Below are 72,089 nucleotides of genomic sequence, written 5' to 3'. Positions count from 1 at the left end.
TGTATTTTAAAGATCCAGAAAATCATCTATTTTTATTAGAAAATTGATCTCATAAAACATATGGCATGTATTATTTACTAACAAAATATTTATTAAATTACTTTATTTTCTCTTTAGCTATTAGTTGTAACTAAAACAAACCCATACAGGGACAATTCTATACATATTATGTATGTATATATAAGAGACAAGCCCATAGAAATATATATATATATATATATATGATAATACACTAGTCTCATTGCAATATTTCTTAAATTATAATTTTTAACAATTAAGTTCTAAAATCTTTAGTAATATTTTTCTGTCTAATTGTGTTATGATCCTGATGCCAGATTATAAAATGGAGCTTTGATAGGTCCAGATTTTGTAGAAGTTTTTTATGACATAATGACATTAAACTCTTTTTATGCAGAGCAAGAGAGTAAGACTGAATCTACAGAGAAAGTTCAGTTGCTCATTGATCTTATATATTAGGCCTATGTGTAATTTTAATTGTTTTCTATAATTTTGAAAGTCTGCTTTATTGAATAAAAGAATATGCAATATTAATATATCAATATATATTTAATCTAAAATGATATATTTAATTATCTTGAGGGTTGAAGAAGAGTTGTTGCTGTTTTTTTTTTTCTGTAAAGCAGCTTTAGGTACAATTTTGGGAAAAACTTTTGTTTATGTACAGAAAGTTTCTCTATAAATAAAATATATAACCCTGTGAGTTTTGAAAGATGCATGTAGTCAGTATCACAATCAAAATATATGTTTCATCACACTCCAAATACTCTCTCATGCTCTTTTGTAATTAAACCCACTCACCACTCCCAGCCCCTGGCAATGACAGATTTAATATTTTTTAGCTCTTTGCTTTCCATTTTCCAGAATGTTACATAAATGAATTCATATATTATGTAGCATTTTGAGTCTGGATTCACTCCCTTAGGTAGTCAAATGCATAGGTCACTAGGGAAATGCAAACTATATCTCAACACTATACACACCAGAATGGATAAAATTAAAAACAAAAAACAAAACAAACAAACAAACAAAAAAACAGTATATACCAAATGTCAAGGAGAATATGGAGTAACCAGAACTCTGATAACCTGTGGGAGGGACTATAAATGTAAAATCACTTTGGAAATCTAATCAGCAGTGTCCACCACAGTTGTGAAATTTTGAGCCATCTGGACCAGTAGTTCCATCATTAGTTATATGCCCAGTGTTCAGCAAAAGGCACACAGTAGAATTTTATAGTACTCTGTGTAACAACAATAATAGCAAATTATCCAAGTGTCCTTCAATATAAAACCAATAAATTAGTTGTGTTCTCATGGATGAGTCTCACAAGCATAACATATTGAGTGAAACAAGACAGGCACAAAACAGTACACAACCTCCAGCTTCTACATTGAAGAGTGGTTAACAAGTGGAGGCAATTTAACCCCCAAAGGAGATTTTCAAATGTTTAGAGACATTTGTGGTTCTCATAATTGAGTCAGTACTACTGAAATTTAGTAGACAGAGGCCAGGGGTTCTTCTAAATACAATACACAGGAGAGAACCCCCCACCCACACATACATACATTCAAAGATAGGACTATCCAGCTCTAAATAACAATGGTATTGCTGTTGACAAACCCTAACTGAGAAAGTAAAAAGCTGGGGTGTTGCTCCCATCCTTACAACAACAAGAAGAAGATTGCTAAATAATCCTCAAAATCATAATGTTAAACCAATGATAGAGTCAAGGTCACAGGGCAACCAGGTAATCTGAAATATAAGGACAGATAATATCCTTCAGAAAAGCATGGGTCATGATAACTTCCTTCCATGTGTATCATGTGTATTAGTTACCTATAGGCACTATAATACATTTCCCCGAAACTGATGCCTTTAAACAACAGAAATGCATTCTATCACATTGTCAGAAGTCAGAGGCCTGAAATCAATTTCAGTGGGCCAAAATCAAGATGCTGCCAGGATGGCACTTCCTCTGGTGGAAGGTGTGCAAAGCATGTTAACCTGTCCAAAGCCCTTTTGTCCACTATACTTAACTCAGAATGAGGGGAAATATCCTAGGATCTCTCCTTTTAACACTTATGAGCCCTCTCTGTGCAACCATCAGAGCAGAAAAGGAAAGCAGTTTTAAGCAAAGCTGACAGACTGCCCCATATTTCACCAAGTCAACCACTCAGTCCAGTCAAACCGTTGGTCTCAGAAGGTGGCAATGAGGATGGGCTTCTCAAGTGAGGCCTATACTGTTGTAAACAATTACCCAGGTAATAAGATCATAGGCATACACCCTATGAAAACAGAAGTGAGAACACTGGGTAATTTACACAACAGCCCACAAACCAGTCTCTGAGTCTGCAAGGTAACCTTTTGAGAAGATATTCAGTTGCAAGACTTTTGCTGGAATGATATTAAACTGGCAATTTGACAAATTGTTCCTGCCCATAAATTGAGCATCTCTGATGATGTCACAAATCCAGTTCAAGTTGTAAGTGAAAACAAAAACTTTGAAGACATTCAGCTGCATTAGACCAATGTCCACTACTGAGCATTGTAATTTTTCTTGTAACACATTTTTTTCCCTTAAGATCACCCTCATGGTCCTTAAGGGGACTGCATTAAGTCCATTTTTAATTGTTCCTATCATTTGCATAAACACAACAAGAGCAACAACCAACCACATAGAAACTTTAAGTCTGCTTTGCTGGACCTAACACAAGAAACATTTAGATTGGCCCTTTATTCTGTCCTTCAGGAAATAAAACCCAAGCCCCACATCTTGGCTTTGCTTGCAGTACCTGTTACCCTCAAATCCTCATGGTTTCCATCATAAAGTTCCTTCTTGCCATCTTTCAGGAAAGCAATTTCATTCCTTCCTTGGAAAGACTGCCATGAACCACACAACAGTCTAAAGTTCCGTGCCTTTTCTCCAGTGAGCTTTTGCTAGCTTCAAAAGTCAATCTTAGTTTCTCAAGGCTTTCTGGTAACAGCCGGAACCCCAGCATGCCTCTTTCAGGCTTGACACTCTAGTCAATGTCTTGGTCGACAAAACCACCATTGGCAACTAGACTTATTGGTTTTATGCAAAGAAACTTTATGTCATCATTCATTCCTTCAGACTCCTGAATTCTGGAGGCATCAGGTAAGGAGAAAAATACAAAGTGTGAAGGAAAATTCTTGTACTTCCATTATCCTACAAGATTGAATTTCCATGCCTTAGGCCTTTCATTGTTTACTTTCTGCTTGATGTAAAGTTTTAATTCTTCCTGGGAAACCTCAGTTTTATTCCAGAACAGAAAAAAAGCAAAATCCAAAGCAAAGACAGAGTTCTGAAAGAAGAAGAGGGACTGGAACCAGCCTTAGAATCTTGTCTCATACTCACTGGTCAGACTAACTGGTCACCCAGGCAACGTTTCTCAGCTCCCAAATGGCCCAAATCCCCAATGGCAGAGGCATTGTCTCACCTACAGGTATTTCCACTGGTCTCCTGGAAGAGACATGACCTCTCATCCCCAGCTGCTTTGCCCACCAGCATTCAATGGCACAAGCCCCAGTGGAAGAAGCACTCTATCACCTACCAGTGTATCCACTGGTCTCCCAGAAGAGACATTGCCTCTCACCACCCAGTCTCATAGCATATACATGATCTCCTGCCTAAGGTTGGATTCCACTGGCACCAAATAACCCTTCTTAGGTCCCAAATGGCAAAGCCATTCTCTCCAACTGGCTTCACAAATGACCTCTCCTAGATCCCAATGGCCAAACAGCAGAGACAGAAGATTCCTGATACAGCCAAAACAGTAGAGTTCAAACCACATTCCCATAAGTTCAGAAAACAAGCAAAGAAAACAAACAAGCAAAGAATAACCACATGCAAGAGTTGAGGTTCCCTTTCCTCCAGGTTTAAAACTATCACAACCTCCTATAGCCTTTTCAATTTTCTACACACCTTTTGCAATTTTCACAAACTGTCTACATGCTTTTATTCATTCAAAAATAACTATAACTTGCTTGTAACCCTTGTTTTTTCTCACAGAGGGAAGAACCATACTCCAACTCAGTATCTGGCAGCTGAGTCCCTAACTTTGTAATCAGATAAAGTAAAAGAAAACATTGTCACCCTGTATTGGAGGGTCACTGACCTTTACCAGGAGAGGAATTTTAAATCTCCTCTGGAGACAGGTCCAGTTTTTCCTTTCAGCATCAACTCCAGCAGTAGGGTCTGCATCCTCCTTGGTGGTGCCCACTTTATCCATGTGTGGTGGATCCAGAGCTTGACTCCATCAGCTTTAGGGGAGAATGCATTGTCATTTAGCAGGGCCATCATAGGAACCAGTCTGTTGTTCAGTCAGCTGCTGTTCAGGACCTTGATTCTTCCAGGTCTTTCATCCATCTTTGGTTGTGGTTAGCACAAATGACACTAATTGTGCTTCAGTTATCTATTTCCCTGAGTAGGATGATTTAAGCTATTTATCCTCTGATTGGAAAGGAGAACCATTTACTCTGAAGGGTCCTTGGTTAGGATTTCATAATTTACTAGATGGTTATAAACTACTTGGCAATTTAAAAATCTACTCAGTTTCCCCATTCCACTTGTTCTGGCTTATTGGTTTGTCTCATTATACAACTGACACAATGACATGAATAAATCTCAAAAATATTTTTCTGACCATATAAGCCAGGCAACAGAGTACATACTATATGATTCTATTCATACAAAGTTCTAGAAATTAAAATCTAATGGATTTGGGGTGGGGGAGGGGGTTGTCCCTCATCACACAAAGGTGGAACCATTGTCTCCGTGGTCTCTTCTTCAGGGGCAACTAACCCTGGATCCCCTGTATTCAGAGCACTGATAAGGTTTATCTCCTCATTCTCCTTTTCTTCCAGTGCCTTATTGTCAGGGAGAGGTTTTACGGCCTTTTCCCTTCTCTGCACCATAGATGGTTCTCTGCCCCTGGATAAACCCTATTATGCAACAACATAAATGCACTGACATAACAAATTTCATCCCATCTGTCTAAGTGTTGGCAATAGTGTTTCAATTGCATGATGGTACAATAATTTAGGAAGCCATGCATGGGCCACCTTTCCTCACAATTCAAATTATACATATGTTACATGATATTAAAATAATAAATTAATACTTCCTTGGACATTGGATAATGACAGTATTTACTGTCCAATCCTCCAAAACCCTACCTAGTGGGCTCCCTCTAGGAGCCAGCACAGAAATGCCCAGGCCAAAACTATAACCAGAAAAATCCAAGAAACCTGAGAACATATGAACAAAACTGGTATCCACAACTCCATTTTTCTAGAGTACCCACAAGCAAATCTTCTGCCAACCAATCTCACAAATCATGGTCCCCACACAATAGCTTCCCCAACATAGTCCTAACTCAGATCTTGTTTCATGGCCTTTTCCCAGACCCATTTCCTTTTCACCAGCCAGGTGTGTTTAGGCAGCCAATGCCTTGAGCAGACATGTAGAAAAACTTCTGGAGACTGGGATACCCCAGAGTCCTACTCTTGGGGTTGACCAGGCACGGGCATCTAAGATCCCACCAGAGTCACCATTGCTGTTACTGAACAGCAAGTGGGGTCCTGCTGCCCACCAGAACCCTCTAGACAAAATTTCAAAGGCAAAGTCTTGGTGATAAATGAAAGGAGTCTTTATTCAAAAGCTACACAATTTTGAAAGAATGGCAGGCTTCTGCCTCAGAGCTCATCCCCTCTAGAACACTCAAAAAAGAATAACCCTGCCACCCTCTGCCAGGCCAGCATGATCCTAGGCTGAGCTAAGAGTTCCTTTCCACCCAAAATCCATCTAAAATACCACCCTTTGGGAAATCCGGACAGCTGCAGCACCATTATCCAGGCATTTTTGGAAAAGAGTGCATGCGAGGCAGCCTCTGCACACTTTTTATTTTAAATCTTCCAGCCCATAATTCTGTGTGCTCTGGAGGCATTCAGCTTCTCTCCTGATCCCATCCTAGACTCTTCACCATTGCTTTGGGCAACCTCCTCCTATGGCCCCTCACGCTCTTCCCCAGTAATCTGATCAGATCTCTGTATACTCTTAGTACCTTCTCACCATTTTGTGCTGACCAGAGAGAGAGCAGAAGAGGTCAAGAGTCCTGAGAACATTGTGAGCAGGCAGGGAGAGGAACCACAGTCCTGCAAGGAAAGCACAAAACACCACCCTCATCCTTCCTTATCCTTCCCTTGCAAAAAAGTCTTAATCCACTTTGAGGGGAGCAAGAAATCTTGTTGTTTTTAGGCCACAGGTGGAGACTGCTCCACCTAAGATGAGAGCAGAAGTAAAAATAAAACCTCAATCCCTGAGGTACAGGTAGGTATGCTTACTGGGTTGGAATAGAAAGTCTTGTGCACCTGAAGGAGGTGGAGAATTCTTGAAAGTACCTTATCCCTGACAATCCAGAGACACTGTACCTGATTAAGTCTGAGGCTGAACCAGGACAACAAAGAATGTTCCCCAATCTACCAGTAGTCTACAGCTAAATTAGAACCAGCAGAATGCAAATAAATGTTCTCTGAGACATATGTACAAAAGAAAGACCAAAAACTGAGAGTAGAACACACACTGGGAGAAATCTTCTGTCACAACAGCCACCACTCTAAACAAGAAGATATCTCTTAGAATTTGAAGCCTATGGTATACAAGGGTAACCATAGCAACATCATTCACCAAACAAGCTCATTCCAGATTAAAATGATTCAGTACCCCTTACAAAAGGCCTAGCAAGAGATATTTTCTCTACAAACATAAATCAATGTTAATAACAAAGTTGTTTTTGTTTGTAATATACAAGTGATTATGTTCTGATTTAGAAATAATTTTAAAATAGAATATAGCAAGTTCCCTAATACATCTATAAACTGTATTATTACAAATTTAAATACAATAGATTTTGTGAAGGGGATTGGTAGTTTAATGGAGCACAAAAAATTATTTCTTCTCAGTAAGGAATTATTTTGTGATGTTTTATGGGTGCCTAATCTGTTGTGTTTATATTTTCAGCATACCCAGTGCTAGAGATAAATTATTTATATTTTTCTATATTGAACTTCTAAACCTTAAGGTGATGGCATTATGAGGCACAGTCATCATAATAGAATTAGTGTCTTTAGAAAAGTCATCCCAAAACACTGCCTTGCCCCTTTCTGTCATTATAAGATTGCAGTAAAAAGATGGCTGTAATTCAGAAAGCCAGCTCTCACCAGACAACAAATACTCTGTCACCTTGATCTCAGAATTCCCAGCCTCCAGAACTATAATAAGTAAATTTTTGTTCTTTATAAACCACACAGACTATGATAATTTGTTATAGCAGCTAGAATGGCTTAAGAAACTCAGTAATGTCAGTTTCTTATAACAATGTTAGTAATTTGAAAATGAGAGTTATGTTGAAGAAAAAGCAAATGAAAGTAATAAAGAATAGGTTTTTAAAATGAAGTTTTGAGCAGCAACAGTAAAGATGTAAAAATGGACACCAGGCCCTGGGATTGTGTTCTAAAGATCCCTCCATGGATGGATCTATCATGAGGGCCATAAAACAGGCACCTAAGAGCTGTGCTGTAGCCACTACATGAATAGCTACATGAGCAGTATAAATGCATGCCAAGAGATTCCAGTGGAGGTAACAATTGACCTTTCTTGCTTTTTCAAAAGAGATTAAGTTAGATAAGGCTTTAAAGGTGAGTGAGATTTTTTTCCAGATGGAAGAATAAGCATTTCAGGAAGAGGAAAATAAAAAAAATCAAGGCATAAGCTTAGGACCTCAAAAGCAAAAAAAAAAAAAAAAAGGAAAATATAAGTATGTATGGGGAAGGGTGGTGCAGCAAAATGTGAAAATAAATGCTTACTTGGGGCTAATTAGAAGACATTTTAAGAAGTTCAGAATTTAGTGTGAAGAATTAAAATTTAGATTATAATTAATTTGACTATTACTACTAACCCTTTCCTTCTTGTATTAAAAAACATCCAGGGTGGAGGGTTTGTCTATGACCCAAACTGCTAAAAGTTAAATCTAGGTCAACTCATGACTGAATAGGATAGATAGCCATAGACTGTGCTGAGCTAAATATTTCTGAGAGGTATAGAATCAGGACATTAAAACACTGAAGTGGTCATGATAAAATAGAAAAAAACAGATTATGAAATGCCACCAAAGAATAGTAACCAAGATGCATAGGGAATGTCTTTGATAAGCTTCTGCTATTGAAGTCCTAAGAGACAACTTAATTTCTGTATTTCCAAAAACAACAATGTTCAGTTCTTTTCTGGAAAGTTGTAAGACCTCTGTTCCTCTCTCTCTCTCTATATATATATATATTTAACATTAATGGAAACTTGGGTTTCTGTTATTCACAATAAAAGAATCCCTGACTGGAAATCATCACATAATTACCTCTAAATTTTGGAAGTTAATTATGGATTCTAATGTTTATTTATTAATTTTTAAACACTGTACAGAATATCTTCATCTCTTGAATATTTAATTTATATGTCACAATAGAACTCATTCAACTTTTTCTGCTTTTAATTCTTCCAGAGACTTCATCTTCAATGAAATTCAAAGAGTTGTCTAAACATTTTTAATGCCAGTCCCTGTTTTTGGCATTGAACAGCAAAAACAACAATATCTACCAAGTAGGAAGTGAAACAAGTAAACAGAAATCTGTCTTCAGAGAGCACTGAGAGAGAAAATGCTTGAAAAATGTCATTTTAGCTAATTAAATATTTTTTCCAACCAAAAAAAGAGATTTTCATGCTGTAAAAGGTAAATGAGAATTTTATTATTATTCACTAGTACTGGCATAAATATTTTTGGTGGTCATTAAGACTGGATTCATATCATTAGTCTAGACACCAGGATTTTCCTTATTTTACTTCATCTGAACATAAAGAATTAGACAAAATGATTTCAAAGAAATGCTAAATCTTGTGATGATTTAAGAAAAATTTTGTTATAACTTCATATCATTATGAAAGTAAAATGTTGAAATTATTATTTGCAATTTCAATTCAGTCAAATATTCTATATATCACAGAACCTTAAGTCAGTTAAGGAATACAACATCTAGCTATTACATAAAACAGTCAAGAGAACAGTTTAAATCAATGTCATATAAAATATAGGTTATAATTAAATTTTAGGTATTTGAAGTCTTCTTATCCATTGTGAACAGTGAGTAATTATCAGCATATGAAACACTTTCAGAAGAATTACTTCCAAGAGTAAATATTTTTAAGTATGGTCTACATATTAGAACATTCATAGAGTTTGTGATACTAGAAAGATTTGATGGGGAACAAAAGTACATTTATTAGTCCCTATCTAATACACTACAATAACTCACATATCTACTTTATTGATTTTCAATGAATCCCATGAGAATTCATTTTAGGTATCAGTTCATTTTCTCCAGTATAGTTTAAAATCAGTTTTTCAAACAACAGAATTTATCATAAGAATCAATTAACATTTTTTGTCATATAGCTTTAATTTCAGCCTTGAAAATGCCTTCGTCAGGATATCCATTGGTATTCTTCTTGTAATTATTGAATTCATTCCTCTTACTTACCATTCAGATTTCTTTAAAACAGTATGTATGAATTTACTGAGCTTTTATATTAATTCTATCTCAAGTATATGCTGTTGACTTTTGGTGACAATGCTCTTCAAAGACTACATGAACTTCTATTTTATTTCCTTTTCCTAGAATTATTATATTATTCAGGAACTTTTTCTTAACTTGGGTATACAACTCCTGAGTGCCAGGCATCTAGTTTACTTTATTTTGGCTCCTTCAGACTTTGACATTAATTAGAGCTTTCACACAAGTACTCTTTAATTGGTTTCAACACCAGTTTTTCAGTTCTTTATGAAAGATATGTTGCTTTCAATAAACTTTTATTACATTTGTGAAGACATCTATTGATTTTTTACAATGTGAGCATAAAATACAAACTTTCTACTAAAATGTGTCTTTTCCTGCACAATTATGTGATTACTCAGAACTTATACTTTTGTTTATGATTATGATTTCATGAAAATGCTAGAATATTACAAGCATATGTTTATATTTACATTATAAACTTTTCAATTAAATGACAAAATAAATTTTATATTTGCTATTTTAACTAATAATTTTTGAGAAGTACAATATGTATAGGATATGGAATTTGGCCATCTCTATAATTAGGTACTATAATTTTTTTCCCTTAATCTATTAGACACCAGCATTGTGATATGTTAAACATGCAATACATAACTATTTAGTGAGGGGAAATGACCTCTTTTGCCTCATACTGTAAAATAAAAAAAATGTCAATAGGGCCCTTGCCTGGTGACTCTGTTGGAGTGTCATCCCACACACCAAAAGATTCTGGGTTTGATTCCTGGCCAGGGCATATACCTAGGTTGTGGCTTTGATCCTGATTGGGGCATGTATGGGAGGAAATTGATCAATGTTTCTTTCTCACATTGATGTCTCTTTCTCCTTTCCTCTCTCTCTAAAATGAATAAGAATCATATACTTGGGTGAGGATTTTTTTTTAATGACAGTGGCCAACGCAACAACAGCTGTCTAATATGAGTGAATCAAAATCATATCCATTTTTTGTCAGGTTAGCAATAAATATATTTTTGTTGTGCAACAGAATTTTAGTTTTAGTTTATGTGAGCCATGAGATGAAAAAGTTTGAAAATCTATGAATTAGATTGTTGGGGCAGATTCAAGATGGAGGTAGAGTAGGTAGGTACTCTAGTAACCTCCTTCCAGGACCAAACTAGATTTACAACTAAATTATAGAGCAAGCAACCTGAAGACTACAGAAGACTAGCTGAAAAGATTTTTTATAACCAAGGATTTATGGAAGACATTGCATAGATGGAGGGTGGAGATGCAAAAAGGCTGAACCCGATCTCATGGGCAGTGGCTGAGGTTTCAGAGGGATTTCTCAGCTGTGGGATTTTCCCCTGAGAAGCATGGGGTCTCAACCCCAAGCCAGGCTTCCCAGCGCAGAGCACAAGAGCTGACAAGAGGTATCTACATAACATCTGGCTATAAAAAATAGTGGGTATTCTGTCCCTCAGGGAGAAACAGAGTTTGTTATAGACACAGGCAACATCTTTAAAGTCAGTGCACAAAATCTTGTTCACAGCCACACACCCTGGGCTATGCTGGAGAGAGTACAGAATGCTCTGGAGTCACATGAGAAGTCTGGAGTTCGTGGCTCTGTAGAGAAAGCTGAAGAGACACACTTGCCAAGATCTCTGTGCTGTGTTACTCTCTTGTGCCATAGACACTATCTTTCTTGGGTGGAGCTCTCCCTCTGTATCATCAGCATGGGGGAAAGCAATAGTTCAACCCTCAGGACTCCCTCTCATTCCACCCTGAGAAGCTTGATCCCTGCTGAAAAGTCAGCTGTCTAGGCTGGTGTATAGAGGTCCAAGCAGACTCAGGGGGTGTCAGTGACTGGGTTGTGTAGCTTTGGGAAACCATTACCCTTACTTTTCCATGAACATAATTTGTATCTCCCCCTCACTGGAGATCTGCTAGCACCCCTCTCCAGGCTCCCACTGGTCCCACCCTTCTAACTCTTGGTGGATCTGCCCTGTAGAGGTCTGAGCAGAATCTGAAACAGACTGAGTTGTGTGGCCTGGGGCAGGAGCCATTCCCCTGACCCTCTTGCAAGCCTGATCAGCACCTCCCCCCTCACAGGATATCCACAAGCCTCATCGTCCCAACTCCCTATGACTCTAACCTGCTGAGATTATGCTCTTCCTGGCAGAATCTGGGACAGACTGGGTTTTCCAAGATTTCTTTTGCATGCCCCACCCATGCAGAGACCTCCCTTCACATGACCAAATCTTGGTCTGTTTGGGCCTGATAAACTCTGCTGGTCTCACCCTGATGACTCCCTAAGACTCCACTCCACCACTAAGTGTATTGACACCTAGTTGGTGGCAACCAGGCTTGAGGCATTTGTTGAGTGACCTCAACCCAGAACTGGCACTGAGTCTGAACCTTTATCAAACCGGTAAAGATCACTCACCTCTATGTGGTGACTCACTGAGAATGTACACCACACAACTTGAGTACAGGCAGAGGCTCTATCAGTGACTGAGCCTAATAGGAGCTGGCAGGTGGAGGCAGGCAGAGGCAGGTAGAGGAGGAACTCAGGGTGCCATAGGACTTTTGATGTCTTGCCCTCAGGCCCAGTGCTGGTAAAACCTGGCCTTGGTGCACAGCGTGGTCGTTTCCATGCACATCCAAGCCCAGTAGAGGCAGCCACAAATTGTGGATCTCTCTGTAGCTCCACATGGCCCATGGCCACCCACAGGCAGTATCTGACATTGGTCTTCACCAGAATCTCTCCCAAGAATTCCAGAACCAACACACCTTGTGGCCAACTTCAAACAGAGCAAGATCCAGTAAGCCTCATAAGTGGCATATCTAAAGGAAGATCTTAGCAGGCACCAGATTCTCCTAAGTCAAATTCCACTTTGTGTGGTCAGCATCTGCATAGGAGCTCATACGCCATGGCCAGGGTTAATTCTCACAGTAAGCCAGCCTGAAGGTCAACCCCATGCACAAACAGGTTAATAACAATCAAGACTCAATTACAACAGGAGGGCCCATATAACACACAAAGGGTCATTCCAGAAGCATGCAGCTCAGGTGATCAAAACGATTGTGCCACTGGATCCCACAGGATACCTACTACATATGGCCATCCTAAAAAGACCAGGAGTCATAGAAGATAAACCTAATATATTAACAAACACAAAGAGGAAGCCAAAATGGAGAGACAGAAACATGCACCAAATGAAAGAACAGGAGAAGTCTCCAGAAAGACTTAAGTAAAATGAAAGCAAGCAATTTATCAGATATAGCTAAAATAAATAGCTATAAAAATGCTCAAGGAACACAGAACTACAACAGCATGAACAAAGTATGTAGAAACCATAAAAAAAATCAATCAGAAATTCATAATACAATATCTGAAATGAAGAATACACTAAAAGGAACAAATGGTGGGTTATATGAAGCAGAGGACTGAATCAGCAACTTTGAAAACAAGGTAGAAGAAAACATCCAGTCAGAGCAATGAAATAAATAAATAAATAGAGATATTTTAAGGGACCTTTGGTACAATATGTAGTATAATAACATCTGCATCATAGAGTTACCAGAAGGACAAGAAAGAGAGCAGAAGACTGAGAATCTATCGGAAGAAATGACTGAAAAATTCCCTAACCAAGTGAAAGAAAAAGACAAATGGATCTAGGAAGAGCAGAGAGTCCCAAACAAAATGAACCCAAAGAGTCCCACACCAAGATACATCATAATTTAAATCGTAAAGTTTAAAGACAATGAGAAAATATTAAAAGCATCAATAAAAAAGTTTCTTACAAAATAGTTCCCATAATATTGGAAAAATTTGGAAGAAAATTCTTCCTTTTATCTTAACCCCTTGAGTGCCATGCATAATTTGAAATTTGAGTCAACATGAGAAAAATTATATCAACATATAATCTGATGTACAAAAAAGAGAACAAAACATAAAATACGAATTATGCCATTGTTATTTACATTTATAGCCATCAAAAAAGAGTTGCTGGGAGCGACGCTGGCACTTTTGGGAAAATTTGTCAGCATCGCTCACAGCGACGTTGTCACTCAAAGGGTTAAGTTTTAACACATATTTGGTAAATGTCATAGTTATGGGGTTTTTAATGTTCTATTGTATGTTGCAGATTTGGAGCTAAAAGAGTATGCCTTTAAGATTTCTTCTTATAATTCAAACAAACAGAAAGTAACTGAACATACCCTATCAGTCAGCATGACAAAAACAGTATTAATTTTGAGTCTTCTTTCTTCACTTTTATCTTCAATATTTTGGGTCAGATTTTAAAAGCAGAAACAATATATGAATAATTCATTAATAACACATTTCATATATTTATGAAAATGATAATTTTTAACTGCATAAAGAACCAAAAATGATTGATGCAATATTATTCCATCATGACAAGGAAAGACCACCTACTAAGATACTTCTTATCCTTGAGATGCATTATTTAGTATTTAATAATGATGGCTGTATGAAGATAAATTGTTTGAAAGCATAAGAATTTTAATTTTTGTTCCTGGCTAGACATGCAGATAGACTGCCACACTCAATAAAATTATATTATATTTTGCCCAAAAGAACATTTTTAATATATTACTTAGAATCTCTTAAAAGTATGACAAGGGAAAAATGGGAAATAATCAGAGATCAATAACAAAATAATGAGGTTGAACTGGGTGCAGACACCAATGATTCACTAAAATCAGGAGACTGAAATCCTCCACCCAAGTTCATGATAGAGGTGAACTTGATAGTCTTACATTAAGCCAGGAGTCTTCCATGAGAGATATTTGTTTCAAGGTTTGGAATAGCCCTTGTCTTTGAGCAGAAGTAAACAATATTCTCTCTTAACAAAACCATTCACTATTTAGGACATATGAACTCTCCGAGAATACATCACCAAATAAAAATTTACTAAATTCAAAGGGAAAAGGTTTTATTTAGTCAGAATAAGCATAAAAAGAATCAGTTCTAATATTATCCCCAGTATTAAATATATTGGAAATTTTAGAAATAGAATATTCAATAACTACACACAAACACAAAAGATAAAACAAAAATGTACAACAAAGATGAGATCATAAATGTTGGCCTCATCAAAGATTAGAAAAATAAACAAATGTAACACTAAATTTTTTAAATACAAAATTTGGAAGGAAAAATTCAGGGGGCTCAATGTTCAAATTTTAAAATGTTTAAAAAATAACTTTGACCATCACTATTGCTAAGGGTAGAGTAGCTAGGATAAAATACAAAAGCAAACACATGCTTCAGAGTATCAGAATGACAATATAGGAGTGAAGAGTCCCTGAGTTTACCTCAGCAAAAAAGGAAAATTCAGAAAGGTGAACTTAACATTTGGGGTGATATTGTGCTTAACTGAATTGGTTGAGAAGGAAGAGGAAACCAGGAGTGTGAGAGCATGTAGGTAGCCTCTTAAGGCTACGATGTTGTATATTGGAAACCACAGGGCCTCCAAGAATGGTAACTCTCCTGTGGTTTAAGTAGTGGCCCCAAATGTCTGAAGAACAGGATTATAAACAGATTGGAACTAAAACATCAGTAGCATATACAGTTTAACTTATCCTTATGACCTAGAAAATTTTAATCCTTAAAACTGGTTAGGAAATAAATTTGACCCTCATTAAATACTGTACTCCCTGGAAATCAAAGTGTATTAATTGGAGTCTTAAACCAAGTAGATAAAAGTCTTAAAGCTCTAGGACTATAAGAAAATAGCTTCATAATTTCAGGATAAGAGAGGATTTATTAAGTAATTTAAAAATATTGCTGAATGTAATAAAAGGGAATAAAATGTTTCTAAGGATACACTATAATAAAGCAAAAATGTAAGCGACAACACAAATTACTGGCAATAATTGATATCCAGATTATATATATAACTCCAGGAAACCCACAGGTTAAAGACACAATCTACTGACATGGAAAAAGAACAAAATGAGACATTTATGGAAGATAACAAAATGTTTTATAGTGGCAAATACATGTAACAGGATCTTCAACCTCATTGGTAATAAGGGAAAGCACTTTGAAACCCCCAATGTTAATGAAGCTACACATAAGTTTGACAAAAATTTAGGATACTGACAGTTCCTAATGTTGGTGAGAATTTTGAACCTAATAGGACTCTGATTCTTATCCAAAATATCAAATGAATCTACAATTTTAGAAACTATATACCATTATCATGTAGAACTATCTGTCACTGCAATGTACTTGAAGGTATATGAACCATGAAACTTTTTTCATATGTCAATGGAGAGTTATGTGTAAGAATAATCTTGACAACATAGTTCTTTAAAGTAAAAAGCAAACAAACAAAAAAACAAAAACTGGAAACTACCCAAGTGTCTACAGATAAGTTAACTAATAATTATTGTTTACTTAAACAAAGGATCATTCAACAGTACTGGAAATGAATGTACAAGGTGCATCTGAAAAAAAAAAATGATGCAAGTGATGAATTTAAAAAAGCTAAACCCAGGCTAGAAAAGTTTACATTTAGAATAAACTCAACATTCTTTATCTTGACTTTCAATTTCCATATATTCTGATCCCATCTGATACTATTATTCTTATGCATAATTTATTGATTGATTTATATTCTGTCTTCTCCCATTACAATTGATATTCCATGAAAAATTTTTATTTACCCTGATTAGTAGAACAGAGATGGACGTTAAATGAGTCAATATACTATTACACATAATTATAGTTCATTTTTGCATTATTGTAATCTACTGGCGCTGTTATTTTGAGTTTCTGATGATTTCTACAATCTTTTTATACCAAATAAATTTTACTATGATTTTCAATGTTGATGGTTTACCTTGTATCCATTTCTTTTTATTCTGTATTTAAAAAAAATTAATTTTATTTAGGGCTCCAGTGTATGCAGAAAAATATCTCAGCTCAGCTCCTGTGCAGAACTATGAACAAATGTAACACTTTTGGCTAATGATGTGAGAATTTTGGATAAACATTTTAAAGAGGAACAGATCCTTTGGCACATCATATGTCAGGTGGAGGGCCTGAGGAGACTGGATGAAAGAAGGTGAAGGGAATAAGCAAAAAAAATATGTGTATAACGCATAGACAACAATGTTGTATTAGAGGGAAAGGGGGTTGGGGGATATGTGGTGGGGGTCAAAGGCTGAGAAAATGGGGACAGAAAGAGACTTTGCTTGGGACCATGGGTGCATGATGCAATGTGTAGATGATGTTTTGTTGAGTTGCACACTTGAAACTTATATGGTTACCTATATATGCCACCCCAAAAATTCAATAATAAAAAGAAAAAAAGACAATCTCTTCAATTTCACCCTATTTGTGGTTTCACTGTATCCTATAAACCCACATTAACCTAAGTTTACATTCACTGTCATCTACCAAAGTCATTGCCATTGTTACATGACAATTCTAAGACTAATATGTGAATTTTAGTGCAAAAATAGACTCACAGAAATTTACATAACTATCAAATAAGATGAAAAAATCAACATAGAATGTCTACTATATTGGCACCCATAGAACAGTCCAAAGTTTTTACATGACACCTACACACAGATGAATTCAAATACACACAAAAACTAACACCACAAGTATGAACTCTCACAGAAAATAGTCAATGCCAAGTGGTTCCCCTAAAATGCATAGCTGTGTTATATATTCAAAGCAGGTTCAAAGAAAAGTTATGATGACAAAGAGTTTTTCTCTACCTTGTTCAGTTACATCAACTACTTTCAACCTTTTTCATCTCATGGCACACATAAACAAATATACTATTAGGTATACTAAATTCTGCAGCATACCAAAAAACATATTTTTAACCAATTTGACAAAAAATAAGTATAGTTTTGACTCATTCACATAGCCAATGTTGTGCTAGCTATTGTCATTTATTTGACAGTCTAAAAAACAGATGTCAGTGACCCTAACTGAATAGTTAGGTACTGAATGTTTTAAAAATTCTGGCAGCACCCATGTGTGTCTCTTGCAGCACACCAGTTGAAAATTGCTGAGTTACATCATTAATATGTAATATATTCTGGTCATTACATAGCACATTAGGAAGATTGAAAAAGACTGGCTATTAAAGGCATAGGTCATACTTTTCAGGAGTCAAAATTAAACAGTAAATATAAATAAATAATAAATGAAACTTACAAAATGATTTTAAATTGTATCATCACATTTGGATGTGCACATATATAATTTTATTGTTCTAAACTGAACTCAGTCTAATAATATCTTCTTTTCTGAAAAGCATGGATTTGTCCTTTCATGGTAATGCAATGACCATCAGTTTAAACTTAATCTATTTCACATTAATTTAATTTTTTTTTCTGGGTAAGTACCTAGTCTTTCAGTGTTTTCCTTCATGTCCCTTCTTCTTGCTCTGGAATCCATCTGAACTTGATGAGAGGCCACACCTCCCATGGGCTGTTCCCAGACAATTTCTAAGCACAGCATGTTCTTTCCTCAGAAATAAAGGGTTCTTATAAATGCCAACTTGAGCTTGAGGAATCTGGTGGCCTTGACATACATGCCTTGGTCCGTACAATGTTTCCAACCAAGCTTCCTTGCTTTTCTCCATTACTTGTGGTCAGATTCTCATAGTGATCAGATGACTATCCCAGGCTCCCAACTTATTTCCCATTTTCTAGCATGTGTGTTTTCCCTAATAAAGTCCTTGCACATTGAATCCTGTCTCCATTTTTGCTTTTCTGAGGACCTGGACTAACACAAGTCTAAACGGGGATCTGTGTTAACAACATCAGTTAAACATGACCTGAAGAAAAACAACTAAGTACTATTTGGGGGAAGTAATTTGAGGGAGTAAACTTCAGAAGTCAAACTGTTTCCATTATTAGGTTTCTTTATTTCTTAAACGCATATGATAATGTTTCCCCAGGGCAGTATTCATGAGAAATAATTCGATTTGTATATCAGTGTAAGAGACTAAGCAAAAATTTAACCTGGCCACTCACTGTTTAGAGGGTGGTCTACTATGGGTCCAGGGTGTTCTGGCTCATTTTTGCTGAGTGTGCCATTCTGTAACACTTGATTCCTCTGCTAACACTGAGTAGTTACCATAATTAGTCAAATAAGCAACTAACTGGGTAAGGGCTGGTAGAGAATTAATGCTCTCTCCCTGCAGAGAGAACTAGCTTGTTTGCTGCTTGAAAGAATGTTGATGCTAGCTCAAAACCAAGGATGAACCTGGAAGACATTATGTTAAGTGAAATAAATCAGGCACAGAAAGACAAATGCTGCATGATCACACTTATATGAAGAATCTAAAGAAAATAATAATAAAATACATAGAAGTGGAGAGAGTAAACTGGTAGTTGCCAGGGGCCAGGTGGTAGGGGAAATGGGGAGATGTTGGTCAAAGAATACAAAATTTCAGTTATTTAGAATGAATAAGCTCTGGAGATATAATATACAGCATGATGACTGTAATTGGTAATTCTGTATTGGGTACTTGAAATTTGATAATAGGTTTAAATGAACTCACTACGCATATACACACATTCCAAAATATTATGTGAGGTAATATGTGAATAACTTGATTGTAGTAATCATTTTGCAGTGTAGACATATTTAAAAATATCACAATACAGTATAAATATATACAATTTTTATTTGTCAATCATTATTTAATAAAGATGGGAAAAAGGTAATGAGCCCTTGACCATGGGCTCCTCTTCTGCAGGCAACCCACAGCATATGTAGGTGTCCTCTGTCTCTCCAGAAGGAAAAGAGGGTCAGAGTTCAAAGACAAATTTACTGACACTGGTTACTGCTCTTACTATGGTAATTTTTTTTTTTTTTTTTTGGTCTCTGTTTCAGGAGTCTGGTGTCTTCTCTCAACATCTACACATTGTGGAAGACTTAATTGTTACCTTGCAAGTGAAGTAAAATTTATACCTTTCTCAGTTGGTGACACTCACAACTTCTCTCTTTCTAAATCTGTCTGTGTTCCCTTTATTTGTGAATGAGGGTACTTACTATACATTCTGCAAAGAAGAAATTTTCTCTGATATCTAAGAGCAATAGCTGAAGTGCAGCCAGAAAACACTGCTTTAATTGTCAGTTTAACTGGCTACTATTCTCTGAGGACTCATTCTACAGGACTTAATGAAACATCATTAATGTTCAGGTTATGGTTAGAAGAATAGTAATCATACATTTAAAAATTATGTTGGCTTGAGTATGACTTCAGTTAATGAACTGTCTTTCCCATTCAAGTGGTTTTGTTCCATTTTTGCAATTTACCTTAATTGACAATTGGGATAAATTATAATCTAAAGGGTTTGTACAAACTCAATTTAACTGTTCTGCTCTTGAGCAGGGTTTTTTTTTTTTTTTCTGCATAGAATCTAGGATATGTGTGCATTAATTACTATGCAATAACTTCATAAAATGAAGTGCATTGTATAATTATACTCTTCCTACTGGATTTTAGCCCATCTTGGTTCATAATCAAATATCCAGATGTTTTATAAAATGCTCAGATAACTAGGGATTACACATAAAAACATCTGTGCCAAGTTAAAAATTAATATTTCTTCCAATATTTGAGGAACATTTGTTCATGACTTTACATTAGAACTGAACTCTAGATTAGAAACAAAAATAGAAAGGTTGTAGAATTTTAATTCGTTTAAGAACTAGTTATAAAAACCTATACAATCATAACATCACTATTTAAAGTATGTACTTTTTATTTATTTATTTTATTTATTTTTTATATTTACATTGTTATAGATATCCCAATTTTCTCATCCTTTGCCCAGCTCCCCCTACTCCATTGCCCTCATTCCCCCCACCCTTCCCTCTGGCCATCAACACACCATTGTCTTTGGCTATAAAAAAGAAGGAACTCTTACCTTTTTAGACAGCATGGATGGACCTGTTAGTGAACAACAGTTAGTGAAAGACATATACAATATAATCTCACTTATATGTAGAATCTAATGATCAAAGCAAACTGAGAAACAGAGGCACAGATACATGGAATGGACTGACAGCTGTCAGAAGGGAGTGGTGAGGGGGGACTAGATGAAAGAAGGTGAGATTAGCAAAAAACCATATATGCATGACCCAAAAATACATGGAATTTTTAAAGCATGTAAAGCAGGTTTATATTATTTTGATTCTATTTTTGTTTTATATCACCTTCTGTTTCAACATAGCATGAAATAACAAAAGCCTAGTATGTCCTAGATGAATCACTCATACACTACTAATAATTTAATAGTATCATTCAGATATGTACATTGAATCAGTTATTTGAGAAGTCAACATTTTGAGGGAAGAAGATGTAAAAGTAAATATAATATTTTATATTTTATGTATCATTTATATGCAAATATTTGATTCCTATAATATGTTAGAGAAAAAAACATGAATTTTACCAAATGGTGTCTTAAAATGCTCTTTTATATTACTGTAATCTTTTCACGGATTATTAGCAAAGGCCTCATTACCATCAGTCCCAAAATTTCTGTCAAATGTAAGAACAAAAAAAAAAATAAGGAAAAATTTTTGTATAGCATGAGCAAGAATATTTGTTAATTGTTTTACATTTTTCAAAATAGAAATCATGAGCACTGTTGCTAATATTTGCCAGGTTTGTTTGCTGTGCCCCATGTCATACATAACACAATGGTTTTGTTGAAATGAACCAATTGGTATCTGATTTTTGCTTTTCACAATTCACATTCCTGATAGTGCTTTATTGGCATGTGTATGCTTGTATATAATGTGAGTGTAAAAACATGATTAAGATTTAGTAAACATTTCTTTATATTGAAGTGAAGAGGTAACAGAGAAACAAAGATAATCTGAGTTTTGAAATTAGATAAATCTAAATTTAAAACTATAATGTAACACTTAATAACTACTATGTTAATTTAGTCAAAGTACATGGTTTCTTTTATTTTCCATCCCCTTCAGGTGTAAATTAATGCTGAATACTTTCTAGGTTTGTAGTGAGGGATAGAGATACCATGAGCAATATATCTATAAAGTTCACAGTACATCATAGGTGCTTAATAAAAGATCCTATTGTTACAAGTTTATTTGTCAAACTATATCACTTCTATAGTATTTAAATTTTTCATAGATAAATTAATTTCTTTATAAATGACAATATTAATTTGGTAATACAAATAATTACCTTCTATAATCATAATGTCGAGTTTTTCTTTGCAATGTTCTTGTTTTATCATTATAATATTTATATGTATCCATAAATTATTCTCTTCATTCTTCTATATAAATACAATTTTGTACTTGGATAGAAATATAAGCTTTGGTTTTTACAAAAATATATTCATATAAATGGAAATATTCATAGTTCTAGTTAAGAAAAACTTTTAAAATAGAATTATGTTGTTACTTGCACACATACATATCTGTTGATATATTGCTGATTCTTTAAACATAATTGCAATGTATAACTCAGGCATGTAAGTTCAGGTTAGTCACTGATATTTCAACAGATTTAAAATTTTTTATTGTTTGTTTCTGAAAACTTTTATTTCAATTTTTCATTTCAAATTGGGTGAGACAATAAACTCCTACGTCAAAACCCTAGATAGATTGAAGGAGAAACTAAGTATACCTGAGAATGGAGAACACCTTTGTCAGAAAATTCTTTTCTTGATGGTGGAGGGCACAGCAATGTTTCCTAGGGATGTGGCCACAAAGAAGTACTAAGAAGACCATGGTATTTATCTGTATAGTTTAAGGCTAATTTTATCAGAAACATAAGAAAATCTCTCATTATTCTGGGCACCCTACACTAAATTAGCCCTGGCTGGTTTGGCTCAGTGGATTGAGCATCGGCCTGCGAGTTAAGTGTCGCTGGTTCGATCTTCCAGTCAGGGCACATCAGAGAAGGAAAACTCTGACTCCAAAAAACCTCCGCTGCCTTGCGGCATACCTCTTCAGGGGAAAGGCTAAGGGAGTAAACCCCGACAGAAAATCCGGAGCCGGAGTCCCTAAGGCGGTTTGACGTTGTAGTCAACACCGGCAACTCCTGCGGCGCACCTGAAGCCAAGCTGTATTGACTCCGTCTTTCCCTTGGACCCTTCAGCTGCGAAGAGAGGGGGGGTCTGCTGCATGGGCAACAGCAGACCCTCCATATCACCCTGCCCAGGCTCTGTAGCTTCAGCTTCACTGGAGAGGACACTCCAGCGTCATCGCAAGATGTCAATTCAACATGGGAGGAGACAGACACCGTGTCACTCCCGAGTCGGACTGCACAACCATTCTCGGCGGTGCAGATACTCTTAAGAAGCTACACCATCGTCTCTCGAGACGGACGGCTGCCGACGACTACACTAAATGAGGCCATATCAGAGAAATTTCAGTGGATGCCAACAGGAGAAAGTAAGGGTAAGATTAGAGAAGCCACATGCATGCATCACATGATGCCCAGAGAACATCACAGGAGACAATAAATCTCCTCTACTGCCATGACAATATGTAAATTGTATGTTGCATACAGCTGCCAAAGAAAGAGTAGTTAAGGAGATACAAGAAGGAGAATGTAAACTTTTCATGAATATTGATACATAACTGTAAAGTAACTATTTATATATGCATTGTATTTTTTAATTAAATTTTTGGGATAATGGTTAATAAGATCATATAGGTTTCAAGTGTACATTTCTATGTCAATTTAAATACAAAAGTAAAGTTTTCATTGTCATCAACATAAGTATTTCATAGCACTCATGGTTTTGTTAATTATATCTTAAATATAGTTGCATATAATCAGGGGACCATACATTCCAATTTGCTCAAGACAGCCCAGTTTATATCTGTTTATGCCCCATTTTATAATCAAAGTAGTCCTTCTTGGACCATAAATTATAGTAGGTCATCTACTTATAATTTAATTATATTTCTTTGTATTGTGTCTTTATAGTATTTATACAGATTATACTTCTTAAAGTAATATATAATACATACTACTTTGGAGTTTAGTTTTTACTTATGATAACAACATTTACTGTTTAATAAGTGAAGAATATATTATAGATCTCATAGCTGCCATTGAAAACTGTGAAAATTATTTTGTCTTAAGTTAATTTATTACTTACTTAAAGCTATTCTCTATATCAGTTTTTGAATTATATAAACCCATCCATAGTGCCATATAGAGAATTCTAACAATACTACAGGAAATACCATAGTCTCCTGAAGACACATCAGACAATTCCAATTCATTAAACAGTGCCATTAATCTAACATCTATCCAAGAGTAATCCTATAACTGGAAAAGAAAACACCAAGCTAATTGCAGTAGATTACAGTTTTGGCTGTTCTGAAACTTCAAGTGTTCACCTGTGCTCCCATAAATAGACTCATGTTCAACTATTTCTTATTTCAACAAATAACAATGGACACATTTACTACACAAAAGCATTTTATTTTATGGCAATTGTAGCATAATGGACAAAGCATTTAAATAACTTGAAGATTTTCATTTATATCAAAGCTCAGTTACTGTTTCTCAAAATAACTATCTTGCCTAATATAAATGTCCAAAATTGAAAGCAAAGGACAGACAACACTAATTAGCCATGTAACCTGGCATCTGTGGTAATGCCATTTGCCAGAAATTTTTCAAGGGTATATACTGCATATTATCATTATGGAACCAGCATTGTGTCAACTGCAGTGTTTCTCATAATTAAAAAGATTGGCCACAGGTGTCAGTTGAAGTACATAAGGAAAACAATAAAAACTAGGATTTTAGTCACTAAAGCAGCTGCACACAGGATAGGATTGTGGTGGGCTTGCATTACTGAGGAAAAACACCTGCACACCTGCTGCATGCTTTGAGCCTTAGAAGTATGTTTGATGCTCAATTAAATCATTCTAATTATAATTTAGGGAGCCACTCTCAAGAAAGAATACCTTAACTCTAATTATCTGTCCAGGAGTTACTACTGTTTTGCTTACGTATAAGCAGTCAAGTTTAATTACAACTCAACAAACCAAATTTTAAAACTGCCTTGATGACATTTTCTACAATAAACAAAACAGCTATTCATGCATGTAATTTTTATCTACCATTATTTTATGGGAAGCTTTAACCATGATACATATATACTAGTAAAACTCTCATATCTGAGGTAAATGATAAATGGAAGAGGTGACTCACCATTGTGGAAGTTTAGATTTCATAAAAGAAAGAATTTAAAGTGTGCTCATGAAGTCCTTTGCTATTACTAACTCCTACATTTTGTTAGAGGCTATGAATGATTTACAACCTTTTAAACATTTCTTCCTAAATTGTTTTATTTTTCTAGTGCTTCACCACATGATAGTTATATAAACATAGCTAAGTTCCTGAACCTCTGTGTCCTCAGTTCCTTTTTCATAGAATACAAATGACATCTACTTATCAGGATAATTTAAAGGAGTATATTAGTTAATAAATGTAAATTTTCTAGAGTAATACTTAACACATAGTAAGAGATCAATACATGTAGCTATGGTTTTGAAGATAAAACCAACAAATGGAAAGACTAGATTATTTATCCAAGGTGCACACCTGAACAGATGATTAAAAGCAATATTCAAATTAAACTTTATAGACTAATTATGCTGAAATGAATTATATGGTGCAGGGTTTTTGTTTCTTAAGCATTTCCTAAATGTTTTTCTTTAAATGATTAATTCACAAAGAGCTTCTATTTAAAAAGATAACTTTAACTAATGTAGAAAACAGACTAACATTTAAAAAAACAGTGAAAAGTCTAATCTTACCTTTAGTTATTTCACTTGTCACTAACAGGACTTTGGGCACTTTAACACAGAGATTTTACAGGAAGAAATTTAGATCCAGAAAGATAAAGTATTTCACACAAGGTCTTCCTGATAGTGCCAACTTGGATCTAGATACATATTTCTGATGTCAATCACTGCGTTTTCATCCATTTAGCTACAGATTTCTCTATAAACCTATATCTCAGCCCTACTAATGTCCCAACACTAGGGTACACAGCACACAACACAACACAGACATACACACATGCACACAAGAACACCCCCCCACACACATACAAATGTACACCTGCATTTATGCTGTTGGATTTCTATACACATATGTCCTGAACTACCTATTATTTCTCTTTCTTGCTAGTGATGTAGCTAATACCCAAACTGGCCAAACCAGCACAAAAACAGACCTCCCAGTGATTACTAAAATGCACTTTTAAATTAACTGTTTATAGTCTCCTTTGCATAAGGGAGAGAAAACAAACATCAAAGAAAAGACCTCATTTCTGGTGACAAAGACAAGTGCTGATTTATTCTCTACAACAAAATGAAAGTTCTTTTCTCACTTCCAGAGTTTAAATATGTATATCAGAGATCCTTTTTAATTTTACACTAACTTTAAATCATATTATTCAAAAGCCAACAGCAGATTATTTTTCCTCAATCAGATTATTTAACTCTCATCATAAAATATTGTTCCTACTATAATGTATATTTACTTATACCAAAGTACCTATACTTTATTATATTTATTTGGTTAGATATCTGTTTCCTATTCCTAGATAGTGATCTTCTTTTGTAGGCTGTCTGGCTTGGTATGTCTTGCATGTTGTACAAAATGTGGTATATAAAATATGTTTTTGAATGAAGGAATAAATTAATGAAAATGTAAATATGATGTTAAAGAATCTACCTGATATTAAAAAGTATGTTATAATAAAACCTTTCCTGAAGACATCACATAACTGCTTAACCTTTATTTATACATAAAAAGATAATAGTAGTAGAAGCCTCATGTAATAGTTGTACTGAACAAAATAAGTGTATTATTAAGACTTTGATAAAATGAACATTATACAAAAATTAGTTATATTTTACATCTACTTTTTATAAACCTTTTGATGGAGAGTTATTTTTACTACAAAATAGAGTTCTAATTAACTCCACTTCTTTTGATTTCCACTGAACCCTCCCTAGTTCAAATCATTATCAATTTTCTAATGATTGCATATAAGTAGTCAGCCACAGACTATCGTATTCTATTTTAAATGAATTGGGAATATCAGAAGTTTTGCATATATAGTTCTTTCTCACTAAAATATATTTTCAATCTTATTTAGCTTCCAATTTATTTTATCTTCTTGAACTGCTTCATACAAGTCTACAGTTAGTATTTATCAAATAAATCAGATTCATAACATCAAAATGAGCTTTCTTAATCTCTTTTATAAAATTTCTGATGTAGTAAAAAATGATAAATCTCTGTTTCCTTGGATGATGAATGATTAACTTATTCACTCTGCTTTCTTCATTTTTACCCCTCCCCAGGCATGAGCTTCTCTATGCTCTCTGGGAAAGTTTTGTACTTTGGAAGCACCAAAGCATACCCTTGATACCTGACATTGTATTAAAGACACTTGAGGAAAATCAGCTAGTGGAAGATGAAGAATTATTTGTATAACAATAAGCTTTTTCTTCTGAAACAACAAGGGATATCTAAAATACTGTAATAATGTCTCACTAAATGAATTACTTAAATTTGAAAGGTTTGATTTGATGATGATAATATTTATATTTGTATTAATACTGCTCCTATCATCTCAGGGGCTCACAAGGAATACATCACAACTTATTCTGAAATATTTAGCAACAATGGGACAAATCAAAATAATTAATGTATTTTATTTAATTTTTAAATATTATTTTTATTTTTACTTTAAGGAAAAAATAATCTTAAAACATTTAACTTAAGTTATATGTATACACACATATATGGTGGAATTTCTAAAAATAGATATAACTTCATTGGGCATTAACTAGCTAATTTATTTAAATTATAATTACTCACTGAAGAAGTACAAATATTCAAGAGCTCAACAATAAACTAAAATAAAAATTTGAAAATAGGCAGTTCTATTTAGGAAATGAAATGCTTAAGGAGATGGTTAGTAAAATTTAACTGTAGAAAAACTGACTCAGTGTTTCAAGCTTCTATACAAACCCTGAGATACTTATCTCAATACAAAGGGAGAAAATAGTGTCTATATCTCAAGTTAACCTTTTAAAAGCACAAGATCCTCAGAGAAGAGTTAAAAATTTTTAGACCATTTTTGTTTCATAGATACAAAATAACAAATGAAATTTTATACTGAAACATTAATTTCTCTTTAAAAGCTTCTGAATTTGTAAATATCTTTAAGTCAAATAAGAATGAATCTCACATAAAGTATCACAGCTTTTGTATTTAAAAAATTATCATCAATAATAGCAAATCTCTATGTTATCATTAAATATAAATAAATTCTGGATAAATCTAGATTTACAGTTGAACATAGCTGTTTATAATATTTCAGCAATTCAAAATTACATTTTAAATTAATCATTTATTAATTCATAAGTTAAAATAAAAGAAGATTTTGATATTTCATTACAGTATGTAATGCCAGCTGCTAAAAATGAGCAAAATACAGACATATCTATCTTATTATTTTTATTAAGTTAAGCTTATTAAAAACATGACTCTTGACTACATTAAAAAATAAACCCTAAGACATTGCTCTCTTTGCAATTAAAAGTCCAGTAGAAATTTCTTTGTTTTTCTTTGTAGGTTTATAAAAACTTATCATTTGTCCTTTTACCTACATCCTTTTACACAACTTCAACAAATGTGAGTATCTTTAGTCACCTTTGAATTATGCATACATGGTTCCATCATCACAATACGCACTAAATCACAATAATAAAATTTTCAATTATAATAAACTAATATAGTATACAAGATAATAAATGTCAAGCTCTAGGTACTGTGTATACTGCTATATATTCATCACTTAATTTTAATACTCATAACCCTATAAGCTAAATATTATTATCCCTATTTTACAAATAAGTAAATAAGACTCAGAAAATCTGAGTAACTTACTCAAGGTTACAAAACTAATAATTGACAGATTTGGTATTCAAAGCTGGGTCTATCTTAAGACTATGCTACATTGCCTCTCTGTATTATTTTAGATCTTATCTGTCTACTTCATCCTTATATTTCTCATGCCCCAGAACAGTTCCATGCACAATAAACATTTGTAGAATAAATGAGAGTATTCATCATATTGAGTCTAAAATTTTCAATCATATAATAAGCCAAGGCCACTAAAGCAGAAATCATGGTGTTGTGGTGTCAATATTTTATTTATTTTTTCCATTAAGTCATCTCATTTAACCAGTCTTACTCCAATATAACATTGGGTCCCAAGATTTCTCTTGCCTTTGTTGTACTCTGTTCCACCTTTGAGCTGCTCTGCATTGCTCATGCTTCTTCAATAGCCACTCTAACTTCATCTCTGGCATTTTATTCACAGTCAGATATCTGTAATCTTTGGCAAGTTAGTTACCAATTAGCAAAGAAAATAATATATCTACATTTAAAAACATTGTGTTCACCTGAAGCAATGTAGCGGTGTCTTGGTTCATTGGAGAATAGATCAACAAAGTCCCTCAACATCCACTGCCCACAACTAAAGAGCCCTGCCTTGAATTCTTTCCCAGGAAGAGAGGATTTAGTAGAGAAGGATTGTGGAGAATACAAGATTGTCTAATTTGGAGAGCATGCTGTCGTAGAATACATAAATTGCAAGCACCGGTATCCTTTATAAGGATCAGAAACATTTTCCTGAAAGCTCATTTATTTTTCATTTTTCTATTTTCTTTCTTTCTCCTTTATGATTAATAATTGTTTAGCACAGACATACAAAAAAAATCTGTGTTAGGGAATGAAAACTTTTTTTTTTTCATGTTACACCATTGATTAATATCAGAATTCAAATATTTTCAGAATTCATTAAGTGACTAAAACTCATCTAGGCTTCTTTGTTAAATAATATTTAATAAAATGTATCTGCTTATTATCTTAGTTCTATAAAATGTTCAAAATTATGTCCCAGAACTTAATTAATGATTGCTTTCCCCTAGCCTCTCAATTGATTCTCCTCTCCTTTTCCAACTACCCACTCACACCGTGAATCCTGCTGATTCATTTTTCAAGTCCCACCAATATTTATGACTTTATAACTTTGGGAGAAAAAATCTTCATAGGTTGGACTTATTGTCCCTCCCCCCCCCACAAAAAAAAAAAATAAATGTCTGTTGGTGCTTTTGGGAAAAACAATGCAAGGGCTATGCATATTCTTACCAACATCCGTAATTTTAGAGGAAGCCTGGACAGAACATTAAGACATCAAGCTTGTGCTTGAGGCAAGACAATATCAGAACACAGTGAGTTGAAGCCAACCCAAAACTCCGCCCCATTTTTGGTGGAATTATGGTTGCAAACAAGGGATGGAAGGCAGAGGCCCAGAGGCATCTGACACAGTTATAACAGGATTTTTAGGTAACATGCTATATGAAATAAAATCCCCTTCTATTCTGGTTAGCCAAGAGTGATTCTTCTTATTTAAAAATAATTTTTGCTGATTTTTTTTGAAAAGTTTTTGAAATTCTGTCTATTGGTGTGGTGCTTTATAAATATAGATTTTCTCATGTCGCACTATGCTTGCTTTCCTAGACTGAACCAATATGTTTACAATTCAAACACAGAAAAGTTGGATAAGGATTAATAAAATTTTAAATTTTAAAAGTTTTTGTACACTAACATTCAAAAACTAAATTGTGGTAGGTAGAGTAATGCCTGCCCTCCTCTACAAGATGTCCACACCCTAATCCTTAGAACCTGAGAATACATTACTTCATATCAAGAGGCTTTGCAGGTATGATTAGTTAAGGACTTTGTAATGGGGAGAGTTACCTGGATTGTACAGATGGGATTAATCTAATCAAACAGGTCCCCAAAAGTGGAGAAACATTCCTAGCTCTTGTCAGAGGGAAGTGGTACTGTGGAGAATGGTCAGAAAGAAGCTATATGCTGGCTTTGTAAATGAGGGAGGGCGACAAAAGCCAAAGTACACGGGTGACCTCTATAGCATGAAAAAACAAAACAAAGGCCCAGACTTCCCAACAGAAGTCGCTTGGTTCTCCACGCCTGAAGAAGGCGCAGCAAAGTCACAGCAAGATACAGACCATGTTAACTGTGTTTTTGATTGGGAAGGTGTTGTTCATCATGAGCATGCCTCTCCAGGCCAAACAATTAGTAAGGAGTGCTACCTCAATGTTCTTCATTGGTTGAGAGATGCTATAAAATGAAAACAGTCGCAGCTAAGGGCAACTGGTGATTGGCAGCTTCATTATGACAATGTGCCTGCTCATGCATCACATCTCTTGCTAAGATTTTTGGTGAAACATCAAATCACCCAGGTGACTCAACCCTGTGACTTCTAGCTTTTCCCAAAACTAAGATCACCTTTGAAAGGGAAGAGATTTCAGATCATTGAAGAGATTCAGGAATATACAATGGGGTGGCTGATTGGGATTCCAATAAAGAATTTGCAGAGTGTTTTTTACAGTGGAAGAAACGTCGGGAGAACTGTGTAAGGTCCAAAAGTGCCTACTTTGAAGGGGACTAAGGCATCACTGGCCTGTGTACAATGTGTCTTGTATCTTGTATCTTCTTCAAAAAATCTGTTTTTCATATTACATGGTTGGATACTTTCTGGACAGACCTCATATATCCTACTGTTTCTCAGTGCAATGATAAGTACTTATGTGATAAATTACATATTATAATGTTTCATTGAGTTAAAGCAAATTAAATATCTCAGAATTAATATTGAAAAGGCACTATCTATAAAAATGGCCTAATATTGCAATAAAAATATCTTGGGCACATTAGGAAAACTTTTGATCACTCTTTTTCTTTAATGTATCCCTTCACATCAGAAGATATAGTGTAAATAGATAATACATTTTAAATGACCTTCACAAATCTAAAATAATGACTGCCTAGAACAAATTATGGTTTTATGTATTACCCAATGAGTAATGATCAGTTTTAATGAAAAGGCAGAACAAAGCTTATTTGACCCTGTCATTTCTATATGTCCTTCCAGAGGGTCACAGTACTATCTTAGTCCATTTATTCCCCATAGCTTAATGATTTCTGATTTAGCACGTCTATATCTACAAAGGAAAATAACCTTTTGAAAATTCAATCCTAGTTAATAAAATTAAGTTAAATGGTAAGGCAAAGCAGTAAAACTTCAGTGACATTATTTAAATTGAAACCTGATTTATCTGTTTTAACAGCTAGAGAGGGAAAGCAAGAGCATCCCTGTGTATTATGTTAACAACAACAATAAACATGTTAAAGAAGAAAATCCATCTGAAATTGACTTTATTTTTCCTAGAAGTATTTTTAAAAATGGAATGTAATAAGACAGAAATGAAACATCAAGACACAATTTAATCTATTTGAAAGATATATTTGTAAGATTAATTAATGGACATTTGACTGTTCAATTAACTAAACCATATTTGAATGAACTGATTGTAGCTGGACATTGTGGGCTTGTGTATGTTTTACCATAGTCAACAATAATAACAAACTTTAAAATCATAGCAATAATACCATCAAAGTAAAAATTAGTAAATCAAGACCAGCATGTCTCGCATTACTTTTTATACCATGTCCTAAAAGTTAACACACTGTATCAGATAAATTCCACCTGTATGACTTGCCTCAATAAAATGCTAAAATAGACTGAAGCTAACTTTACTCTCTGAAAGAAATTAATATTTTTTCATTTTTCCTACAATAAAGATGAATTCATGTTTTAGCTTTTAATGTCCTATTACCAATTCCCAATTTTTATTGTCTCCTCTACTATAAAGCATGTCCTTTCCTTGTCAAGATCATAGGGGCTCTGTGATGCACTTTGCACTGCATTGGCTCACGACCATCTTCCTGTCAACATCCATCACAATAGCGCAGAAAGAGTGTTTCCTACAGTTACCTCAATGAGAATTATTAGATGATCAGCATTTACTAGGCCTGAACAACACTGCATAAAACTGCACTTATCAGGATATATGTGTCAAGTAATTATTTTCCAAAAGAATCCCACATCAAAAGGCAAACTTGCTGAATTATCCAAAAGTGTCAATAAACATTGAGGGTAAAACAAATGTGGTCAACTTCAAACCTGAAACTAAATGTAGCTTCGCAGTTTCATGGGGCCAGTGGCAGTTTACATCTTCAGAGGAAGCTGATGTTCTGACTAATTTAATGGGGAAATAGATGGAGAAAAATAAAAAAGGTTATGAACTGCAAATAGACCTAATGAATGAACTCCATATGGTGGAACTATTAAAAGATTACACTGTAAGGAAACTGAAAGACTGGCCTATGCAACATAGTTGATTTGCCACATGAATGTTCTCTGGTAAAGATATGGAAAATAGGGTTATTTCTTCTCCATCTCTTTTCTTAGGTACTTGAAAATATTCAGTCTCAAAATTGGACTGGCCTGGGTTCAGTTTTGTTTCCTCCTGCTTTCTTACTAACAATGCGACAATGTGACTATAATTTGTTACTTGTCCTTTAATCATTCTTTAAATTATGCAAACTTGGTGGGTGGATTAGAGCTATTTTTACAAAGTATATAAAATCACTCCTGGGGATTTTTAATTTATTAGTATGATAAATTGGGTATGAAGATAGTTTAAATAATATTATTAATGAGGTTAGTTTAGCAATTTCAGTCTGACTCAGAGAACTCTCTCAGATCTTAAAGATATATCAAAACATAAACAACCATTTATGAACACACTCTGAGGTTATCCTGAGGGAAGAGTTATCTAACTGGCCTATTTCTTAAATGGAAACTATTCCTTCAAAGTTAGATAGAAACGCCTTACTTTCATGTACAGAGGAATTTTTCTTTTTATGTTTATGTAGAAATTGTGTTTCCCACATATAAGTGAGAGCAATTTCAGCATCCTAAGCAAAGAAAGAGACCAAAAATAACTAATAAAGAAATAATTTCAATTAATGAAACAGGAGTTGGTTTTGTCTTAAGCAACTAAAACCCAACAGAAGTAACTTTGAAATTCACTATTTCAAAATAGCCTAGAGTCAGCTACCATTAAAAAAAGAGACAGGAACACTATCAAGCCCCACTTTCTGTTTTTGTTTGGGATCCATTTTGTCAATCTCATATTTCAAATTTGGTTTTCTCCATAGAACTAGAACCATGCTTACAAACAGCCCTGGGATCAATTTGCAGCAATGTTAGACAGCAGAAGCACCCATTTTCAATATTAAACTCCTAGGGATAGTTTCTAACTGCCTTAAGTTACATTCATTTGCCAGCCCTGGTGCAATTTTTGAAACTAGGTATTAGAAACACTGGAAATGTCCCAGGCTTAAGTCATTTTACTATCACTGTGAATGATTAGGAATCTATTTTTCACCCTCCTATAGAAGAAAACTTTGATCGGAAAGAGTCTCAGTTCCCTGGGGTATAAAGTACTAGTGCCAATAAGCAGGAGAGAATATATATGGTAATAGGAGCATAAAAAAGATATTACAAATACATTAGCATATATTAATATAAATATATATATATATATATATATATATATTTGAATGGAAATCCCTTTTTATACTAATGTTCAGCAATGGTAAAATTCCTCTCCTTCAAACCATATATAGTGAAAAACAATGTAACCTAAAAATGATCATCATAAAGGAAAGACAGTGGGAGTGATAAAGAGAAAAAGGTTGGTTAAGGCACAAAAAAATTGATATACTAACTTTTAAATTCAAAGTAGACTTCTAACAACTACTTCTATCTCTGCACATTTATATATGTATATAGTTTATAAACTGTCTATATTACTTTTTCAATATGCCTGTATATGTAACCCTTCAAGAAAATTTAATTCTTTTGTTTCAATAGGGCAATTTTGATAATTCTTTTAATAAGATACCTTAAAAAGAATGAATACCAGTAAGAGGGGTGGGTCCCTTGTAGTCAGGCTTCCCCTGCTAGGTGAGTGTTCTAGGAACCCATCTGTATCAGTGTACCAGCTGGCGTCCCTGCAAGAAGCTACGTTCACCTTCAGAGAATCTTTTTAAAGACTCTTTCAATGCATTTGCCCATTTCATGATGAGTGATTTAGGAGTGCACCTGCCCACACCATGCTAAGTGTTAAGCAGCTTTTGACCAAAAACAGCATGACCCCCATGCTCCACCCTTCCTATACACCTGATCTCACCCCAAGTGACTTTTTGTTTTGTTTTCCTGATGAAAAAAATTCCTCAAAGGGAAACATTTTGCTGACATGGAAGAAGTGAAACAAAAAATAGCAGAACCACTAAAAGATATTGAAATTGATGAGTTCAAGAACTGTTTTGAACAGTGGAAAAAATATCTCAATAGGTCTATTGCATCAAATGGAGAGTGACTGAAGTTTAAAGATATAAAAATAAATACACAATTTTTTTAATAAATAAATTCGGGGAGGTTTGGCCCCACCTCTTATGTGCTTATTCTGATAAGGTCAATGATGCATTGCCTAGTCATATGCTATACTATGTGAACTGTGAACATTATTAATTAAGGTGTGTTCTGTCACAAGCAACAGACAACATTACAAACAATGGTTTAGGAAAAGCTCAGTTGGTTTGTCTTACACAATACAAAAACCGTGGGGAGATAGTCCGCATTGGCACAGAAGCTCACCCAGTTCACCAGGCACCTGTGTCAGCTTCCATGCCCCACACCCTCACACTTGTGACTTTCATTCTAATGTTCTCAGGATGGCTGTCACACTTCCAGGTGTCCAGCTTTCATCTAAAAAAAAAAAAAAAAAAAAAAAAAAAAAGAATGAAAACAGAAAAAAGGGAAAGGATAAAGAGTACATAAAGAGGGAGTGAACAATCTCTATTTCCTTTCATAAAAACTTTCCTGGAAGTGACCCAAGCTATTTTTGAAGGTCATTGGTCAAAACCACATCTTAATGGTTTATGTCGCCTGAAATTAATGTGAGATGAGAATATTTTGATTAGCATATGTTCACTTAAGGAAAATTAGAGTTCTTAGTAGGGAAGAGAGAATGTCAACTAGATAAGTAACTAATTATATTGAGAGTTTTAATTACATAAATATATCATTGATAACTCATATCCCACACAGGCATTAAATACTTCTGGTGTTACAGGTCAAAACAATAATCATAAATCATGTTATCTACATGCATAAAAATAAGTTGCCAGTTACCATGGCCAATGTAAAGCTGGTATCTAAAGTTTTCAATATGCTATGTATTCCATGTGCCTTTTGAAATTTCATGTAACTGATTTATTATGTAAGCACGACTCTTTTTATAGATTACAAAGCCAACTTTTATTTAGTTGAAACAATTCTCCCAAATCCCACAGTTAGAAAATATCAGGCTCAAGAATTTAACCTGGATCTTTGAAACTGAGTATCTCTTTTTTGTTCACATGCTTTCCTTTCTATTCATACTTTGTGTATGTTATGTGCTATTCTGTTGGCTGTGACTCCTGGCCCCCCTATAAATGAGTGATGACTACAATGCCTTTTTCTCAACCTCCCTGCTCAGCATCTATATACTCATCCCTATGGCTTCTTTTATAGAATCAATACATGTCATATGTGGTCTTCCTTTTTTCCCTCTGCCTTCTATTCCCCCAGCATTATTGTCTTTTCCAAAGAACCTCACCTTCTATGATGTATCTAAAGTAAGGTAGCTTCAGTTTTGTCACTTTTTTGTCCAGCAATGTTTTAGGATTAATTTGCTCTAGAACCCCCTGGGCCTTCTTTCTGGTGGTCCAGGAGATCCATAGAGCTCTCCTCCAACACCATATTGCAAATGAATCCAATATTTTTCCTATTAGCCCTTTTCACTCTCCAACATTCATGTCCATACATAGTAATTAGGAATCGGAGGCTTTGGATGACCTCAGCCTTAGTTTCTAATGACACACATGTTTTGGATCTTTCCTAATTTTTTCATTGCTTCTCCCTCAAGTCCCAGCCTTCCTTCATTTCTTTGCTACAGCCTCCATTTGAACTGATGCCTGAGTTAAGATAAGCAAAATATATAATGTGAGTGCCTTCGTCATCTATGTAAATATTGTGTATTTCTTCTGTAGTCATAGCTTTTGTTTTCACTTTCGAATAGAGCTCTGCTTTGGCATTTCCTTCTTTGACTTTCATTAGTAGTTTCAAATAATTCATTCCTTTAGGATGGACTGTTTTACTTTTTGTTATATCCATCAGTTATAGGTGCATCTTCATTTCAACTAAATCCAAACTTTTTTTAAGGTATATTTTATTGATTATATGTTACAACAGTTTCAATTTTTCCTCTTTGCTCCCCTCCGCCCAGCACTCCCCGTCCCCCAGAAATCCCCCCCAAGTCTATGCTCATGGGTTGTACATACAAGCTCTCCTGTTTCACCCTTTCATATGTTCTTTTAATAATTAATTAATTGTTAAAAATTAAAAATTAATAGTTAATAATTAATTAATTATTTTAACAACAAAAAATAACAATTCCTCCTTCTCAGAATTAAGACCCTTTATAATCTTATAAAGGACAATGGGCCAAGGTGTCAAGCTCCTCTAGCTGCTTCAAGCTGGACATGGTCATCGTCTTACCTACCCATGGGTCCAGAAATCCTTAATAAGAGTAGGAGTGTGGAGGGGAGGGTGGCCTTCCCACATGGTGAAGAATCTTGCAGATTCCAGATCAGTTGGCTGTCCCTGGACCACAGCATGCTTGGTTTAACAGGCTGGCATCCTTGTTATATTCTGGGCGAAACAGATTTGGCAACAGGGTTAAAAGACATCATTAAACCCATAACTACTAGATGACAAAAGGCAGGTATTAATTTTTCAATGTCCCACATTAGGGAAAAAAGGGGCTTATTTAGAGAAAGGTGTGCCAGGCACATCTCACCTGTCCAAAATCCTTTTGCCCATTATACTCAGTTTGGGCTGAGGGAAATATTTTAGGTTTCCCCCCTCTCAGACCTCTGGGCTCTTTCCGTCCAAGCCATTAGGATAAAAAAAAGAAACCAGTTTTAAAGTGAAGCCCACAGACCACCGCATATTTTACCAACCCAGCCACTTAATTCAGCCAAACCATTGACTCTCAGGAGGCATATATGCAGGCAGGATTAAGTGAGGCCTATACATACAGACAATCACTCAGGTAATGAGATCATAGGCTTATGCCCAGTCATATTGTGATGTTGCAGCCTTTTCTGTCTCTCCGTGGTTATAAGACTTCTCTCCAGCTAGTGTTCAGTTGGTTATTCCAGGTGATTTTTCCAAAATTAAGTTGTAAATCCAGACTGGTCCTGGGAGTAGGTTAGTGTAGCTTCCACTTACTCCTCCATCATCTTGGATCTCTCGACCTAAACCCTAACTTTTAAAGAAGTAATACAGCTTAGGGTGTAGTTCATTCTTTAATTGATTTTAGGCTTGAAATCTTGGTCAATAAACATGGAGAATCTTTAGTACATTGATCATTGCCAAAAATAAGTATAAAATTAATAATTAGGTAATTGATTAATTAATTAATGGAATACATCCTTAGTGTGCTAAGTGTAACATAAAAAAACATTTTGAGAGACCCAAGATAGTGGAGGAGTAAGTGTAAGCTACACTAACCTCCTCCCAGGACCAGTCTGGACTTGCAACTTAATTGTGGAGAAATCATCTGGAATAACCGACTGAACACTACCTGGAGAGAAGTCTTATAACTATGGAGAGACAGAAAAGGCCGCTTCATCACAACGTGACCTGTAGGAAGTGCAAAGACGCGAAAGGGCTGGCTGAGCTCTCACAGGACTGAGAAACAGCTCATCAGCTGGGGGTTCCACCTGAGAGGGCAGGATCTAAACCCCCAGCTGGGCTTCCCAGCCTATAGCAACAGAGCAGAAAGTAAAATAGCATCCAGCTGTGAAAAGCAAAAAGTCACAGGATTTTTTACTGACCTGAAAGAAACGGCTGGAAGAAAAGAGCTCTTAAGTGAATCACATACAAAAATATTTTGGCACCTACTTACCCTGGGCTCAAGCAGAGGGAGGGCAGAGAGGACTAGAGACACTTGGGGAGAATTTGGGGCCGTGCCTTTGAGGAGAGAGCTGGGGGAGCAGCCAATGGGGTCCCAGTGCTGACTCATTCCACATACTGCAGGCAGACCATTCCCCTCTAAGTGGCATCAGCCTGAGGTGAAGAAAAGCCCAACCCATCAAAATTAATCTGCCCCACCCTCAATGCTTAAGCCTGATGGCTAATCACAGATTGACTAGATTAACAACTAAAGGAGACAGACAAAAACAGAAGATCTCTGGTAGTCTCCAACAAGCTGTCTAGGTGCAGACTAGTACACGATCTGATGCCACCAGGGGACAGATCCAGGAAGTGCAGATCAATCTAAGAAGCACCAACAAGCAAGAAGGGTCACGAAAATGGGAAGATGGGGAAATAACTCCCCATCGAAAGGAAAGGAGAGATCCCCAGAAAGAGTGCTAAATGAGATAAAAGAAAGCAAATTATCAGGCATGGAATTCAAAACATGATTTATAGAGAAGCTCAATGAGCTCAGCAAGCTCAAAGAAATCTACAAAGAACTCCAGGGAAACTACAAAGAACTTACTGAGAACTACATCAGCATGAAAAAGGACATAGAAGCTATCAATAAGAGCCAGTAAAAATGAAGAATACAATTTCTGAATTGAAGAATACAGTAGAAGAAATTAAAAGCAGGCTAGAGGAAGCAGAAGATTGGATTAGCGAGCTGAAGGACAACATAGAAAAAAATTTCCAAACAGTGCAACAAAATAAAAAAAGACTGAAAAAGAATGAAGAGATTTTAAGAAAACTGCAGGACAACATGAAACATAATAATATCTATATCATAGGAATATCAGAAGGAGAAGAACAGGACCAAGGGATAGAAAACGTGTTTGAAAAAGTTATGACAGAAAACTTCCCTAACTTGAGGAGAGAAAAATTCATGCAAGTCCAGGAAGCACAGAGTGTCCCAAAGAAGATGAATCCCAACAGGCCCACTTCAAGACACATCATAATTAAAATTGCAATGTTGAAAGACAAAGAGAGAATCTTAAAAGCAGCAAGAGAAAAAAGCTAATAACATACAAGAAAGCTCCAATAAGGCTAGCATCAGGTTTCTCAACAGAAACACTACAAGCCAGAAGGGAATGGCAAAAAAATATTCCAAGCAATGAAAAACAAAGGCCTGCAACCAAGAATACTCTATCCAACAAGACTCTCATTCAAAATGAAAGGTGAAATAAAAAGTTTCCAAGACAAAAGAAGGCTAAAAAAATACATCACCACCAAACCAGTATTGCAACAGATGCTAAAGGATCTGCTTTAAGAAGATGAAGAAACAGACAGAGAGGAACACAAGTACAAAGGAGGAAAATGATAATGAATAAGTACCTATTGATAATAACCTTAAATGTAAAAGGACTAAATGCACCAATCAAAATACATAGGGTAGCTGAATGAATTAGAAAGCATGACCCACATATATGTGGTCTAAAAGAGACCCAACTTAGAACAAAAGACCTAAACAGACTGAAAGTGAAGGGATGGAAAAAAATATTTCAAGCAAATAGACATAAAGAAAAGGCTGGGGTAGCAATACTCATCATATTAGACAAAACAGATTACACAGCAAAGGCCATAAAAAGAGACAAAGAAGAACATCTCATAATACTTAAGGGAAAAATTCATCAAGAAGATGTAACCTTTGTAAACATATGTGCACCCAATATAGGAGCACCCAAATATGTAAGGAAATTTTTGAAAGACTTCAGGAAGGATATAGAGAGCAACACACTTATAGTAGAGGACTTTAACACCCCATTGACAACAATGGGCAGAACTTTGAAGCAAAGAAACATCAAGGATATTGAGGCATTGAACAACACTCTAGATCAAATGGACTTAGTTAATATATATAAAACTTTTCACCCCAAAGAAGCAAAATATACATTTCTTTCAAGTGCACATAGAACATTTTGAAAGATAGACCATATGGTAGGACACAAAACAAGCCTCAAAAAATTCAAGAAACTTGAAATTATATCAAGCATCTTCTCAGATCATAATGGCTTGAAACTGGAAATCAACCTCAAGGAAAAAACCAAAAATATTCAAACTCATGGAGAATGAATAGCATGCATTAAATAATGAATGGGTCAACAATGACATCAAGGAAGAAATCAAAACGTTTCTGGAAACAAATGATAATGAACACACAACAACCCAAAACCTATGGGACACAGCAAAAGTGGTGAGAAAAGTTCTTGGCAGTACAGGCCTACCTGAAAAGGACAGAAAAATCTCTAATAAAAAATCTAATTCTACAGCTATAAAAACTAGAACAACAACAACAAACAAAGCCCAGTACGAGTAGAAGGAAGAAAATCATCAAGATCAGAGCAGAACTAAATGACATAGACACTAAAGAAACAATTCAAATTTCAATAAAACCAAGAGCTGATTCTTTCAAAAGATAAAGAAAATTGAAAAGCCTTTAACCAGGCTCATCAAGAAAAAAAGAGAGAGGACCAAATAAATAAAATCAGAAATGAAAAAGGAGAAATTATAACTGATACTACAGAAATACAAAGGACTGTAAGAAATTACTATGAATGACTGTATCACAAGAATCTTGACAACCTAGATGAAATGAACAAATTTCTAGAAACATATAATCTTCCAAAACTTATTCAAGTAGAAGCAGAAAGCCTGAACAGACCAATAACAACTACTGAAATTGAAGCAGTGATCAAAAGACTCCCGGCACAAAAAAGCCCTGGACTGGTGGTTTCACAGGTGAATTTTACAAATCATTTAGGAAAGAACTAACTCCTATCCCTCTCAGACTATTCAAAAAAGTTCAAACTGAGGGAAAACTCCCAAACTCTTTCTATGAAGCCAGTATTACCCTAATTCCAAAACCAGATCAAGACACAACAATGAAAGAAAACTACAGGCCAATATTACTGATCATAGGTGCTAAAATCCTCAACAAAATATTGGCAAACTAGATCCAGCAACACATTAGAAAAATCATACACCACGATCAAGTAGGATTCATCCCAGAGATAAAAGGATGGTTTAATATTTACAAATTTGTAAACATAATACACCACATAAACAGAATGAAAGACAAAAACCACATGATCATATCAATAGATGCTGAAAAAGCGTTTGATGAAGTACAACACCCATATATGATGAAAACACTTAACAAAATGGGAACAGAGGGAGCATACCTCAACATAATAAAGGCCATATATGAGAAACCTGAAGCCAACATCATATTCAATGGACAAAACCTGAAAACATTTCCCCTGAGGTCAGGAACAAGACAAGGGTGTCCGCTCTCCCCTCTCCTATTCAACAGAGACTTGGAAGTCTTAGCCACAGCAATCAGACAAGAAAGAGAAATAGAAGGCATCCGAATTGGAAAAGAGGAAGTAAAACTGTCATTATTTGCAGGCAACGTGATAGTGTACATAGAAAACCCTATGGACTCCACTAAAAAACCACTCAACCTAGTAAGTGAATTTGGCAAAATAGCAGGGTACAATGTCAATATTCAGAAATTGAAAGCATTACTGTACACCAAAATAAAGTATCAGAGGCAAAACCTAGAAAAATATCCCTTTTACTACAGGAAAATAAAGTACCTAGGAATTAACTTAACCACAGAGGTAAAAGACCTGTACTCAGAAAACTACATAACACTGAAGAAAGAAATTAAGGAAGATACAAATAAATGGAAGCATATGCCATATTCATAGGTGGGAATAAATCAACATCATTAAAATGTCCATACTACCCAAAACAATTTATAGATTCAATGCAATTCCTATTAAAATTACCAATGATATATTTCACAGACCTAGAAAAGATACTTCAAAAGTTTATATGGAACAAAAAAGACCCTGAATAGCCACAGCAATCTTGAGGAAGAAGAACACAGAAGGAGGAATCGCACTACCTGATACCAAACTATATCACAAGGCCACGATAATCAAAACAGTCTGGTATGGCATAAGAACAGAATAGAGAGCCCAGAAATAAGCCCAGGTCTATATGGTCAGCTAATATTTTACAAAGGAGGAAGAAACATCAAATGGAGTAAAAAGAGCCTCTTCAACAAATGGTGTTGGGAGAACTGGATAGGGACATGCAAAAAAATGAAACTAGACCACCAACTTACACCACATAACTGAATAAACTCAAGATGGATCAAAGACTTAAATGTAAGCCATGACACCATAACAGTCCTAGAGGAAAACATAGGAAGAGAAATTTCAGATATCCCACGTAGCAGCATTTTCAATGATATATCTCCTAAGGCAAGGGAAATAAAGGAAAGAATAAACAAATGGGACTACATCAAATTAAAGAGTTTCTACTCAGCAAAAGAAAACATCAGCAAGATGAAAAGGGAACCAACCCTATGGGAAAACATATTTGACAATGATACCTCAGACAAGGAATTGATCTCCAAAATATATAAAGAATTTACATGACTCAACAGCAAAAAGACAGACAATCCAATTAAAAAATGGGCAAAGGACTTGAACAAAGCACTACTCCAAAGAAGACATACAGAGGGTCTATAAGCATATGAAAAAATGCTCAATATCATTAGCCATTAGAGAGATGAAAATAAAAGCCACAATGAGATATCACCTCAAACCAGTCAGAAAGGCCATCATCAACAAATCAACAAGCAACAAGTGCTGGCAAGGATGCGGAGAAAAGGGAACCCTAATGCACTGTTGGTGGGAATGGAGAATGGTGCATTCACTATGGAAAACGGTATGGAATTTCCTCAAAAATCTAAAAATGGAACTTCCTTTGGAACCAGCAATTCTCTTGCTAGGATTATATCTGAAGAATCCTGAAACAGCAATTCAAAAGAGCTTATGCACCCATACGTTCATAGCAGCGTACAATAGCCAAATGCTGGAAGCAACCTTAGTGCCCATCAGTAGATGAGTGGATTAAAAAACTATGGTACATTTACACAATGGAGTACTATGTAGCAGAAAGAAAGAACTTCTACCATTTACAAAAACATGGATGGAACTAGAGAGAATCATGCTTAGTGTAATAAGCCAGGCAATGAAAAGAAAATACCATGTGATATCACCTAATACAGGAGACTAATGAGAAACACAAACAAACAAGGAAAATTGAACTGGAAGGCTTAAGCCTATGATCTCATTACCTGAGTGATTGTCTAATACAACAAAGATGCCAGCCTGTTCAACCAAGTACGCCATGTCTGGAACATCCAACTGACCTGGAGTCTGCAAATCCTTCCCCATGTGGGAAGGCCATGCTCCCTGCTACACCCCCACTCTTATTAGAAATTTCTGGACTCAAGCGTAGGTAGGACGACTACCATGTCCAGCTTTAAGAAGCTAGAGGAGCACGAGACCTTCGCCCATTGTCCTTTATAAGATTGTAAAGGGTCTTAAGTCTGATAGGGAGAAATTGTTATTTTTTTAAGTTATAAAAATAATTAATTAATTAATTTAAAAATAATATAGGAAAGGGTAAAGCCAAGGAACTTATATGCATAACCCATGGATATGAACTGAGGGGGATGGAATTGCTGGGTAAAGAAGGGTACTGGGTGGAGGGGAGCTTCAGAACCAGAACCATAAAGAAACCCAGATAACATCCAGCTATGATAAGCAGCAGGGTTTCTGTCTGCTAGGGAGAGATGGCTGGAGATGCAAGGAGCCTCTTAAAGGGCCAATACACGAAATTTCATTTGCAGCTACTTATCCTGGGCTCTGACAGAGGGAGGGCAGAGTGGACTAGAGACACGTAAGAAGAGTATGGTGCCGGTGGCTCTGGGGAAAGAACTGAAGGAACAGGTTCCAGGATCCCTATGCTGAGTAATTTCCCATATTTCAGAAGCCATTGGTCCCAGACAAAGCACTGTTATCCAAGTGGCATCAGCCTGAGGGGAGGAAATAGCCCTGTCCCTAGGAATTATTGTATCCAACTCTGTGGTGCTTAGGCTGAACTACAGATTGCAACTTGGTTAGTTTAACAACTGATGAGTTCAACAGCTGATTAGTTTAATATCTACAGTGGAAAATACAAAGAAGCAGCCAAAATAAGAAGACTAAGAAACAGACCACCCCCCCCAAAAAAAATAAGAGAATTTTCCAGAGGAACTGAATAAAATGGAGGCAAGCAATTTATCAGATAGAGAGTTTAGAGTAATGATTATAAGGATGCTCAACAACATGAAAAAAGGCATAAAAACCAAAAAAAGGACAAGTCGGAAGTTAAGAATGCAATATATGAGATAAATAATACACTGGAAGGAATAAACAGTAGGTTAGATGAAGCAGAGGGTAGAATTAGTGTTTTGGAAGATACCCAAGCAGAGTATCAGAAAGAAATAATTTTTAAATATGAGGAGAGCTTAAGAAACATTTTGGACAATATGAAATGTAACAACAACAACATCATTGGAATACCAGAAAGAGAAGAGAGCAAGAAAGGGATCAAGAACGTATCTGAAGAAATAATAACCACAAAGTTCCCTAATCTGGTGAGGGAAAAAGTCAGTCAAGTTTAGGAAGCTAAGAAAGTACCAAACAAGTTGGAACCAAAGAGGACCACACCAAGACATATCACAATTAACATGACAAGACTTAAAGACAAAGAGAGAATCCTAAAAGCTGCAAGAGAAAAACATGTAATTACCTACAAGAGAGCACCAAGTAGACTTGCATCTGATTACTCAATAGAAACATTTCAGGCCAGAAGGGAGTGGTGTGAAATATTCAAGGTAATAAAAAGCAAGGACCTACAGCCGAGGCTACTTTACCCAGTGAGGCTATCATTTAAAATCAAAGGAGAAATAAGGAGGTCCCCCCAAAAGAAAAACTAAAGAAGTACACCAAACCATTACTGAAACAAATGTTAAAGGGCTTACTTTAAGAAGAAGAAGGAGAGAAACAAAAAAACAAAAAATGAGGAAACCAGTCCAACAATAAACTAGCACTACATACCAATCTACCAACAATCACCTTAAATGTAAGTGGTTTAAATTCTCTGACTGTGAAGACAGAGGCTAGCTGAATGGATAAGAAAACAAGACCCATATATATGATGCCTCCATGATACCCACCTAAGATAAAAAAATATACACAGACTAAAAGTAGAGGGTTGGAAAAAGATATTTGATGCAAATTGTAAAAAGAAAGCTGGAGTGACACTACTTATTTCTGACAAAACAGATTTTAAAACCAAGACTATAATAAGAGACAAAGAAGGACACTACATAATGATAAAACAATCCAACTATAAGACATAACCCTAGTAAACATTTACCCACCCAAAGCAGGAGCACCTAAATATGTAAAGCAAATCTTGATGGACAGAAAAGGAAAGATTGACAGGAATACAGTCATAGTTTGGGATTAATTCCATTGGCTTCAATGGCTAGATCTGCAAGGCAGAAAATCAACAAGGAGACAGCAATGTTAAACAGCACACTAGATCAAATGAATTTATTTCATATCTTCAGAGCATTTCACCCCAAAGCAGCAGAATATACATACTTTTCAAGTGCACATGGAATGTTTTCTAGGATAGCGAACATGTTGAGACACAAAACAAGTCTCAATATATATAAGGAGATTTAAATCATATCAAGCATCTTCTCTGACCAGAATGCTATGTTACTAGACATCAATCGCAAGAAGAACACTGAAAGACACACATAGACATGGAAATTAAATAATATGTTATTAAACAATGAATGGGTCAACAATGAGATCAAGGAAGAAAACATAAGATACTTAGAAACAAATGAAAATGAGGATACAATAATCTCAGGTCTGTGGGGCACTGGGAAAGCAATCCTAGAGGGAAATCCATAGCATTACAGGCCTATCTCAAAAAACCAGAAAAGCTCACATAAACAATCTAACTTCACACTTAAAGAAACTTGAGAAAGAATAACAAACAAAACCCAAAGTGCTATACAGAAGGAAATAAATAAAAGAGTTTTAAAAAAATACAAAAGTACAATGAATCCAAGAGCAGTATCTTTGAAAAGCCAAGACTGACAAAACTTTAATGAGCCTCATAAAAAAAAAAAAAAAGAGAGAGAGAGAAATGGCCCAAATAAATAAAATCAGAAATGAAAGAGGAGAAATAACAACTGACACCAAAGAAATACAAAGACTTGTAAGAAAATATTATGAACAGTTACGTACCAACAGACTGGACAACCTAGACAAAATGGATAAATTCCTAGAAACATACAATCTTCCAAAAATGAATCAGGAAGAATCAGAGAATATAAATAGAGTATACCTAATGAAATTAAAGCAGTAATCAAAAAACACTCAACAAACAAATGCTGTGGACCAGATGGCTTCGCAGGTGAATTTTGCCAAATATTCTGAGAACAACTGATACCTCTCCTTCTCAAACTAATTCATAAAATTCTAGAGAAGGAAAGACTCCAAAACTAATTTTACGAGGCCAGCATTATCCTAATTCCAAAACCAGATAAAGACACTAAAAAGATAGAAAATTATAGGCCAATATCCCTAATCAGCATAAACACTATAATCCTCAGCAAAATATTATCAAACAGAATACAGCAATACATCAAAAAGATCATATGCGATGATCAATTAGGATTTATTCTGGGAACGCAAGGCTGGTACAACATCAGCAAATCAATAAATGTTATTCACTACATAAACAAAGTGAAGGGAAAAAAAACAAATGATCATAACAATAGATGCAGAAAAAGCATTTGATAAAATTCAACATGCATTTATGATAAAAACTCTCAGCAATGTGAGAATAGGGGGAACATACACAAACATAATGAAGAGCATATATGACAAGTTCACTGCCAGCATTATACTTACTGGGCAAGAACTACAAGTGTCCCCCTTAAGATTGGGAACAAGATAGGAATATTCACTTTCACCTCTCTTATTAGACCTAGCCACAAAAATCAGACAAGAAGGAGAAGTAAAATTGTCATTATTAGCAGATGACATGGTACTGTACATAGAAAACTCCAAAGATTCCACCAAGAGACTACTAGAACTGAAAAATGAATTCAACAAACTAATAGGATACAAAATTAATAGCCAGAAATTAGTTGCACTTTTATATGCCAATAACAACTTAACAGAAAGGGAAATTAGGAAAACAGTATCATTCACAATTGCTCCAAAAAGAATAAAATACCTAGGAATAAGTCTAAGCAAGGATGTAAAAGACTTGAACTCAGATAATTATAAGACATTGAGGAAAAAAACTGAAGAACTTACAAACAAGTAGAAGCGTACACTGTGTTGATGGATAGGAATACTTAACATCATTAAAATGCCCATACTACCCAAAGCAATCTATTGATTCAGTGCAATTTCTAACAAGACTCCAAAGACAGATTTCACAGAACTAGCACGAGTATTTCAAAAATTTATATGTAACCATAAAAGACCCCACATAGCAACAGCAATCCTGAGAAAGAAGAACACAGTTGGAGAAATCATGCTACCTGATATCAAATTATACTACCAGGCTATAGTATTCAAAACAGTCTGGTACTGGCATAAAAACAGACACAAAAATCAATGGAAACAAATAGAGAGCCTAGAAATAAACCCACACCTTTATAGTCAATATTTAACAGAGGAAGCTAACACATACAACAGGGTAAAAATAGTTTACTCAATAAATGTTGTTTGGAAAATTGGACAGAAAAGTGCAGGAAAATAAAACATACCACCTTCTTACACCACACACAAGAATAAATTTAAAATGGATCAAAGATTAAAGGTTAGACCCAAAACCATAAAAATCCTAGAAGAAAACATAGTCAGCAAATCTCAGATATTGTTTATAGAAATTTTTATCACATATATCTCCCCAAGCAAGGGAAACAAAATAAAAAACAAACAAATGGGACTACATCAAATTAAAAAGGTTTTGCACAGCAAAGGAAAACAACAAAATAAAAAGACAAGCCACAGAATGGGAGAACATATTCACCAGTACATCTAATAAGGGGTTAATATCCTTAATTTATAAAGTACATACAAAACTCAACACTAAAAAAAAAAAAAAAATTAAAATATGGGCAAAGGATCTGAATAGACACTTCTCCAAAGAGGACATACAGATGGCCAATAGACATATGAAAAGATGCTGAATGTCACTAATGATCAGAGAAATGCAAATTAAAACCACAATGAGATATCATGTCAAACCTGTCAGAATGGCCATCATCAATAAATCAACAAACAACAAGTGCTGGTAAAGATGTGGAGAAAGAGGAACCCTTTCGCACTGTTGATGGGAATGCATATTGGTGGATCTGCCTTTTGACTCAGTGATCCCACTTCTGGGAATACATCTCAAAGGAACTCAAAACACTAATGAGTCAAAAGAACATTGCAATCCTATGTTCATTGCAGCATTATTTACAATTGACTAGATATGGAAACAGCCCAAGTGTCCATCAATAGATGAGTGGATAAAACAACTATGGGACATTTACACAATAGAATACTAATCAGCAGTAAAAAAGAAGAAAATTTTACCCTGTGCAACAGTAGAGATGGACCTGCAGAACATTATGCTGAGTGAAATAAGCCAGAAAGAGAAAGACAAATACCATATGATTTCACTCATATGTGGAATCTAATGAACAAACTAAACTAACAAGCAAAACAGAGACAGACTCATAGATAGAAAGCAGATGACAGCTGGGGTTGGGGGGAGGTTAGGAGGTGGTGGGATTGAGCAAAAGGGAAAAAGGACTCTGAACATGGATAAAAGTGTGGTGATTACTGGGGGGAGGGGGTATAAAGAGACTAAACAGCAATAGAAAATTATACAATAAATATTAAATTAAAAAAAAATTTAACTATACTAATACATGTATACCTTCAGCAATAAACATTTTTTAAAGAACAGTGTTTATTATAATGATAGAGTTATAAACATACACAAAGGTCTTTGATGAATCCTGACCCCCCCCAAAAAAAAGTGTTTTTGAGTGAGAATGAAATCTTTGAAGAACTTCTTGAAGGAAATCACAAAAGTTACTAAAGTTAATTAAAATTTTATTTCACTAATGGTTCTAAATGTAGTAATCACTATGGAAGTTTTATAGAAATTAAAAATTGTTAATATAATGCTTCCCATCAGATAATAAGCCAGGTCTTTTCATGACATCATGAAATAATAGAAATTGTTATATTTTAAAAGGAAAATAAGAAAACATTCACTGTAGTTTAACATCCATTATAATCCTTGTCCTATGCCATGTAATTGATAAGCAACTTATGTGTGAATAATATTGATTGTACTCTGTTGTCATTGACATGTAAATGCAAATTCTGTTTGATCCTCCATGGTGATGAGGTTGGGAAGAAATTATTTGCCAGATCTTTATCTAATAAAGATATATAGTCCCACACAGCAGCTGTAGTTGGTGCTGTCACCTAGTTATGTTTATGGCAGTCCTCCCTTGTACAAATCCACTAGTTTCTCTTGGTCAAAAGAGGTAGTGGAAAAGGAATAACAGGGATCGGTAGTCCTATCTTTAAGTATTTTATGGTGACACTAATGTCTGTGTTTCTTTCTTCTCTCAATGGTTTTCTAATTACTGTATTGGCTGGAGTAGGAATGGCCAGTCTCCAGATTTTCTTATTGACACTTCCTATCTCAAGCTCACTTTTTTTCTTCTTCCTTCCCATCTGTTTCAGAGAAATATGTCATACTAGATTTTTAGGCTCATGCACCCAATTGTTTCTGTCTCAGATTTTGGAAATATGCATCTAGTTTTCTGGGTAGCTCTGCCAGCTTCACAATGATATATTTGATCCTAGTTTTTCAGAGTTTGCCTTTCAATATTCCACTGTAGCCCACAACTCTTGTAAGTTCTTAGTTTTCTGGCTGTGCTGGACCCACCTTTTTATTTTGCCAAAGCATTCAGTATTTACAACAGCAGCCATTCTGATTCATAGTGTTATAATTATCATTGCTCCAACACCTTTCAGTTATCACATCTATAGCATTTGACACTTCAACTTCAGCCTTACACCTGTAAACTGTCCCAGTTAACCATAAGTTAAAACCTTGGTAACTTGAAGCCACTATATGCCAAGCGTTATCACCATATCACTTGTCACTATAAATGAGGTCCTAACTGCCATATTAGTAAAAATGACTGGCTCTAAATCTTATCCACAGGTGCTGCTTTTTAGGCCCAGGGTCATTCTGATTCCAGCCACCTTTGCCTTGGTGTCCATGTCAGTAGCGCATGACACAGACTTTTCTGCTCCCACTCTATTTGGGCCTTCAGTCTCAGAGAACAGAAATGAGGGGGGGGAAAGGGAAGCAAAGCAGCAAAGAGAAAAGACATTATGAAATTTTACCAAGCTGGATACTATTCAGCATCAAGTACAACTTCTTGCTTGAATTTCAATGCCATTATCCTTTAGACTATATAAATGTTTGCTTCTAGACAGTCTGTTAAAAGAAAGGGCAAAATACTCTTCTTCTCTAGCCCTCATTTCCCATTGATTAATGATTTGCTTCACAGAACAAACACTTTCTGATACAATGAAACTAGTAGGTTTCATAGCATCCCATCACTTAAAATCTACAAGATGGCCTGAAGCAGGAAGTAAGAAGTGTGTCATAGGTATGAGATGAACTATTATTGCATTGTGCCCTCACAGAGTTACTTGGAGCTCATGCAGATTTTGTTACTGCAGTATTACCCAGGGATGGAACATGTGGACCTAATATGCTGGAGGAGGTTAAACCAAAAGTAGCTGAAATGGAGCATAATTATGAGCTGTGTAACACCTGAGAGGCTACCTCTCAGCTTCTAGCCTTGCTTTCTTTTCACAAAATGAATATCTATTGTAAATTATTGTACTAAATATTAAAGAGAGAAGTTTATCATAGTAAAGTATGAGGTATTTTGAAAGAAGATAATATGATCTATTTGACAAACTACACAAACTCCAAAGCCAAATGATTAAATTATCTTTATAATTTTAAACTAAAAACATATTACTTATAACATCACTCTGTATAGTCTGATTTTTTCATATAACCTGTTTGTAAAATTTTAAGAAAGGATTAGTTGATTATTTTTTAATAAAGTAAACTTCTCAAAGAAACTTGTTACAACACTGAAGTTATTCCATAAAGTAGTGAATACCATCAACTGTCCATGTCCGTGGTTCTGCATCCTTGGCATCAACTAACTTTGATGAAAAGTATATATTTTTTAAATGTTACATTGTTGCTGATATGTGATGGTTGTATCGGTACTAAATTGTATAGATTTTTGTCTGTGTACTAAATAAATACTGTATAACAACTACTTACATAGCCTTATATTGTAGTATGTAAGTAATCTATATATGATTTAAAGTATATGGGATGGTGTGGATGGGTTATATGCAAACAACACAGCATTTTACATAAGGGCTTAAACATCCTTAGATTTTGTTATCCACAAGAGTCCTGGAAACAATCCCTGGGGATACTGAGAGATGAATTTAACTTTATTTAAATCATGTTTGCTTTCATATGTTGATCTTACTCTGTGTGTGTGTGTGTGTGTGTGTGCACATGTTTATATGTTGTCAGCCTGATTTTGATCTTCATGATTGCATTCAATTATATAATTTATGTTTAGTGGTCTCTTTGTATGTTACCACTACCTGTACAAATCTAATCCTTTTTTTCTCCTTCTTTTTCTTTTTTCTTTTTTTTTTAAAGAGAATCTTTTCTTAAATAACTTATTTATTTGTTTGTCTGTTTGTTTTATTTTTAGAAAGAGGGAAAGGAGAAAGAGAGGGAGAGAAACATCACTATATGATTGCCTCTCACTTGCGCCCCCAACTGGGGACCTGACGTGCAACCTAGTAATGTGCCCTGACTGGGAATCAAACCAGCGAGACTTGGCTCACAGGCTGATGCTCAATCCACTGAGCCACAGCAGCCAGAGCTTTCCTTCTCCTTTTCCTTTGCTTCTATTCTTCATTTCATTTACCGATCTCTGTTTTTTTCCCAGGTTTTAGATAAGCTCCTATGCTGTGCTAGTAATTTTTATGTTAGCTATATTTTATTTGTTTATAATAATGAACCATGATATATGTGTTTGATAAAACAATCTGTAGTATTTCTGTATGTTGATGCTCTAAAATATCCAAATTAAAGGTAAGAATGTTATTCTTAGAATAAGTCTGTAGTAGAAATTTTAGTTTGTTACATATCTTTAGAGAAAGTAATTAATGCTCAATAGATAAGGATTCTGTTTATTTATTTAAGCATGTGTTTTCTGTCACAACTGACACTTGAAAGTAAATAATCTATTTACATATGTGTCTATATGGTAAAATATTAAATGTATTTTTCGCCTGTCAGTACTAATCTTAACTTGGTTCTTTAAATACATTTAGATAAAGTTTAATTTAGACCATCAATATACATTCCCACAGATCTTTAAACCACATTGTATTACACCTTTTAGAACCAGTTTTTCAAGTAGCATTAGAGAACAAATAACAGTGCATATTTTTTGTAAGATTCCATAGCATAATCACATTGTCTGACATGTGTTTGTGTTTTATTTTTAATATTCTTTAAGATTCTTTTCTAAGAGATAATAGGGAATGATTTTTATGTCAAGAAAAAATTCATAATGCTGAGAGTAGCATTTTCTTTGGGCTCTCACAGTTTTAACATGTATCTATTCCTCCTTTCATGTATTCTTTCTTTCTTTCTTTTTTTTTTTTTTTTAATCCTCACCCAAGGATATCTCCATTCATTTTAGAGAGAGAAGGTGGTAGAGAGAGACAGAGAGAGAAACATCAATGTGAGAGGAAAACGTCAATCAGTTGACTTCTGTACCTGACCGGGGATCAAACCCACAACCAAGGTATGTGCCCTGATTGGGGATGAAACCTGCAACCTTTTGATGTACAGGACAATGCTCCAGCCAACTGAGCCACCTGGCTAGGGCTCATTCATTTATTTTCAAAATGTTAATTAAATATAACTATGCAACTGATATTAATAACATGGCAACTGTGCAATAACACTCCCAGAGATATGCCTTCTAACCTCACCTGCTACTTTCAAGAGCCTCTTTTTGGCTTTGAATGTAAAGATCACCTCAACACATTTTTGGTTGCAATAGAATGTGTTTGCTGATATTACTGTATCTCTTTAGGCTGTCATTTATTCTCAAGTGAATTTGTTAATGTATGTATTTATTTATAAACAATTCTAAAAGTATAGAGCTGATTTTAGCTAAAGATGATAAATAATTCTGCCCTGGTAATTACAGAAACAGGCTCTTTGATGGAAAATAGTCACCTAAATTTAAATGGTTAATTGATGAGGTTCACAAAGAAATAGCGAACACCTGTCAATTTACAACAAATTGCAATATTAAAACTGATTATCTAAAAAATAATAAGGTCTGATCGACAAGTAGGGGTCTTTTTATGTATAATACGTATAGCTATTTACCGTCTATTATTTTGTAGAGACTTTGTGTTTTTGCTAATGAGGGATATAACTATTTGTGGGGAACTGCTCCTTGTGGTTTCAGGAAATGTAGCCCCACCCATGAGCCAGACTGTCCCCCTCCCCCTCAGAAAGCCCCTAAGTCTCAACAGAACACTGCAAGGCTGTGCAGAAGACAGGACCAACCCCTCTAGAGGGTTTCCATGGGAATTGGATTTAAAGAATGTTTATTATGCTTTGGAGCTTGCTCTGCTTTTATTATCTCTTAGTTAGCTATAAACAATCTCTAGCAAGGAATGTATGAAACCTTGCACCTAATGCCAGTGTGGCGTCAAGATGTTTAATAGACCCTGATACAGACTGGTCACCATGACCTCTATATTGATACTTGCAATCTGTAATTGTCAACTGTAATCCAGGCACCTAAAAACTACTTATGATTTATGAATTTTGACCTTGTATCTCCCATGTGTATCCTTCTCAATAAAAAGCATGAGGGATGGAGGTCTTGTGCTTTCTCCATTAGAGGGAACAGCCACCTCCTTTTCCCCCCAGACAAGATACAGTGTCCTGGATAGATTTGTTCTGCCATGGTCATAAAACCTCTGCTGGACAGAGTAGTTTCCAACCAAGCTGGGGCACTGGAGGCAGCTCAGCCTCAACTATTGACTAGTCCTACTTAGGTTAGCTTTTGTTTTCGGACAAAAATGCAAGGTTGAGGATAAAGTAACAATGGAACGAACATTTTAACCCCCCTCTTCCCAAACCTGGCCAGCCTGTTAGTTTTGCATCGCTAAAGTAGAAAAGTTGGAAGAAAACATCAGAAAAAGTTTGCTGAGCTGACAGGTATCAAGGTGGTTATTGAAGACAATTAGCACAATCCTAAGCCTTTATTAATCTATAGTGGCAGTGTGGGTAAGAGGCAAAGGAAAAGAAATGTACCGTTTTTTTGTTTTTTGTTTTTTGTTTTTTCCCCACAAAGCAGCCTCTAGTGTGGATCAGCTGCATGACATGTTGCGCAGGCAGGAGAAGGTCTCACTGAAGAAGAGCCCTGAACAAAAGGTTGCTGCTGTTCTGTGGACCTGGAGAGACTGGGAGATTACAAGGGAGAGGCCAAGGTGTGAACAAGGGCTCAATCAGTGGGTTCAATATCTTAAGGCCACCCATAAGGAAGGGTTGTTGAAAAGTGCCTCAATGAAGACCTCTGGGTAAAGGAGGCTTTTGAAATGAATAGCTTGAAGTGGACATGCATATTATATAATAGTGTATCTAGCCCCAGGCAGGGAGACAGCCTGACCCCTTGACTGCAGCTCCCTCCAGAGACTGCAGTGCATTTGTTACACACAGACCCTGGTGTGGGGAGGGCAGCTTTCCCTTGAGAGGCCTGTTGGGCAAGGCTTTGGTAATCAACTGAGATCAGGTCTGAAAGGTCACACAGAAGACTTTGGCCTGGAGTCAGACACATGAATGTTCTGGTTACTAAACATGTAATGCCTCAGGAACACTAATTATACTTCAGATTCCAGAAGACAAGTCAATCATAGACATGCAAGTCATTTTTTCACCCTCTACAATCTGGCAAACTATAAAATGAAGATGGTCATCAAACTAGCACCCAAGGGCCCAACAAAGGTGGTGTTGGTGCTGTAGACTATCATAGCAAACCCCCCAAAACAGCAGCTGAAGAACTTCAGTGAAAAATTTCTGTATAAAGGTGAGACTCTGGGAACACTTTAATATAAATTTGAAAAAAAAGTTTGCATAGTTTATGTTGACTCCAAGTATGGTAAGATGGTTGTTTTAAATACTGTAAGATTCAGGAAAATTGTTTGGGAAATAGTTCTCTGTATGAATTGAAGGGGCTGTTTCCAGTAATAACTATAGCACAATACCATAAAGCACTGGTTATGGTATATCCATCTGTCAACTGATAATTGGGGGACAGGACAGCACCCTCTTCCCTTCATACTGCCCAGACTGAGGCTATAAATCTACAGTTACATTTGAGACAGTAGGTACGGGAAAGTGACCAAAATCACTTCCTTTTAGGCCTCTTCCAGTTTACTTTATAAATAACATTTTAGACCATATGGCATCAACCTTGACAAATTTATTGTTCTGATTTTTGTTTGGCGATAGTGACAACTGACCTCAAAATCCCTGTTGGAACCGAAAGTATCAAACTGCTTGATAAACCCATATCAAAAAAATGGGGATAAATAGATTGAGAAATATTACTATTAAGATTTACAGATGGGCAAAAGTTGCAGATTTTACCCTCACAGATCCCCTTCTTATCCTACATAGTTAGATAAAACCAGAATTGATACCAAAGGCATATAAAGCTCTAGATATGCTTGGAAGTCTTAGAAAGTGCCAGGAATTTCTGCTGGTTAAGATGGGAGACTTGGCCCAAACTACCAGCCAAGATGGAGGCATAGACAGACACGATGCATCTCCCTGCACAACTAAGAAGAAATACAACTACCTCAAAACTAGAAACAACCAGAAGTTCCAGAAAATCAAACGGCATGGAAGTCCAGCAAACAAAGATATAAAGAAGAAATACTCATTCAGACAGGTAGGAGGGGCGGAGCCAGGATGGAGAGGAAGTGGTGCTGGTGGTGGCCCCAGTGGTGGCAGCAGGAGCAGTGGCAGTGGCAGCAGCAGCAGGCTAGCAGAAAGTGCATCACACTTTTTAAAATGTCAGGAGGGAAACCTGAGGAGCATTCCCAGTTCCTCACCAGACCTCACAGCCCACAGTCTCAGCCCAGGGAAAATCAATCCTCATTGCCTCTGACTGTGCAAACCAGTGGGGGTTGTGGTGGAGGCAGAAACTTCCAGTCTCAGCAGAGTCCGCTTGTTTAAAGGGCCCCCATGGCCCTAAAATGTCCACAGACCCACCCACTCTGGGAACAACAGCCAGGGCAGCAGCTAGAGGGATGTCAGTCCGGTAAAGAATTGGGAGAAGTGCATGGAAAAGGGGCGAGTGCTGTGCAAGCAGCATTGTTCCCTCTTGGACCCCTCCCCCGCATACAGCACCACAATGTGGTGAACACAGGTCACCCTGTACTGATGAATCCCTAAGGCTCTGCCCCTTACAATGTAACAGGAGCAACAGTTCTGCCTGGGACGCAGAGGCAAATAAACACAGGAGCCTCTCAGAATGAGGAGACAGGGAAGTATGGTCCAAAAGGGGAAATGGATCAAGGTTCCAGTGGGAGAACTAAGCAATGAGGAGATAGCCAACTTAAAAGATGAGGAGATAGACAACCTAACAGACTCAGAATTCAAAACACTGGTGATAAAGATGCTCACAGGCTTGACAGATATGCTTGAGTATGGCAAACCCATAAGAGAAGTGAAGGCTGTGCTTAGTGAAACAAAGGAAAATCCACACAAAACCAATGGTGAAGGGAAGGAAACTGGAATTCAAATCACTTATTTGGACACAAGGAAGAAAAAAACAGTCAACCAGTGCAGAATGAGGAAGCAAGAACTGAAAAAAAAAAAACAAAAAACAGAAAAACTTCCCAATTTTTGCCAAGGAGATGGACATACAGGTCTGGGAAGCATGGAGGGTCCTGGGCGAGCTGGGCCCAGAGGGGACCACACCAGGATGCATCATGACTGAGATGCCAAAAGTGAAAGATAATGACAGAGTCCTTGGGGCAGCAAGAGAGAGGCAGAGAGTTGCCTACAGCGGGGTGCCTATAGGACTAACAGCTGATTTCTCAGAGGACACTTTGCAGGCAGGAAGGGACTGGCAAGCAATATTTAGTGTGATGAAAATCAACCTACATCCAAGATTACTCTATCCAGCAAAGCTATCCTTTGGAATGGAGGGACAGGTGAAGTGCTTCCTAGACAAGGTGAAGCTAAAGGAGTTCATCATCACCAAGCCATTTTTATATGAAATGTCAAAGGGACTTACTTAAGAAAAAGAAGATCAAAACTGTGAACACTAAAATGACAACAAACTCAACTACCAACAACTGAATCTAAAAATAATAAAAATAAAATCCAACTAAGCAAATCAGAATAGGAACAGAATCATAGGTATGAGGATCATTTGGAGGGTTATCAGTTGGGCGAGGGGAGAGGGAGAAATGGGGAAATGGTGCAGAGACTAAGAAGCATAATTGGTTGGTGCAAAAATAGACAGAGGGATGTTAAGAATAGTATAGGAAAGTGTTAAGCCAAAGATCTTATATGCAGGACCCACGGACATAAACTAAGGGGTAATGGGGGTACTGGGCAGAGGGGAGCAAAGGGGGAAAATTGGAACTAATATAACAACATAATCAATAAAATATACTTACAAAAAAAGATGGGAGACTTGGAGCATTCATGAGTTAGAATAACCTACAAAGTATGCTGAGACAATAAATAAATGACCCTAAAATCCTAGTTAATTAATACAACTGATGTTTATTTTTAGTTTATACTTAGTTGGTTGAGACTCTGAGCAGCTTTCTAGAGCAACTGTTTTCTTTTTTTAATTTAATCTTTATTACATTTTTTCCCATCACCATTTGGTTCCCTTATAACCCCTTTTTCCCAGCAATCAGCACACTGTTGTCAATATTTATGAGTCCTTTTTAGAGCAAATGTTTATAGCAACTCAGCAATCCAGGCTAATGAAGTCTCTACCAGTCTCTAGGCTGCTTTGTCTGGAACATATTTTTTCTCTAGTCTATGTGGAAGAGAAAGGCAGTACTGAAATGTCTCCTTCCAGTAATTAAAGGTGCTGGCCCTGAAATGACACATTATTTCCATCCACAAAGCCTTTGCCAGTGCTAATCACATGACACCACTTAACTACAATGAGAAGTCATGGGTGAGTAGTAGAAGTCTCTGATGCACAGTATCAAGCTGTGATATCCTGTAAATGCAACCTAATTTGTAGTTGGTGTGGTAGAGCTTAGAACTACTAATAGGAGCATCCTCCACATTAGAAGAATTGTAAGTGGGTAAAGATGATTAAACTACTCCCAGGCTTCTTTCTCCACCAAATAGCTTTTTTTTTTCTCCTATTTACACATATTAATATTTCTTAAATTTAAAATTATAACACTAATGATTCTAATATAATATCTACTACCATAGGAGTCATTATTCTAGAAGAAGTAAAAATATATTTTGTCTGCAACTAAGCTCTGGTAGCATCTTTGACAAAAATCAGAATTAGATCCTGAATGTTAACTCTCCTCCCCAACCAATATAAAATTTTTTGTGATGTTTAGAAGATTTTTAAATTTTAATAACTTTCACCTTAACATGTAGTAAGCCAATAACCATTTTATATCCAAAGATTTTTCTTTTTAAATTGATTTTTATTAATACAAGGAAGGAAATCTGAACAGTAAAAGCAGTAACCAATTATTAGCAGCTTAAAGACACCTGTGTCAAGAATTTTAAAGAAGATATACTTAATATCTGAAATATTTCTCCTCTTCATTATTTTTTGATAGACCAACATATCTTTCTTTTTTGAAGGGAAAACTTTTATAGAATTGCTACTGCACAGCTGTTATACCTTTTTGTTAATATTTAGCTTATTGTAAAATTTAATCTGCTCTTACTTTAAGCCTAGCTCTTTCACTAAGTCAGCTGCCAAATGTATTATCTAACTTATTATTCATGTTTTTTTAAAACACTGTGAAAATATATTCTGACTGATATCAGCACAATTTATTTTTATCTTTAATAATTTTTATTTACCTATCTTTTGCTTCCTTCTAACTTCTACCCTCATGATATAACAGACTAATTTAGTATTCTGAGGGATTTTATTTATTTTGTGCTTATAAATATTAAATTCATTCCTATACATCAGCTTTTTGTTCTTATCATTTAATATAGTATGCAAACTTATGGCAGGAAAAACCTGACATGAGAGAGAGGAGGCAGGGCAATACAGTATTAAATGAGTACAGAGCATCCAGGCAAAATGGCTTGGAACACACTAGTCATTCAGACACAGATAAGCATCATTCCACTAGGCAAGAGGAGAGGCAACAAAATGCTATCTACATTTCATCTGTATCTTCAATATTTCAGTCTTCCTCTGATTGTACTTATTTGTTGTATACATAGAACATGTGTGTATGCACACTAACACAACAAACAGGCATGTAAACACTATTCACAAAAACATACACTGAACACAAACACATACACAAAACCCACAACCATAGCATACCACATTCCCACCTGTCACACACACACACGCACACACACACACACACACTAACACAAAACATGCATGCATACAACCTATCCCACCTTCACACACACCACTCACATTCAGAATTCTAAATTTCCCTAATTTTACATGACCACTATAAGTACATATAAGGTATCATGGTTTCTTAACATTCTTTTTTGTTCCGCATTTGTGTTAAAAAGAAAATTTTGTTGTTTCCTAATAACACCTATAAAATAATTTAATTTATCTGTTACATGTTGTTATGTATATCTCTGTCTTAAAAATGATTTGTCTGTAAACTCTTTGGCGTATCCAATAATACAATATTTGTTTATGTTTTTCAATAGTTTTTATATCTCAAGGAAGCAATTAACTATTTGTAATATTGTTAAAAGTGTTAACAATGAAATAATAAAACCATTGAATTAGTTCTAACCCCCATGAATGACTCTTATCATAATACAAAACAAAAGTTCAGCCTTAAGAGGTTTACTGGGTAACATTGTACTAGTCAGAAAGTAAACTTATAAAAACAGGGCATTGGAGAAATTTCTAAACTCTGCAATAGATTAGGAGAACTCAGAAAAATATAGACTAGCTCCAAATCAAACCAATTAAAATATCACTTTTTATATAGAAATGCAAGAAAATTAAATAGCAAATCACTCAGATCAAATTGTGGACTGAGCAACACTTCTCAAGCATCTTACTTATAGAGTTCATTACCCATCTCACAATAGGAAGAATGATAGAACAGGATAACTGCATGGCCAATAGAGCAAATTCCTCTCCTAACTCAAATCTATATGCAGGTTCCCAGTGAACTACCAGCATCATAGGAAAAGTGGAGGAAAGTAACTACCTCTGTCTTGACTACTGAATTGATGCTGTGGACAAGAAACAAGTTCCTATTAGATTAAGCTACTGAAATATTGAGAAGTTTTATTTTTGTTAATCTAATCTCTCCTAATTACTATCTGCCACTTCACTGGGAACTCGAGGAAGAATAATTTTTATAGGAGTACAGGTGTCTGATACATAGAAGGTTACTCTGATTTTGTGGTTTTTGACATGAGCCTCATCCTTTCTTAAGTCTGAAGATAAAACTTCCACAGACAAGGATCACGCCTTCAAATTCAATAGGTAGAAAGGTAATGAAACAGGTAAACACAATATATTGAGATAAGGACTATAATAGGAAAAGTAAACCTTGGGGAAGAGATACATTGGATATAAGGGAAAGGTCATATCAAAGACAAATCTGAAGATGTTGGATGGAAAGGTCAATCCAGACAGTGGGTGGTACAAAAAGCAGAAAATGCAAGGTATTTTCCCAAAACTGAAAGTAATTAAAGAACTTGAAAAATTGTATGCACTGTGGTCAGAGAGCGATCCATTAGGGTTATTACGTGAGCCAGGTATTGCATAACATGACTCAGAGTTAGTATTTTTATCTTGATGGCTGTGGAAGACATTGAATAATTTTAAGCAAAGAAGTGATGTGGCTGCATTTTCTGTGTAAGAAAGATCACTGGCGACCATAAAGAAGGGATATCAGGGGAGGATGGATAAGACTGATGACAGAAAGTGCCAATTAGGAGGTTGATGCATTAATCCAGATAAGAAATAATGAGGCCTGAGCTCTGCCACAGCTGTGGATATGGGCGAGCAGCACAGTTTGGGAGGATGTTGAGGCATTTCCAGTAATTAGGTACACCAGATTTGAACACCAGCAGCTTACTTTTATATGCTAGCTTATTGACCTGCCATCACAATCTTCCTGAGTCATTCCTGAAGGAAAAACATATATGAGATGTGATATCATTTGGTGGTTAAACCAACCTCTGCTGGTTTTAAACACTAGAAAATGGTAAATAATTGGGTTTATTACTTTACTATGTTAGTGGCCTAAAACAAAGTTGTAGCTGGCATTTATAAGTTACAGTGTTAACTTCAAAGAAATACAAAACAAAGAAAGTGAAGTTGCTCTGACAGTTAAAAGATAGAATTCATTATCATAAAGTGGTAAGACAGAAGTATCTCAAGCCATCATGATTTGACTGAAAACTCACTATTTTTTTCTTCATACTTATGGTAACAAAGAATTATATTTTTATTTTAAAATCATTTGTATGAGGCTGCTAAGTTCAAGTTTACATCTAAACAGTTGATCCATTCTCAATTTTACGGTTCAAGATAGTTTCTCTGTGGTTACACCCAGGGTTACTTTGGAGAGGGCTGATTCTATTTTCGGTCTAGTCTTCAAAATTGTTCATCCCTGTAATTCCAAATAAACATAAAACCTAAGCAAATTTCATGTTTTTGCCATGCAAACCTCAGCCTAAATGTGAGATCTATAGACTCCACCAGTCCACCAGAAATTGCTCATTGAAAGTTCCACCTTTAGAGCAGTTATAGCATAGCCAGATGTATTCCATTAGTGATCACTGCTAACAGCCAGAATCCCTCCCTAGGGAAGTTCAGTGAGATAATGACACATGTGAGGCTCCTGAGGACACAGCCAGCTTGCCCTTCCTGTTGGTTACCTTCTTCCATTTGTAACCTTTTTCAAATGTCTACATCATTTAATAAAAGTAAGTAGCCTCTATATTGTATATTGGCAGTGTTTTGTGCCTACTCTTTTCTGCCCCCTTTAATTCAGAAGTGGAAACAGGGGCAGGGATGGGCACTGGCTGAGAACAAAATGGTTGTTACTGTGACCTCATCACGTGCTGTTCCACACTGCATTCCTGATGCTCTGCAAAGTAAGGGCAAAAGAAAAGTAAATGTAACTCAAGAAGAGCCTAAAAAGCAAGTGCACCCTTTTGGGTTGCCAATTTCAGGCTCCTGGGGTAGCATTGGCTTTGCTTTAGTAAAAATGTAGAACAGAAAGAGCACTTCAATAATTCTGATACTCGTATCCATTGAGCCTTATTAGTGCCAAAGACTAAATAGTGAATTCATTTTCTTAAAATATACCTTGCATTATCAAATATAAAACTGAAAAGAATGAAGAACAAACACAGCTTAAAACCTTACTGAAAAGAAATTTATATTTCTTAATATAGCCTGTTTTGTGTTATACCCAAGGATAGACACAATTCAACATCTCACTGAATGAAAAACTATAGTTCTACCAAGAAGACTCTATTAGTTTCTTATTGCTGCAGTTAAAACATTACCATAAATTAGTGACTTAAAACAACACAAATTTATTATCAAATGCCCTGGAGGTCAGAAGTGCAAAATGTGTCTTCCAACGCTAAAAGTAAACTCAGCAGGGCTGTCTGTGTTCCTTATGGAAACTATAATAAAATTCATTTCCTCACCTTTTCTAGTTTTTAGATGCTGCCAAACTTATTTGTTTCAAGACCCCCCTTTCAGCCATAATTGCATCACTACAACCTCTGCTTCCATCATCACACCAAACTCTCTCATTCTCCTGCTTCTTTTAGACGTAGGGACTCAAGATTTAACTGGGCCCACCTACTTAGTCCTGGATAAACTCCCCATCTCCAGACCATTAATTTAATCACATCTGAATAGTCCTTTTGTTACATAAAGTAACATACATAGGTTTCAGAGGTAAAGAACTGGATTTTTTGGAAGGCCTTTATACAGCCTACCATAAATACTTTACTAAGTGCCTAGTTAAATACTAGCCAGTAGGAAATTGACTTTTTGTTGTTATTGTTACTCTTAGATAAAAAAGAAATGCTATTGTTTACTGTTCTATCCTCAAATCTCAGATGAAGGCATTTTTTACAATTATCATTATTAAACCTACATATGTGTCGTTAGACACTCCAGAGCTAGTTTCCAATTTGTCTTCATATTTGCACAAAATTCATGGAGAAAAAAAGTGGGAGAATTTGACCTTATTCTAACAAATTCTCAAGACTAGTCCCTTTCTGTAAATAATTAACAAATTGTAACTTTAGTTTACAAATATCACAAGATACCATATCATATAGCACATTCAGTATAAAATAACATGGAAAGCACTTTAAAATTACTAAATGAAATTGTACACACAAGGGAATGTTTGTGTAGAGGATATGAACATGTTCCAATATCCCTGTTTCAGTACAGCTGCAAACTAGGAACCTAAACTACATGATAACAGCTGCCAATCCAAATGAACACTAACCCATATCTCTGGACATATTGTAAGATGACCTTTCTCAGCATGTTTTTGCTTGTGCGTGCATATGTGTGTGTGTGTGTATGTGTTTTAACATTCACAAGATGATTCTTCTCTATTTAAATAAAACATTAAAATATGATAACTGAAATACTGTCTTGATTGTGTCAGTTGAACAAAACTGTGTGTTCAGACAAATTAATTTGACATGTGCTTAAAAATTATGATAGTCAAGTAAGTAAAAATAGAATATTTTTATTGACTTTAATTATACCTTTAATTTTGAGAGTGATCTCTCAAACATGACTCTTAGTCTCTAGAGATATTTTTACATGACATAATCATATTTGTACATATTGAGCATTGCTTTTTTGAAAGTAACTAGAGAAGTATGCAAGTGATTTATAATATCACTAGTTTCATTTGACAACTATCGAAGATAACCAAATAATAAAAATACTGATAATGTCAATTAAGTACTTACCATAATGGGCTCCTGGCTACAATTCTAAATGCATGATTTATTTAATCTTCATAACAAATGTACAAAGTAATGTCTATGTGTAAATTGACTCACACTTATATAATATACATATTATGAAATGTAAAATGTGTAATGACAGATAAGATTAAGGTCAACTTATAGTTAAAAATAAATAACATTATCAAAAGTTTTATTATTGTCTTGATATAAAAGTACCTACCAATGCCTAGTTGAGATCACGAATTTCAGTTAAGCACTATTATTAGAAGTTAAATCAATAACCTTTTAAATTAATTATTTGAGACCTAACAGTGTCAAAAAATCTGACTTACAAAGAACCTTACAGGTGTTCCCTACTATAAGCAGTATTTTTTCTTTACCTGAAAATACAAATTCTTGAAGCACAAATATTGGTTTGAAATATTTTTGACCTCCCTAATGATTATCCATTTCTCCCCAAAATTAACTCTATCTCTATAATTAATGAGTTTCAAACAGTATTTGAAATATAATTTCCTTCCAAAAGCTAATTTAGTTTTCATAAACACATTCATTTTATAAAATAAACTATATTTGTAAAGAGAGAATTAGAAACCATATGTAAAATTCTAATGCACTGTAAAGAAATATTTGACATAAAATTATGTTCAACATTTAGAGTTATTTATATATATCCACATTAATTCAGTAAAAGATTAAAATTATATATAATAAACTATTTAAAAGATTTTGTACATATATTCATTACATAAAGTGTGATAGGGTATGTCCATGATTCATATTTGATTTCATGAAATCAGAAGCTATATTTGAAACTTAAGAAAATATCCTATAGTTATATGTGAAGAAAATATTCTCAAGACCAAAACAAAATATATGATGATGACCATGAGGATGATGGAAATGATGATAAAGACAACAGCTGATGCTACTTTAAGAATGATGGTTCCTGGTGGCGAAGCCTACCAGGCAACAGATGAAGAATCTGACAGATGAACAAATAAGAAACCTGTCAGAGGCTCAGTTCAGAGCCATTGTTATTAGGTGGCTTACAGAATTAACAAAAGATTTGGAAAAAGACGAGAAAGGATTGAAAACCACTCATACTGAAAAAACAAAAACAAAAACACATATGAGACAAATGGTGAGGAAATAAAATCCAGAGTTCAAATCAACAAACTGGAACATAGAGAAGGAACAAATAGTCAACCAGTGCAGAAAGAAGAAACAGAAAGCAAGGAAAGTGATGAGAGGATCAGAAACCTCTGGGACAGCTATAAGAGACCAAATATAAGAATAATAGGATTTCCAGAGGGGGGAGAAGAAGAACTAGAAATTGAAAAATTAAGTGAAAATATAATAAAGCAGAATTTCCCAAACTTGGGGAGGGAAATAGACTTACAGGCCCAGGAAGCACAGAGAATTCCAAAACAAATGGACCCAGGGAGAACCACTCCAAGACACATTATAATCAAAATGTCAAAAGTTACAAATAAAGAGAGAATCTTAAAAGCAGCAAGAGAGAAGAAAAGAATCATGTACAAAGGGGTCCCAATTAGACTATCAGCTGACTTCTCAAGGGAGACCCTGCAGCCTAGAAGGGACTGGCAACAAATATTCAAAGTAATGAAAATCCAAAACCTACGACCATGAATACTCTATCCAGCGAAATTGTCATTCAGAATAGAAGGGCAGAGAAAGTGCTTCCAGGAAAAAATAAAACTGAAAGAGTTCATTAGATCCAAACCACTGTTATATGAGATGTTAAAGGGACTGGTTTAGAAAAAGGAGGATCAAAACTATGAAATCTAAAATGAAAACTGCATCACAAGAAACAACAACAGAAGCTAGGAAATTGAAACAAAGGCAAACTAAATAGGCAACGAGAGTGGAAAAAGAACTATAGGTATAGGGAACATATTGGGGGGAGGTCAGCAGGGAGGGGGAAGAGGGTAAGGGAGGGAGATCGTACAGGAATTAAGAAGCAAAGTAGGAATGAATGGAGTAGACAGGAAGAGGTTGAGAAGAACTCTATGCACAACCAATGGACATGGACTAAAAGGGGGAGCAACTGGAGGGAGGGGGACCACTTGGTGGAGGGGAACAGAGGGAAGGAAAGTTGGGACAACTGTCACAGTATAATCAATAAAACATATAAAAAATGATGGTTAGTTTTCTTTAAGAGTGTGAGAAGGTGGAAAAATCTTTAGATATTAAATAGTTTGTAAAAGAAAAATTGAATCAGATTTATTTTTTTCTAGAAGGTCTGTTGAAAAAATTAACTAAATACATATATCATTTAAAAGCGTACTAATCAGAAAATTATCATAGTGTTAAAGTAAGTCAAGTGTACTGTTTTGTTCCTTTACATATAGGGTCTGAGCAGAAGTTACCTTCTTGTATGTCATCATTTTTTAATTTAAAATGTTATAGGAACATTACTAATTCTAACCTGTCTTGTGATGATGCCGATGACTCCTCCATCTATGGACAATATAAAAATAAATATATTTTCAGTGATTTTTTTGTCTTGCTTAGAGTGACCTTATAGAGAATCGGCCTTGTTACTAAATTATATCAGGGGAAATAATTTAAGAGCTTTCACTCAAACTAATATCATCATTTTTGGTACATGTTTTCCAAAACTTAATTGACTTCTAATCAACAACTCTACAGTTATTCAACTCGTATGAGTTTTTAGTGAGTTATATTGTATTCTTTTTTGGGGGGTGGGGTAAGTTTACCAAGGATATATTAGATATTTAATTGGAATATTATTGGTGGTATTTTTATGAGTGAATAGAAATTGTATTTATGTGCTCTAAAATATATATTCAATTTATACTTGTCTCCATATGGTATATTATGCTGGCAAGGAAAGATCATTCTGTAACTCCATATTTCTATTAAAAAGTGCTTCAGAAAAACACTTCTAAGGAATTAAATGTTGTGGTTTTTTTTTTGCCCTTCTTCATATTGAAAAATAGGTGTTATACTCACTTTTTTTTAGTATATGTATATATTTAAAGATACTTTCTACTATGTTAGTAATTGTTTATGAAATCATACCACAGTCATTATTCACCTTCTCTCAAGCTACTATTCTAGAATCCTTAGTGTTCCCAGTACACTGATTCTACCTAAACAAATTATGTTCAATATTTAACTAACATGTATTGAAATATCACAATATGGTAGTGAGTGTGCTACCATTTTCTTGCGTTATTATAGGACTTAATACCTAACAAAACTGTGACTGAAATGCAAATCCTACTGGCAGTATCTCAGGCTCTTAACTAATTTTTGTGTTAATGTTTTCTTGTTAACTAAAATGTGTGGTGGTGGGTTGTATATAAATTATTACATTAGCAGTTTATATCTTTTGTGGAATAGTTTTTCAAATAACAAAAATATTTTCTCATGAAAAACAACTGGATCAAGTACTTTAAACTGTTGACATTTCAAAGAATAAAATAAAGGGTGCTAGTTTTGTGTTGACATTGCTTAGATGTATTGTTTAGTTGGTTTTTCAGTCTGTACCAATATGTTAAGTTGGGATTTATGGAACCTCTTTTTTTTTTTAAATCAATAAATAGACCATTTCTTGAGATTGCTAGCCAAAGATCAGGTGGAATGTAGTTAATTAAATAGACCTGAATAAACTCATGAGGAAAATATTATTGTAGTAATTTTTAAAAAATATCTTGATGTGGTTTTAATGCTTTATTTTCCAGCTTTGTAAGAAAGCCTTTTCTGTTTTTTTTTTTTCTGAAGCTATTACTTATTATAGATTCTTAGATCAGATGTCTATGACAATTTAGATTCTTCTTTTACAAATTACAATGAAACATTTCAAATTATATCTGATTCTTCAAATTTAAAAACTTCTATTTTTTAATTTCATGCAATAAAATCATTCATATAGATTCAATAAGAATGTTTTTTCTTTCATCAGAATATAATTTTTAAAATTATACAATATAAACTTGACCTGGAATGTAATATTTGAGAATTGTGCTTTTTAAATCAAGTAAGAAAAGTCACTTTTAAAAAAGATTTTATTTGTTTATTTTAAGAGAAAGGGGAAGGGAGAGTAATGAGAGTAAGAGAAACATTGATGTGAGAGAGAAACACCAATCAGTTGCCTCTCACAAGCATGCCAACTGGTAACAAACCTGCAACCCAAGCATGTGCCCTGACTGGGAATCAAACTAGTGACCTTTGCTTTGCAGGATGATGCTCAACCCACTGAGCCACACTGATCAGGGTGATAAGTCACTTAGAAGTAACTTAGTTGGTTTTACTTATAGACACTAGAGGAAAGTAATTTACCCATAGCTGGTGAAATTTGTTGATGAGAATCTCTTGTGCTTCTTTTCCAAAACTCAGAATATCAAATCACAAATGCTTTTAACTGTCCAATTTAGAGTTTTTTATAAAAACTTTTAGACAAAGGTTAATTTTGTGGTCTTAGTATGTTCAATTCGATTCAACACGGGAGGAGACAGATACCATGTCACTCCCGAGTCGGACTGCACAGCCTGCACAGCCATTCTCGGCGGTGCAGATAGACTCTTAAGAAGCTACACCATCGTCTCTCGAGACGGACGGCTGCCGACGACGACGAGTATGTTCAATACCGTACAAACCTAGATGTTACGAAACAAACTTAAGAAGTCATATATTGTAAATTAACACTTTCTATACCTATGTAATTAATCAGGCCAAAAGTAATGTGACCAGCCTTATTTTGTGATCAATTTCAGATATCCCAAGTAGCAATATTTTTGCCAATATATCTCCAAGGGCAAGGGAAATAAAGGAAAAAATAAACAAATGGGACTACATTAAACTAAAAAGCTTCTGCATGGCTAAAGAAACCATCATCAAAGCGAAAAAGGAACCAACTATATGGGAGAATGTATTTGCCAATGATACATTGGACAAAGGTTTGATCTCCAAAATATATAAAGTACTCATATGACTTAACACCAGGAAGAAAAAGAGCTGAACAGACACTTCTCAAGAGGGACATATAAATGATCCATAGACATATGAAAAGATGTTCAACCTCACTAGCCATCAGAGAGATGCAAATTAAAACAACAATGAGATACCACCTCACAACAGTCAGATTGACATTTATTAACAAATCAACAAACGAAAAGTACTAACAAGGATGTGGTGAAAAAGGGACCCTAGTGCACTGTTGGTGGGAATGCTGACTGGTGCAGCCAACTGTGGAAAACAGTATGAAATTTCCATAAAATTAAAAATGGAACTGCCTTTTGACACAGCAATTCTGCTGCTGAGAATATACCCTGAGAATCCCGAGTCACCAATTCAAAAGAACTTTTGCACCCCTGTGTAAATAGCAGTACTATTTACAATTGCCAAGTTCTGAAAACAGCCCAAGTGCCCATCAGTGAATTAGCGGATGAAAAAAACTGTGGTACATTTGCACAATGGAATGCTACACAGCAAAAAGAAAGAAGGAACGCCTACCTTTTGCTACAGCATGGATGGAACTGGAGAGTATTGTGCTAAGTGAAACAAGCCAATCAGTGAAAGACAAATATCATATGATCTCACCTCTAAGAGGAATCTAATGAACAAAGTAAACTAACAACAACAAAAATAATAGAACCAGAGATATGGAAACATGAAACAGACTGAAGGTGACCAGAGTGGAGGGAGAGGGTGATAATGGTGGAAAGAAGGGGAAGGGACTAGACAAAGAACATACATGAATGATCCATGACATGGAAAACAATGTGGGGATTTACTGTGGGAGCAGGGGGGTGAGATGGGTGGAGGAGAGCAAAGGAGAAAAAATTGGGACAACTGTAATAGAATAATAATAAAAATTATTTTATTTAAAAAGTTATAATTTTAAGGATTATTATAATAACAAGCTGGAGATGGTGGATTGTAAAAGATTTTGACATGTGTGAAATAAGACTAGTAGGTATACTCACCAGACCACCCCTTCATTATCCCTGCATTTCATTGTCTTGAGCTATTTTATAACTCCACAATTGTAGCAAACTGATAATAATCCAAATTTTCTTCACTATGGAACTTTAAATTAATTGTATCCTATATATTTATTTTTCACCTATTCATAATTTTTGACTTTCTTGTTCCCAGTATATATTTCTGCTCTTTAAATTTCTCTTTGTACCATCTGTTTGTAATATACTACTAGTTCCCTTCTTAATAAGTATAGACATTATCTGTGATAGTAGAGTTTGAAATCAATAAAACTTCACAAAATAACAGCTAAATAAGAAACGTTATTTTGCATGTAAGCAACATTCATTAGTGAACATAAAAATAATACTGGTGATTCCTCAACATACCTTGTAGTAAATTTTTAGTTTCGAGGATTAAAAAGAAAAAAATCTATGAAGAGCCAGAGCAGCAAAAACAGAACAAGAAAGCATTTTACCCTCATTCTTCTCAATAAGTATAAAATTCATAATAAAGAGTGTGTAATAAAAATAATCTTCATCATAATCCTCTGCCTCTGTTGTCTCTGAAAACTACTGTACTTAAAGGTAGGACATGTTTTTCAAAGTTATAGTTTGTGAATAAATAGCACAGCCAGGATAAGGCCTTGTCTATTTTCAAAGTCTGGATTATTGACTACTAGCTCTACAAAGTTTTGTGTGCAAAAAAAACTGAGACTCAGAAATCCTGTTATCAGCAAATTGTTCTTTCTATTCAAGAACAAGAGGTGATATTTATATATAACTATATTTTAGAAAATAAACTTTCTGTGAAGACTTGCACAGGGAAAAAGTGCTTACAAGTATACTTCTTTTAATCAGATACCCAATTCAAGAATGAAGAAATCAGGGAACAAAAGTAATGGTAGTTAACAAAAAAAAGTATATTTTTAAAAATCATAAAACATAGAATCATTTCTGAAACAATCATTGTTAAATTAAATATAAAATCAA

The sequence above is a fragment of the Furipterus horrens genome, unplaced genomic scaffold (assembly GCF_987537825.1).
Source record: "Furipterus horrens unplaced genomic scaffold, mFurHor1.1.pri manual_scaffold_3, whole genome shotgun sequence".
In the NCBI taxonomy this organism is placed as follows: Eukaryota; Metazoa; Chordata; class Mammalia; order Chiroptera; family Furipteridae; genus Furipterus; species Furipterus horrens.
This window is presented reverse-complemented; position numbering follows the sequence as displayed.